Below are 70477 nucleotides of genomic sequence, written 5' to 3'. Positions count from 1 at the left end.
GGATTAAATTATTGTGTTTGTTCTGAGGTGGCACCTAAGGGCCACAGAGAGTCATTACCGCCCTGTACTAACTAGTATACAACGACAGAGAACTGTCACAAAGATGCTATCCAAAGGTGAGAGAAACCCTGCCCTTTCCTTGGCTCTGAACCCAGCCCTTACTGCTCCAAGTTCCCTCTGAATAGCCTCGTGGGGCATTAAGCAAGAGGAAAACATTACAAGGCATCAGACGGATAGCCAGAATGGGGTAATCACACACCGGTCCTCAGCCATCGAGGTGTCACCGAGCAGGGGAATTTTAAAGCGAGATGTGATGGGTTGGAGGCTGAACTCGGTTTTACGACAGCAAAGTCCTTGCCGTCGGGGAGTTCCCGTGGGTCAGCATCGGTGGAAATGCCACAGGAGCCGGCCCCACAGCACCGACAGGGAGGTATAACGGGGCTGGGGCAAACGTCTACGCCGACTTGCTCGTGTGAAAAAAGGCAAGAAATTTCTGCAACAAAATGCAGACCTGTTTGAAATTCACAGTTTGTCATAGCCCATTGTGAATTCAAGAACAAGCCTTCTTTCAAAGGAAATTTTTGCGATGGCATATTAAGAAAAAACAGGCCACTTTCTAGTAAAAATGGCCAGACGAGCAGGCCTGCTCTGGAGTGAGGCTTTGATAATATGAGCCCATTTTCCATGGCGTTGGCATTAAAAATACAGAGAAGGGCACTCACTCCAAAGTTTGCACAGAAAACAGACATGTTGTCAAAGCCGTGAATAAAGAGAAATAGGACACACCTGGAGAAAGCCATTTCTATCCTCCTTGAGGAGAACGCTACCTAAACATCTGCTTAATATTGACTGTGTGTTTAAGATATGGAACTTATCCACACATCTATGCACCGGGGAAGAAAAGTCCTGAGGACTGCACCCAGGTCACAGCAGGATTCATTGCTCCGATTTAGTATTAAGTCCGTTTGTTTGCGACAATGAATTACAGCGCTTTTCCTTTTCACTCCTGTGGCATAAATAGCAGCAAAACCAAGTCGCCTACAAATCCCCACACCTTGTATATCCAAACAGAGTCGCGTCCTAGGCATCGCTCTGCTACGGTGATTTGGGGACGGAGATTTGTTTGAAAGAAAGGATCAAGCCAAATCCCGCTTTGTTTTCCCGCTGTCCTAAATTTCACCCTGCCTCTGCATAGCTTTGCCTCAGCACTTTGAACTTGGCATCACTCTAAAGAATAATGAGGAAAAACAGCAAAGAAAAAGAGCGGTTTTCTTGTCCCCAAGCCTTGCGGCTGCAGAGCCCTGGCAGCCCCGGGGCGAGGGTTGGGGGGAGCCGGGGCACAGGGGCACTGCTTGGGGCTGCCTTTGTGTGACTTAACAGTGACATCCAGCGGTCACCGAGGTCCCTCTGACACCGGCCTGCCCAGGAAAAACTCCCAAAGTCCCTTTTCTTATTTTAAATGTGCTTATATTTGTGCATGGGCCTGGGTGCGGGCTGTTCCCTCTTGCTCGGGATGCCCTCCCGCAATCTCAGCTGCCTCCCGGCTGGCAGCGACATTAGAGTGTGCCTTCAGCTGTTGTTTTAAACCTCAGAGTATGAAATAATCTCAAAATCATCCAGGTTTTCCCCAGTTTTATAACCCCCGTGTGTTTGCAGCATCATGAATATTATTCATAATTAAGCTGCTATAAATGTAAAAATAAATCAAAACCCTATTAAACATTAAATCACAGAAACTTTTCCTTCTACTAGTTATTACACCAAACACAAAAATAAGCAGTTTTCATCTCAAGTTTAACATTACAGGCATATTTTTACATGATAATTTGGTTTTTAAAAAAAGTCTAACTGTGAAGTTTAATGATACCACACGAAGCAGCTTGTCAGCTCATATTTATATTCAAATCTGAGCTTTCACAGTTCCCAGTGTGTTTCTTTAGTATTTTGTTGAAGATATTCTGACAGTCTTTCTCAAAACTGTCTCTAGGAAAAGCAGCATGAAAACCTGCAAAGAAACAAAAAGCTTCCTACACTTCTGGCTCGGGGTTTGGATGCTCGAGGAGGAGACTTTTGTTTCCTAAACGCACATGAGGCTGATGCTCGAAGGCTCAAATGTCTGGCCGCCGCAACGCAGCCCTTCTGGCTGTGCTTGTCTTTTCCTATGAGCAATGGGTGGTCGCACCAAAGACCTGGAGGAGTCTCCAGAGGTTAAAAATGCAGAAATCTGAAGCACGGAAAGCTGCAGCCACCAGAGCATCCGCCCATGGAGGTCAGGTACCAGTTTTGGGGCTCCCCTCTGCCCTTTTTGTCCCCCTCTCCTGGTTGCGAGCCAGGCTGGCCATGCGTGGCCAGGACAAGAGGTATTTGGCTGGTGGTTTCTGAGCGCTGCTCTCGGTGCCGAGACAGACGCAGATTGCCAAGCACAGCTTCCACCTCCCGGGTTACAGGACCTGCCTCACCACAGGCAGCAAACCTGAGCCGTTATTCATCATCTATCGCTGTACAGTGAAAAACAGGGGTCACTTCCCTGCTGACAGGGGTTTGCGAGAGAAGGCCTTGCTCCTGCTTTCATCCTAGGTGGGGACATGTCACCAAGCCTGGCCTGGCCGCTTTATTTAAAGGAAGATTTCTGTCTGTAGTTCCCACAAAAGCCACACGCGCTCTGAATGAGTCTCCTCTTGTTCCCCAAATCCCTGCTCCTCCTCAGCTGGTGTGGCAAAGAAAAAACCAGGGAAGGGGGAAGGAGAAACATAATATGGACGTGCTCAAAATCACAGCTGCATCCCAACACATGGATGAGGGTCAGGAAAGAAAAACATGGGGCTGAACCCTGCCTCTCGTAAGTGTGGCCTCCTGCCTCTTTGCACTAGAAATTCAATGCGAAAGCCTGGGCTTTTCGGAGAGCTCAGATGCCTCCTCAACCCACCTTGCTCTCAGAGAAGGTCACCCCATGTCACAGGCGGTGCAAGCAACAGCCCCACTGTCAGGAGCCAGAAGATGTATCTCTTCTTAATATAAGATGTGGAGGGTCTAAAATGAATGCAGCTGCCATTGCATTAAAAAATGTATGTCTGCTGCCTTCAGGTTTTTGACATTAGATGTTCCTTTCAGTCTCTCCTTAGCTGACAGCTACATTTCATGGTCTCACGTCCACTCCAGAAACAAAAGCAACCTTTTCATCCCAGCAAGCCAGAGTGAACGACCTCTCTTGCAGCACCTCCTGATTCATGAGCGTTAATTTGTCCTGGCTTCCCTCTTCTCTCTCAGCGACACTGCAGGACAAGGTGACCGGAGCTGGGGTCCGTCCCTCTGCCTGACCTTGGGTGAGTCACTTTGCTCCCTCCCGTGCTTTGCTGTCTCACGGCGGGGTGGGAGCCGCAGAGGTGGAGGTGGTGAAGCGACGGGCACTGTGGATGGGGGGTCTCGGCAGCGATATCCCCCCATGTCCCCCGTCCCCTCATGTCTGCCAGCGCTGCCCACCACCGGCCTGCACGAGCGCAACCGACGCATCCTGCAGCCCCGACCGCGGGAGGCACGTGTTAATTCCCGATTGGCTTTTAATGATCCCAAACCCCTCTACTGACTCAGACGACAGCTAAATTTATCCCAAGGTTAGGGTGACTCTGCTGTACTGAAATCTATTTAAAGTCAAAGCGAGCACTTCAGAATAACAAGATGTTATACAACTCCAGAGACCAGGCAGCTTCCCATAGTCTGTTTTTAATGTAATAGGTAACATATTTCCATATTTTGTACGTGCTAATTGTTGGGAACGCTGTCAGATGGTTCAGCAAATTGAAAATGACAACATCAACCTGTTCAATCCATTAAAATCTCTCCAGGATCGTAAGGGACATTGTCGGCCAAGTAATGCTGGCATCCCTGTGGTAAAGCCATCTTGCTTCTTATTAATGCCTGGCTTTACAAATGAGCAGATTTTCTTAGCATGCACCTCTCCGTCACATTATCCAGGAGAGGCACGGACGCAATGTAAGGAAACCCAGAGGTTAAAAGAGAAGACGTTCACCCAATGCTGATTTAATGAAGAGAATGGATGAGTAAAATTTGAATAGGTCCCAGGCCACACAGCCAAGATAAAAGGTTGGGAATAGCTTTCTCCTTGTCCAAGGACCACTGCAGGAGTTTAGGCGAACTACAGTACAGATTCTGGACCGGACTTTCCTAAGAGAGAAGTGGTAACGTTTTGAAAAACTCCTGAGTCCCGCCTTCAGGAGAAGCTAAGGAAAACAGCGACCCCAAACCTGCTGGAATTCAGCTCTGGATAGTCATTTGGGTGAGTCGGGTGTTTAATACCTTCACCTGGACCTTAGCTCCTTTGTGCAGAAACATAAGCCGGCTCCATTCCAAAAAGCTGCAGAGATAAGTTAGTGCAGTGCTATGCCCAAGCCAATATACCGTGGTATTTATTTCCAGTAGTATTTATTATCTTGGCCGTGGTATTTCCCAAAAGCAGAAAGCAGCTGTGTATAACATCCAGACCAGAATTTCCAACTAGCCGGGACTGAAGGCAGAGAAAACTTGCATCTGTTTTCATCCACCCTGATAGACACATCCAAAATCATTTTGCTTTTGAAAATGTTGCCATAAAGCTGTTAATTCATTGTAGCCGTGAGCTTTTCAACCCATCCAAAAGCTGAATGTGAGGATCCTGGTATCTCACCCAGCTCATTGTGAGCGGGGTCCGCTCCTCGAAGGACTGTAGCACCGGCTTTGCTGGGGACTGTCATAAAACAAACAATAGCTCATTGTCCTAATACCGACGGATCTCTAATGCTAAAATAATAATTATTTTTTCACTTCCCTAGTATTTTCTGCACTCTCTTTGTTTCGGCAATGTTCTTCTGGGTATAAAAATCTGCCGGGATGGATCGCAGATGGAGGGACAGCATTAATTTAACGCAGTGACGGAATAATGGCTACAACACAGGGGAGAAACACAGGGCTGTTATTTAAGTTAAGAGCAATATTCCCATTGTTTTGTGTTTTAGGCCTGTGGAACATGTCTCAGGAATAGCACTTTCTTTCCTTCGGTATCCCTAGCTGCTTTGCATTAGTGTCTCACAAGCTAAGCTGCTGTTCTGGGAACGTCGCAGACTATTAGTATTTCTTTATCTTTCATTTATGCCATCTTGTTTGCTCTCCTGGGCTGCTCTAAAGCAGGCTGACATTGCCAAAGAGATTTACTGCGTGTACTTTGTATACACTTTAATTAGGCCTCCATTCATGTCTCTTACCTGACACTTACATAAGAAATCACTCATAAACTACCAGCACAGTACGGAAATCAATACGTGTCTTAAACGCACAGTGACTTTCAGGCTGAAATTAAGTGCCTTCACTTACTCAGGTTGTGTCCACCTCCGCTTCGTGGCACGGAGACGTATGGGCTTGCTCTGCGGGCTGTAGTGCAGCCAGGCTCAGCATCTTCTGCTCGAGCAGAGGCGTGAGTTGCCCCGAGCACAAGGCTCTCGGCGCAGCCGGGATGGTGCATTTCCCATCTCTGCTCGTTTTGATATACAGCAGCTACAGCCACGGAGGTGTGCAGAAATTAAAGCTTTAACAAGGAATTGTTTCTTTTTGTCACTTCAATTTCATTCTATTAGACTTCCTGACAGCTCCAAGCTTCAGACATCGGTGGCAACGGTGGCTGAAACACAGTACTATTATATTATTGTCACTTCAATTTTTGCTTGTGTTTCTAATAGAAATCTAAATGATTAGGTGTTTAACTTTCATGCTCCGTCAATGCAAGGCAGGAAAAATACAACTGCCTATATGAAGGTCTAGCACTCTGGTAATGGCTTTTTTTGAGAGGGGATTTTCTTTCGACTGTTTGGGTTTTACAACTTTATTTGTCTCTCCTGGGTGAGAGGGGCCTCCCACTCACCGGGCAGCTCACCTCCAGAGAGGGAAGGATGGATTATTATTTTGTTTGTCCCTGCCCGTGCCAGGGGGCTCGGATCTAGATGATCTTCAAGGACCCTTCTAACCCGAACCATTCTATGATTCTATGAATACTCAGCCTGTGGCATCACCGTAGCTCTGTGCCCTTGTGCATCCCAGCCAAGACCGTTGCTCTCCGCAAAGCTGCGCTAAGCCTCTGAGTGTGTTTACATCCTGATGCCTGCTTTGTTATCCACCTCGCAGGCTTGTGAGTACAGAATTTATAAGAAAGGGGGCTTCTTAAACTTAACCCCCCAAGCTACCTGGAGGAAGCCCATGGCAGTCTTTATTTCCAGGCAGTGGGGAGACGGAGGTGAGAACCTTGCAGTTGCCTGGGCTGCTTCACTCCTGCGGGAACAGGGGGCCACCAAGTGTGCAGGACACACACGTAGCTACAGAGAAAACCAGCATCTGAAGTGTAATCACCTCCAGAGCAATCATTTTCTTCCATATGACATTCATATGGAAAATTTTTAATAAATCCTGAAAAAAGATATGGACTATCTAAACACATGTTGGCAAAAATACAGGAACGGACATGACACCTGCTGGGTTGGTTTTTCTTCTTTTTCTTTTTAAATAATAAATGCATAGTAGAACTCAATTTACTCTTTTTTTGTTTGTTTTTTAAAAGCAGATTAACATCCAAACAGGCTAAGGAGGCATTTAACTGAGTTTTCCTTCATATTCTTCATTTCATTTTCATGTGTCCACTTCTTCCCGGCTGTGACATTCAGCTCCAGAGCTGTTTCTCCTTCTGCTTCCTGGCGCCTTGGTAGAGTCACTTATAACTTACACTGCAAGAATCTCCTTTAGAGAAGAGGGGAAACTTCATCAAGGGCAACAGTTTTGACAGCTGGGGACTTCATGGAGACCTACAGAGCAGCCCATTTATGGAGGTGACTAAATCAGGGTTGGAAGCCTAAATTTTCGCCCCCATTTGGACTCCCTTTTCTTGGACTAAAAACCAAATCCCTTTTTTGGCTTCAATGAATGGTCCCACAGACTGTTTTCACCTTCTCGGAGACACCAGGCTACAAAACCTTCCCACCAAGCAGCACTATTTCATTTAATCTGAAATAATCACACTGTAATCAACAGGATTGCTCCCAACACAACACGCTGAGTGATCCAAGCAGCAGCACCGTTCTAAAGAGCAGAAATGAAAGGCTACAATTCCGGTACCTGGACATTCAACATCTACATCCAGAGCCTCAACATCAGGGTTCAACTTTGAAAGTGTAAATCTTCAAATCTGAAGAACTTTGGGGGGATTCCTATTCTTATAGTTCAGAGGAATGAAACCCCTCTGCGCACAAGAACATCCAGTAGATAATCTCATGCTGGAAATTAATTTGTAGGCAGCGTAATAGTTCCATTAATAAGATTAATGCCAGGTACAGCTCTATAGATTATTGAAAAGACAAAGCAGCCTGATCCATGCAATTAGAATGAGAAACCTGCATTAATTAGGATGCTCACCTGACAGTAATGGTTACATCAAACAGTGCAAGGAACTCAATCTCCTCCTCTGGTCTCATAATTCTTCCTGGTTTGTGCTGTTGATAGCTTTGTCAGTTTTCTTATATCATACACATTCAGGAAGAATAATAGTGTTATTCTGACACGTGAGTGTAAAATCCTTTCTCCATCTTGGTTCTGATCTAAGTGACAATCAAACATTCAGCATCAGGTTTTGCGTTGGTTTATCTGAATTACGGAAAAAGCCAGAGGTCTGGCTGGTGTGAAATAGGGCAGCATTGACTCACTTTGTTCGGACACCAGCGACTTTTCCCCTTCAGATGAAAGCAGAAACCACTGCGGCAGATTTCATCATGGTGTCTGCACGTTACCCTCCATTAAGTAAATGGAGGAGGTCACATAACAACCAAGGCAGGAGACAACATACTTTCATAAGCCAGCAATTCTGCTAAAATATTACGAAGGGAAAAAAAAAACGACCAAACCCCACATAGCACACTGTGCGAGCAGAGGATGCAGCTCAGGCCCGCAGTGTGCTGATGCTTAGGGCTTTATCTCCGCAGCGGGGACCCTGCCTGCCCCACAGCAGCCACGTGTTCCCCGGCTTTGTGCAAATTCCTGGATCCTGCTGATGCAGAGCCCGACGCACGGGTATGGATGAGGCCACTGGCACCCGGTCAGCGTTACCTGGCTTGTCTACCTCCAGGGCACGTCCCTTTTTTTCCAAGGAGTTTACTATCACGCAGGAGTCTCTGCTTGCCCTATTCTGCAGCGTTACTAGGAGGGTTTCTGTCTTGCAGCGAGTTAAGCACCGGAGTGCCACATCACCCTAACAACCATCCTTGGGAAAGGAAATCACTCTGTTCTGCTCTGTTGTACTCATTCCCAATTACAAGCCAAGTATCTCAGTCATGAATGTCAAAACAGATACTATCTGGTTAAATGATACAAGATAGGAGCAGTTAAGCCATAAACTGTCATGCACCCAGACGTGATTGACAGGAAAGCTGTCTCCTGATGGTACGGGGGAATTAGCTTAATACTTAAGGTGAAGTGATGCCTGCTTAGCAGAGCCCCTGTTGTTCCACATTAGACGGAATGCTGGCAGTGTTAGTGTTACCACACGCTACTTTCTTTTTTTTTTATTTTTTTGAGAAAGATTACCACGCTTTTGTTTCTTTCTAAAAATGTGTCGGGCCCTCTAACCTGCTGTGATTAATTTTCGAAAACCAAAGCTACAATTTAGACTAAAGAAATGGTCCGGTTTTTTATCTCTGCATCACATGAACCACGTTGTGTTCAAAACCGCCGGTGCCCTCTGGGGGACTGGTACCCTGGGTTCCCTTGAACGGCACGACCTATAAACGGCGCAACGCTCCTTTGATTTCCGCCTGCACAGCGTTTTGGCCATCGCTAGTTACGCCCAGCTGTGAGATTAATGTGTCATTCTTGTTATGTCAGAATTACTTGCGTGCTGTTTGGCTCATTTTGCTGAGCTGCAGGAGCTGCTGGGCAGCACTGTATCGTCTCCAACACAGATGAAAGGAAGCATCAGGCGAGCTAGGACTGGGGAATCTGTGCTTGAGCTTTCGATCCCGGGTGCGGATCAGGAGCACGTGCCACAGAAATAGGTGAGCGCAATAGCACAGCAGCATGAGGGAGGCGTCCTGGTGCTGGATGAGGAGATGTGAATTTCCACCGGTATAACGACTTCTAGAACAAGAGTAGAAGTAACTAAAACCATTCCAAACAATAGTACCTGGATGTTGGGTCCTTCACTCAGCTTTGAAACCCTTCCCATCAGCTCTGTACCTGCGGTTTGTAATGTCCCCCCCTGGAAATTCAGAAATTTTTTACTGAGTGGAGGAAAAATTGTAAAGATCTTTGGATGTTTTTCTGCCTAATTAGAAAAAAAAAAATCTAAAAAAACAATTGGAGGGGACCGTGACCATCAGCACTTGTTTACAAATCTGAACTGCCATTTCTTGTGTCTTTATGCCCAAGCACTTGGAGCATATTGGCGTCACAAATCTGAACCCCTAGCATATTTGTCCAATAAAGCCGGAATATCTAGTTCTAATCCCAGCTACACCAAATTTTGTAGAGACCTTGCCCTAACCGAGCTTTATGAGTGTAAAGTCCTGCTCTGGATATTTCCAGATGAGCAAGCATTTGGGGTGAATTTGCACCTTTCAGACTGAAAGTGAGATCTGGCCTTTTGCTGAGAGCGCTTTCCCGCAGGCACCCCAGTCAGTGCCTCCGCAAAGGCGAGTGCTGGAAGGAGCGTGAGCTTTTGCATCCCGCTCTTCAACCACATTTTCATTGTCCTTGGACACTCCAAGCAGTCACAGAAGTCGTCCGGCCCCGAGAGACCCTGCACCAGGGATCCCAGGTGTCCGCAAGGCTCAAACTTCTGTGTTTCTCCACAATATACTTGAACCCTGTCCACGATGTTTATCGAACAGCGAGGTACTTGGATAGCATTTGAGTTGGCTATGTTTGAAATGTTCTCACTCTGCATAAATTTGTCAGGCCTGAGGATTATATTAAACATAGACTCACACAGGGAAATCACGCCGCCAGCCTTCCCTCCCCCATGCACCCTCGAACAGACTCGCTAAGCGCACAGACGAGGAACCCTTTCAGCCCAAGTTCATGATTCAGTGAACCAACCCTGAAATGCAATTCTGGTCCTGAAAGTGAGAGATGCTTTCATTTTACTCCCATATCTGCAGAGTTTTACTTGTTTGTGGTTTTTTTGCTTCTTCTGCCCTGGTGTTTTGCCCTGATGGGTCTTGTTCTTCATTGCAAAGAATTATATACTTGATAAAAGAAAATCTGGGGGCAGCTGGAAAGATATTTTAGGGAGTCTTGAATGTTGCCAGAAGGCCTGAGGAGAAACAATTTAGCTGGCAGATAAATCGTTGTAATAAGCGACCTGATATTTCTTTCGTGTTTGACCATCTTGCACCACGAAAATTGACAAAATCCTGTTGAAAATATTTTCTCCTGGTTGTGTAGCTGGTTAATCCTTAAAAAGATGCAGATTTTCCATCCCATAGCAGAGGAGCTCAGCTGTAGCTGTGCGCTCATTATTCCCAGCTGGCCAGCGTTATTATTTGGCTGTTCCCATTGTTCTGGTTCACCTTAAACCAGTTACACTAAAGACATCTTTGAGAATGGCAGTGGCACCATTTTCTGGGCAGTTGAGGACTCCAAAGCATGACAGCCAAATAGGCAGATGGAGTCAATCTGCAAAAGGCAGCTCAAAATCAATAAGATGATACATTTCAGGTGAGAAGATGCTGAATAGTTATTTTAAAATGCCTTGGGATTAGACAAAATGTACTTCCCACCCCATTCATCTATAATAAATCCTTGATGCTTTCTGCATGATTGAATTTCATTTCAGATCTATGTTGTATATTCAGGTTCACCTGCACTTGTATTTTTTTTTTTCAGTCCACAGGCCATTTTGGAAAGTTTTTTTTTTAAAAATAAAACAGTATCAGCACATGGGGCAAACTGGAGCAAACAGTTCTCTGGGATGTGCCTCCTGTTAAAGAGCTTTGCTCGTAAAGGGAATTGTCCTTTTGGGGAGGATGGGTGAAATGCACCATGAGAAGTTTGCTGTGGGATGTAAGCTGTCTGAGAGCTCACCTGAGGGCGCAGGAGCAAACCTGGATACTCCAGCGATGTATGGGCATCTGCATAAAACAGCATTATTTGCGGGGAACTACATAATACTAGCTCGCTCCCATAGGAACTTGGTTAGCTCTTCTTAACGAAGAAAAGGTTATCAACCTAAGTAAAGCGAAAGTGAATAGACATCTTTATTTAAGGTCCTTCCAGTTCATTTGGGCACTACATGCACATTGGAGGCAAGCAGAAAGAATTTAAGGGTTTTTTTTTCCTTTGTCTTTGCCAGACCTTGAATTGAACCTGGTGTATTCAGGATTAAGAACTAAGTGCAATAGTGTGAAGGGGAAGGGTGGGCTGCCACAGCGGTCCAGGCTTGGAGGGCTCAGTGTCAGAGCATCATGAGGATAACAACAGGCTTCATCTCCTCCGGAAAGGGCACGGACTGTGCAGGACATCCCTGCAGCTTCCATGCCTCGTCCTCCACAGCCAGCAGGAGGGACTGACTGCTCTCGGCTGAACTCAAGAGGCAGGGGAGAACTCGGGTCGTGTCTCACACCGCGTGCACAACTGCTTATTTGCAATCCAAACACCTTCATATTTTCCAAACTCTCTGGGATGCAAACCTGATTTCCTTGTTTACCATCAGCTTTCAAGTTTCCCACAACAAAAGCCAGCCCATGCTGGGAAAACCCCTACCACCTGTGTTTGTTAGTCCCACACTTTTCCAGGGGCACCCTCCGCTGCAAATAAATCTGTCAGTCTCTGAGGTTACTAATAATTTCAATGCATAATTAGTATAATGATGGGGAAACAACAAAAAAAAAAAGTAGCATAAAGATATACATTTTGCCTCTAGTAATTCTTCCATCTGTTGATAGGCCTAGCAGGGTGTGATGCTCAGCCTCTGCAGATTTCAAATTAAAGGTTTGCCAAGATACTTAACTGAGTTAAAGGCAAATCAAATACAGCAGCTTTAGGAAATTACAGCAACCGCCCTATTGTTTGACTTCCACAGTCTCTATTTCAAGCCTTCTGATTCTTAAGCAAAGCAAGTTTCAGCTTAGTTTTTTAACAGAATGGAATTCAGAGCACCGACTACGGGTGGGACAACCGGGCTCAGACGTCAGAGGGACCTCACTACAACGTGTCGATGCCCAGCATACTCTCGTACAAGGTTAGGTGTGTTCAAGTACTTTTTAACCAGTACTTGGGTCCCAGTTATGGAAACCACTTACAAAACTTGTTTTAAACCTTTCAGTTGATATGGGTAAACAATGTATTTCACACATTAATGAATATAGGGGTGGTATAAGTTGTCCAAGAGTGATAAAGAGAAAATAATGCCTTTTCCTACATAGTAACAACTCCTGAAATGGCATATGGATGAATTAGCAGTCACAAACGTACAGGTAGGTGAGCAATTTCCTAAATGCAATATTGATTTTAAAGATTAACAACATTTTCAGAGCTTGTGTACGGACAAGAGTTTTCACCAAATACCTAGCCGTGTAGCTAGAATGAAGATTTAAATAAGAATCTGAGTTGAAATAAATGTCCTATTTCCTACTCTCTAATCTTGTTTGAAGCTCTGGGAGTCCCACCGTTCTCAACACTGGTTGGTAGTCAACAAGCAAATAAAGCCTATGTTGGATTAGTGGATTTTATTCCCCCCTTAGGACCTGAACATTTTTTCTTTTCTTTAATGTTCAGACTGAAACACTTACTGCATAATAACAACAACCTGAGTCAGATGCAAGATGCATAACTGTGAAAAATATGTTTGTTGATTCCCATGCAGCCTGCCAGTTTGGGAAAGAGAGAGCTTGGCTTACGTTCAAGGTTTGGGGATTGTATCATAATTTTGAATGGAGCCCAGGATTCATCTGAAATGGGAAAGTCGAAGAGCCAGGGGGCTTTATAATATTAAAAGCACTACTGGAAAAATATGATACGGACAAAGAAAAAATCAATCAGACGAAAGCTGTAATTAGTCCGTGCGAGCTCCTTGCAAGAAGGACCATGCCGTACTCTTGGTGTGCATAGTACTGAGCTGGTGCCAGCTCTGCTCACCCTCCCATCGCTGCCTCGTTGGCAGCCTGTCAGAGAGGACCACAGGGACTGGCTTCCTTGTTCTAGAAGAATAGAATTGGTGAAATCAAGCCTATGGCCAATCCCTTCCTTTAATCTTCCCTCTTTTGAATGACAGACCCCCAACTCGGATCAGTACATCCAAAGACGTTGCTTTGGTTTTACTTAGGAGACAGCTGATTGGAGAAAATGCTTCGTTTCTGGGCTCTGTGGGTGGTTCCAGCCGAGCTCGTCTCGATGGCAAGCAATATGCAATTCTGAAATAAATGTCCCTTCAGTCATTTATATAGGAAATCATTACAGATGTATACAACCACATAATGGAGACATGCAGAGATCAGCACATATTAGTATGAACTGTGTCTTTATTCTGACATAGGAGGAAAGTTCATCTAAGCTCCACCTCCCCCATCATCTTAATTCTAACTATGCCCAAAAGCATGTGTCCCAGACAGAGTACAAACAGGCAAGAATCGGTGATATTTTCCAGATGTAAACCCATGATCCCCAGCAGTCTGTCATCACGTTTAGTGATGGAGCCAGTCAATAAAGGCTCTCGACTGAAGGGCTGGCAAGCTCAGAGTCTTCTCCTAGGGGTTTCTTTCTGTCGGTCTTGCTACTGATTGAATGTTCTCTGGACTTTCCATGTTCACTCTTTATGAGGAAAGACCTTCAGACACTTTTTCTACCGGTTGCAAAAAGCCAGAATTCAGTTGTTTGTTCTATTTGGCATCACAACTTCTTTTGCAACTGTCATCATAGAAAGCCTTGACACTGTTTTTGGTGGGCTCAATAAAAATAAAAATTGAATGAAGTCTTGAAGGGTAAGTCTGTAGGAATCTATTTTCTTCCCTGCCTATGGCAATGCCCTTATACTGCAACTACAGGTTGCCATTCAAGCAAAAGCATGTCTTTCTTCACACGACATATGAATCTCACATTCTCACTTGCTTCTTCAGTGAGAGCTGAACCTCTACCCAGGAGCTCGTATTCTGCCCGCAGACACCCCATTTCAGCACTGGCACCTGTTTCAGCCTTGTGCAATGTGCAGATGCCAAGCTCCCCATGACACATCACCGTCCCCAAGAATGCTGGCTCCAGGTACCACCACCCCTGCAGCCCTGCTGGGATGGGGACAACATCTCATGGTTTTGTATTGTGGAGCCAGTGCCAAAAGTCATACTACTGAAACTGCTGAAGGAGGAAGAGGATTTCCTTCAGCTACGTTTGAAGAAAGAAATAAAGCCAAGCCCTGGCTGTCCTCTGACCAGGCTCTGGTCCCCACCAGTAGTCGGAGGTTCAGATCTTTAGTATAGCCTTTACTCAGTGACCCTGTTTGTACATTTTGTGCTGCTTTGCTCCTTTGGTTTCATTATCTTCCCAGTGGTCTCCTAGCTAGATATTGAGACTGTTTATGATAGATGCCAGGAAAGTTTGGCACAAAAAGCTACCTATTTTTAATTTTTCTCACAACAACTAACCCTATTCCATATGCACAGCCTGTTGACATCTCTTTTTTTCTCTTCATTAAACCATCTTGAACAGCATCTGTCTCCTTCCAAGAAAGCTGTGAAGCAGCCTCCTCCCTGGGTAACACTTCTTTGGTCTGGCTCAACTTCTAGAAGTTATTTTCATATCCTGCATGCACTAATTCTCTACTTGGAGGAAAAGACTCTGAGAAATGAAGAGGTTTAAGCTTACATATTTTACCTTACACATATAGTAGCCAAAGAGTATGGCTGGCCCAGCTCTTTCTGCTGGTGCACAGCAGCAACCTGTTGGGCCATGGTAAATTAATCATGTTTCTAACCTCTCAGTCTGGTGCTCCAAGTGCTTTTGAAGGTGCAGTCTTCCTTCCGTGCACAGCCCTGCAGCTTGAGTGTTTCACCAATGTATAAGTTAACTTTTCCTGAGGACTTTCAGCTCTCCATGTGAACATTGGGCAGCTTGAAAGGTTCAGTGAAACAGCTATGCATAGGTGAGACACCCTATCAGTCAAGGCCAGGCCCTTTTCCACTTTTTAGGGGAGATGAAATGAAGACGTTTCCCTAATCTGGCTCATAAAAGTGATGTTCTGCTTCCATTTTCTCCTGCTTTCACCAAAAAGAGGGGTTGAGCTTGGAATCATACTGCAGTCAATTCACCTATTCCACAGTCTACATGGAGAAAATGGTCAAAAGGGGGGAAACATAGAAAAGATAACCCATGAAGGAACTCCTGTTCTACTGTAGGCAGTGGAATAGCCTACAGTGACAACAAGAAACAGATCCACCCCTCATCTTTGCCGCTAGCATGAGGGAACACACAAAGTTTACCAAATTTTATTATCCTTTCTGCAAAGCTGTTTTGAGAGTCCCTGCCTTCCATGGAAACACTGAAGGAACAGAGCTAGAAGCCACAGTTCAGAGAGGTCCAAACCCACTGCAGGGGTGCGCATGTTCCCCAGGGAGTCTTGGGTTTGATCCCTGGTTTAATTCTAAGGATACATTGGCTGAGATATCTAAGATACCCTCCAGTTTTCTTCCTGTATGCTGTCACTTGGGGATTGTCTGAGTGTCATCTAAAACCATGAAACTGCACCTGTGTCACTGATGCAACGGGACTGAAGTGCTCCTCATCAGCAGGTTGCTCGTTTACCCCTACCTGCCTGTTATATTCTCCATGGGACTGTTTTATTTGATCTCAGTTTTTCCGGCTGTGCAATTTTTCCACCATTATCTTCCTTTTCCTCCTCGCTCTTGATGGGCCAGCAGCACTTTACCATGGCAATGCTGGCCGATCGCAGAGTTCACAAAGTGCTGCAGTCAGCATTGCTCCGGCAGAAACTTCTGCTCCCTGCCGAGCCGCACCGCCCCAAAGCTTGATCCAGCCTTTGACTGCGAGAGATATGAGGATCCTACGGCTGGATGCTAGCCCAAGTTCCCTCAATAACAGCCCAGCATGAGCCTAGATGAGCTGTCAAGCTGGCTGATGATACTGTTTTAAATTCACGATAATATATTTTTCTAATTTAATCTCTAAAATGGAAGTGCGCATTTCAGCTCATGATTTCCAACTTATCTTCTATTTCCTTTCAGCTTTTCAATGTTTCTGAAATGCCTTATGCTACAGGCAAAACACGCTGATTATGGTGGGGCTTTTCTTCTAGCAGCTGCCACTGAGCAATGTCACACATGGAGAAAAATGGGAAGTCGACTCTGCCCAGTTGTGTCAAGCATTTGAAAAGAAGAGAGGAAAAAGACCGGGTGGTAAAAAGCAGGCGGCAACTGTTGCTGTTGAATCCTGCTTTAAGGAAGAGCACAGGAGGGATTTTTTAAGAATTTAGACATGGTGATGCTCTATAAGGTGAGTAATCTAATAAAAATCAGCCCATCAAAAATGCGTGATATGTTAGGCACAATGATTAACTGAGCTTTGGCTTTACGGCATCAAGACAAATGCATCTGTGTATCTTTGAGAACGAAGGGGAAAATAGGAAGAAATTAATTTCCATAATGTGTCTGAAAGAAGTGTGGCCAAAACCTTGTTTATCCCATTGTAGCAAATCCCACCCTCTCCACAATACGGATAATTTTTTTTTTGGACCAAAGTGCAAGTGGCACGCTGGAATTTCAATTCTGAAATTAAAGTGAGTACACATACCCCCTGCTTGCACATTGTAGCTTTCCAAAAAATACTACTGATGTATATGTTTGCTGATCCCATCTTCATCACCCAGACAGACAATTGCAATTAGTATGAGATCTGGGGGGGCTTAATGGTGAGGTAAAGTGCATCATGCAGCGCTGTGTGATGCCGGGTTTTCTGTTCAAGTGTGTCCTCTGCCTATAGGCACAGAAGATACTGTACTTGTACCCAAACTGGGGGAAATGCTGCAAGACATGTAGTTACTTGTTCACGTAACAGCTGTTCTGAAGCAGCACATCTCTCTGCCTTTTTGCTATCGAGAGACGTTGCACTCTGCGAGGGCAACCTCGATTAGAAGCAGCTTGTTGTGACAGCCCGGGGAGAAGCCTGCATCGGATCAAAAACTCCCTCTTTGTCTTTGGAGAAGAAGGTTCTCCCTCTCTTTTTCAAGGTAACCTTCTACTGAACCGTCACTTTGTGCTCTCACCTCCGTTTCGGATAAAACCGTTCCCCCTTAGTGAGAGGCTGAGCCTGGCAGGTGAACGGCCAGGGAAGAGGGACTCGTCAAAGCCGGCAGCTGTGAGTGACTTTCTTCCCGCAACAACAATTTCGCTGCTGATAGGGGCATTGATTTTCAATGGATTCATTACCCTCAACCTGTTTGAGAGTGGGGAGCTGGAATTTCTCAGTCTAATTACGTGGCCAGAGGTTTGACATTTCTCTGCTGCGAAAGAAGGGGTGGGGAATATCATTTAAGAAAAAGTTGCCGGAGAAAGCAAAGCCAAGGAGACACTCTAAACACAGGCTCTCCCTGGGGCCGCGTGTTCCGGCTGGGCACCGCAATGGGTGGCCGTGCAGACTCCGATGGCACCAAACCGTGGGTGAGGGCTGCTGGCTGGGCTCGTGGCCGGGAGGGTGGGTGCCAAGCTGGCACACCTGCAAAGGGCGCCTGGGTAAGAGAGAGCCTGGCAAGCCCTGCTCCGCTGAATCGGTGGCTTTCCAGCTCGCTCCTGTCCTCCGCAAGGGCATCTACCACCTGGCAAAGCCGGGATGCAGCTGCTTTTTCCAGTCCTGTTTCTATTTCTTGGCTGCCGCTCTCCCAGAGCCATGGCAGACCCTGCCTCTTCGGTCCTGTGAGCCCATAAACGCCGCTGGCTAAAAGGCAAGAGCACCGAGAGGCAATTTCCAACCCAGCACAGCTGCACCCACGCGACATGTTTTGGAGAAGCGAGAGGCAGTGTGTACTCCCAAAATGCCACATTGCACAAAATTTTTTTCCCCCTCTAACCCTTTTTCCCAACAGCTCGAGTGTTTCCAGTTGGAGGATTGGAAAAAAGCTTTCCCCAAAGCGACAGCAGGAGGACGGATCCCGCAGGATGGCCGTCTGCCAGCCCCTGCCCGCGGCGCTGAGCACGGCAGAGCCGAGCCGCGCCGCGTGTCGCACCGGGGCTCGGTGGGAATTCAACCCAGGGGACCCCGTCTCCTCTCCCTTGCTTTAACCACTGTGGGAGCTGAAGTTCAAATCTGTGCCGTGCACTCTGAAAAATGTGAGGGATTAGTTTAGCCCCTCGAAATATTCCTGCCTTCCAAAGTACGCAGAGCGAGCACGGCTCTCATTTAGTGCTCATGCTCTGTGAAGAGGTTTTCATGCTGGCAGCGGGGAAGCGGAGATTGTTTTTCTTCAGAGCAAGAAAGAAAGGTGCATCTGATGTAGAGCCGACAAAAGATGTGATGAAGATGTAGTGCTGGGGAGGGAGGGGACGGAGCAGCACTCATAGCGTGGCTTTCAATTAGGTGCTCTATTTTGTTCGCAGGGGTGGGGAGACATTTTAATCTAAACTGGTTTGTAGACGGACGGTGATTGCGCAGGACCAATGCCCTCTGCGAGGATGCTCATATCTCCACACGAAAGCGAAAGAGAGAGGTACTTTCAAACAAACGTTAAATAATGAAAGCAGCCACACATGCCTATTAATGGCTGATGGAGCACCGTTGCATCCACTTTACTGACAGACAGCCGCACTTTCAACTTCATTTCACAATACGGGAGATGTTCATCGTGTGCGTGGCTCGACCATCTCCCCGGACTCCTTTTACATTAGTACAACCTGGATCCGAGACATGTTTGCCATTAGCAGGCAGTTTTCAGAGATTTAGAGTGGATTTGGCCTAGGGGGTGGGATTTAAGAGTCTGTTCTTACAGACTTGGTGGAAATCCTAATACCGCGTTTCCTCATAGACTGCACGTATTTTCTGAGTTGTGAAGACAGTTCTTGAGACCTGCAAATGTATTCCTTATGCACTTCTATTCCCAGTTTCTTTAATAGAGTATTTTTTTGGATTAAATTTTCACCACAGGATGTCCATGGACACTGTGGTTGAACAGTTTGTTGGGATATAGGACTTTGTCACTCACATCGCTTTGGCAGTGCATCTCCCTCTGGATCACAGAAAACTAATAGGGCAATTTACCCCCACCAGATGCCACGAGGAAAAGCTTGAAGATGAGGAACTCTTTAAGAGCAGCTATTTGGTCATGGTTCAGAGCTCCAACCCAGCAGGGGAGAAGGTCAGGCAGCTGCTGGAGGCAGCTGGAAGAGTTGGTGGGGTCAGAGGCACCTGGAAAGTGACCATTCAGCAAAACCAAGCCCCAGTTCCAGTCTCTGCACCCAGTGCCATGCCGGGTCAGGGCTGCACTGTCAGCCTCTTGCTGCCTGAGATTTCTTTCTTTTTTCTCTGGAGAAAAAGCTGTGCCTTGAAGGAAGTCACTTCAGCTCTGTCTTTAGGCCTTCTCGGGTGATGGGAAGGGCCCACCTGTGCTATGCAAAATATAGAAATGCCAAGTATGTCATAACCTCAAATGATGAAAAGCAAGTGTACAAAAGTTCCCAAATTTGCAAGCATTGTCCCAAGTGAAGCAGCAGGTATCCCCGTATGTTACAGAATCTTCCATGCTTCCTCACAAGATAAACTGTAGCGCTAATTCACCCTGTGAATTTAACTTGTCCTTAATTTCTCTTTGCTTCAGGTTCCTAGCTGTAAAAGGTTATACGTTAGGAAATGTAATCATAAAGATAACTCATGAAATTCATGATTTAGGTGAGGTTGGGAAACCTCCATCTCTGAGGGTCTCAGGAACAAGCGGTCAAATGAGGAAGGTTTTTGGCATCACTGATCCTGCCCTGGTGCACAGGGGTGGAGGAGTCGTCGTCTTCTTGAATTCTCTTTCTGCTCTATTTTCTCTCAGTGGTCAACCATGCACCAGCCTGAGAGGGGACTTCCCAGGAATAGGTAATACATATTTCAAGAGCTCCAGGAGATCCTCAGTGAAGAGCATATGGCCCAGGAACCGTCATATTTGTTCTCATCCAACTTACTGTTCTCATCAGTAGGTCTTGGATTTGACCTGCTGCACATCATTGGAGCTTATTCTTTCCTTATAAACAGCAGAGGAAAAAGCAGAGAGAGCAGCAGCAGGCGGGTGAGCAGAACTGGATCAATCGAGAGGCAGACGCTCCTCCGGCAGAGCCCGCTGCTTCTCATACCCCGCATTTATATTAGCTCCACTGCAACACCGCACTCGGAGGATGGGATTCACCTTGCCTAACTTTAAATGCCTGCAGCGGTTTGTCTCTACCCAGAGATGCTCAGATGAATTATACCTTAGCAGAAAACCCTTCTCCTTGATGACTGTGGAGGGACTATAGCCAAGGGCTCCTCTGCAGAGCACTGAAGACACACTAAGTCAGGCAGGATGAGTCCCTGCTGCCCAGTTCTGCCTGGGAATGCTCTGCCCGTACGATAAGTTCCACTGAATAAAATGAAGTTTTTATAAGGCATAGCCTCATGGCAAAAACATCTAACTTAACTTTAAGGATGCACAAATCACTTTGGAGCAGCAGAACCCATTAAAACTAGTTATCAGTGTCATGCTGTCTTGAAATTGAGCCCCGGCATGAATTTTCTGGCTCCTAATGAGAGCTAAACTAACACTGTAATGGTTTTGCCAGCACGCTTGTATAAAACCTGTAGAAACTTAAGTATCTCTAAGACCATTCCCCCCAGCCAAATTTAACTGAGGTCCGCCCCTAGGTTCACAACGTGCACATGTACACAGACCACAGTGGTGCTGGTCTGATTTCTAGTAAAACCAAACCGAACCGAGATTCTGACTGTGCTGAAGTCGATCATGTCTCTGAGCCCAGGAGTTTCCTCAGAGCAAACCCAAAATGTTTTCTTTCCACAATGTTGGGATGTTGCCAGCTGAGCTCTTTGAAAAGGCAAACCCTTCCCCATCATGCTTTATTTTCCCATTATCTTGAGTGCTCATAAACCTATTGCCTTAATTTTAATAAGATTTTGTAGAGTTTGGTATAAATACCTTCTATCCATCACCATATTAGAAGAAAGAGAAACAATAATAACTTAATTATCTCTTACGCAGAAACTAATTATAATTCTCTGGATTCATAATCAATACTTTGTTTTATCTCAGAGAACAGTTTGTCAATATCTTATATACTGTTAATAATTCATGGGTTTATTGCATAATCAACCAGGAATCTAACTGCAGAAGGCCTCAGCACAGGGAAAAAATGAAGTGGAAGAATGCAAAACCGCAAGGTACGAAAAGCGAGGGGGAGCTGGGCAGCCGCTCGGGCACACGTGGCATCACCAGCCTGCTCCTCGCCTCCCATCCGCCTGGGTAAGCCTTATGTGTTGATAAGGCAGAAGAGCGGGTTAGAGAAAACGATATGCCAAAAATCCACATGGAAACAATCAGTTAGAAGGGGGACCGGCATTTTTCAAGCGTGATGTCGAAATTTAGTATTTCCACTGGGCATGTGCACTTGGGAGCGGAGAAAGGATGAGGACTGTCCCTTTTGAGGGGCAACCAGCATTGTATTGGCTCGGCTGTATCACCAGCTCTGTCCTAAAAATGCAGAGGCAAGGTTAACCACACTCTCCTTTCTTTACGTCTCTCCTTTCGCAAGTCAAAGGCTCGTCCCTGGTTACTGCAATGCCACAAGTGTTGACTCTGTTGTCCGTATGCCTGAACCCCAGTCACCCAGGATGACGCAGTTTATGAGTAACCCCTGCAGTGATCACCTCAGGAGATGCAAAAACTGCCTAGATCCAATGAAACCCGTGGAAGCACAATCTCTGTGACGTGAAAAAAAAGTGAAAGATGATTTATGATGATCTAATTGGCATTTGAAAGAGCTCATTGTCACCTTTTGAAGGGGCCAGAACCCAAGGGAAACGTAGGAAAAGAATGCGCTTCAGGTCAGCCTGACATTTATTGTCCCATGCGTGGGAAAACGCTTTCGCTGAAAATAAGATGTTACAGTCATGAGGACTTGGAAGCAAAAAGGGGAAGCTGTTGGCTGTGATCCTGAGCAATTAGGGACAGCTGCCTCTGCTAGGGAGCTAGCACGTGTGTCGTAGGAGAACGTAGAGCCCACAGCAGAGATGCAGTTCTTCTGGACCCTGCACAGAGATGTGATAAGAGATATCTTCTGCCTCCAAAAGTGTAAAGTCTAAGCAGGTGCAGTGGTGACATCAAGGCTTAGCATCACTTCCTTACCAAAGAGGAACCCAGCAGAGAAGCAGCAAGTGCTCTTGTTGGCACACAGAGTGTGCAACTCTCATCTTCTGAGTGCTGCTGCAGCATCTTGCACACAAAACCATCCTCTCTGTCAGTTTGTTTTACTTTAATGAGCGCAGAACAGGAGAGCTCTCTATTTTTTTTTCTCTCTTAGCATTTGCATTGCACTTCATTAGGAGCAGGTTTGGAATGTCTGTAGTACGGTTCTGGACAGACTAGTTCTTACTGCACACTTGTCTTTTTTTTATTATTATGTTATTCTTTTTATATCATCATCAACTTTTTATAAGCATCTATAAAATAGGTGCAGGATAGTAAAAGTCTTCAGAGTAAGTAAATGGACATTGTGCTAAATGAGTTATGTCTTTGATGCTATTATCTCTAAATCAGCATAGATTATGCAGGCTAGGGGCTTTTAGAATCATAAGTGGCTGAGATCATTTCTCAGTTCATCATCCTATTACCCGTAATGAGAAAATACTTCCAAATATGAAGATTACTCTTCCAAAAAGATCCCCTGTGAACAATTCCCCAGGCACTAACAATATTTATTAACTCTTTTCTTTCTGCATGGAAGGGACTGAGAGAAACTCAAAGTCCTCAAGGATTACCCTCAAACATTCAGCAACTCTGAATTTGCTATCACTCTCCTGGGACCCCTTTGGCTCTGTGCTCCCATCTCTAACAGCATCTTCTTAGTTTCCACCTCTGCAGCTGCTTTTCTGCAGTATGTAAATTCAGCTGCTGGTGCTGAACCTGGAATGCGATAATGCCTTTTAAAACTTCATTTCATTATTTTTGAGTGGCTCTGTTTATGCTGGTTTTAAGTTTCCATTTCATGAAGCATAAGCTTTACTGTTTCTCCCGCCAATGACTTCTAATTGCAAGCGTGACAAAATGGCAGGCCGCCTCTCCTGCCCAAAGCGGGGAAGACCCTCAGCATACTCGTGATGAAGCTTCCCTCTCATTCCTTTATTTTTTCACACCGTCACTGGCTCATTTCCTTATTGTATGGGTAGAATTACCAGTTTTATTTATTGGGCTGCACATTTCTAAGAACCCATTTAATGCACAGTTTCATGAGACAGTTTTCATGGAATATAAACTTTATATTCCAGCTCTTAAGTAAAGGATTCCTTTTACCTTCCACTGAGTAATACACAGGTCTCCAGCTAATACCTTCTTTTTCTTCTGGGCAAGGTAAGATTTCAGCATACCACACCTACGAACTAATCCCATCTGAGGAATGCTGCTGCTCTTGCTGAGTTTGGTGCCATTGTATTTCCAGGGAAGAAGGTCAGGTTTGTGATTAAAGAGCTGATTAGGTGGCAAAAGTCTCCATACAGTCCTCCTGCATGTCATAGAATCATGGAATCATAGAATCTTCATGGTTGGGAAGGACCTTTGAGATCATCGAGTCCAACCATACACACACCAAAAAAATCCAAACACCCCACAAACAAACAACCTACAATCTCTGCCACTAGAGCATGCCCTGGAGTGCCAAATCTAGACGTTTCTTAAACACCTCTCGGGATGGTGACTCAACCACCTCCCTGGGCAGGCTGTTCCACTGCCTGACCACTCTTTCAGTAAAGTAATTCTTCCTAATATCCCTTCAACACCACTTTACATCACCTTCTGCTAACTGCACTATATAATTCCCCTATAATGTCCATTTACTCAGGTAGTTAAAATCAAAACAGCTACAATAAGGTCAACATCTGGCTTAATTACGAATGATCGGGCATCGCAGAGGAGGTTTCACAAAATCTTACACACTGTAAGTATGGTCTGTTCCACCTTTTCTTCCTTATTGCAAAAATTACCATCCTTAGGTTTGCCAAGTTAGTGCCGTATTTTCATTTGCGTAAAACCATACTTCTGTAAATCACACAAATAATATCTTTTCCTTTTCCAACAGAGGAGGAAGCAAATGCAGCTGTGGTTTTTGCTCTAGGTGAACTGGTACACTTTGCATATGATACAGAGAAACTACTACTTCCAACTTCTGTCCTGCTTTGCTGTTGTTTTCTTATTCTCTTCTCATGGAAAACTACCCGCGCTGGACTAATTATCTGTTGTAATTTGTGTGGTGGGGAGGTTTTTCCCAGGGATCTACATCTCTAAACAGCACGTGTTGTTTGCAAATGTTTGAGTTCAGAATTGTTTGAACGGCTTCGCGGGCAAACGCCAGTCTGGTTGTTGACAAGCAGCTCTTTTGTGGCAGTTTATGACAGGCTTTCTTTGTATCACCACAAAAGTTGAAAGAGTCTGTTGTTAACACCATGTCATGCCAGAAGCCTGAGGTTTACTCGCTGTAATCATTTACTCCTATAAAACTTGGGTAGCAAGAATTTACAAAACAAAGGAAGGCTGAGACCTAGTGTGAAGGGTGAATTATTTTACAGTTGCTTCCTGCATGATCTTCACACTTTCATCCGCAGTGCTTCGTGTTGGCTGCTGGCAGAGACAGTGTCCTGGGTTAGAAGGACCTCGCACCCAAGGCAGTATGACAGCCAACATGACCCACACCCATAAAAAACAGATACTGGCTATTGGTCCAGTCTTCCCTCATGAGATAATTTTCCATTATTCCCTACAAGTAGCTCCATGATTACAGCTAGAGTGCGCTGTAAAGTGTCAATATTTAGAAAAACATCACTGGGACGATCAGTGTCTCCCAGAAGATCTGTTCCCTCATAGTTTTGCACACACATGCATGTGTGATGGTGAGAGGTCTATACATTATGAAATATAGTTTTTAAAGGGGGGAAGGGGGGGGTTAACACATAGGTTTTACTTCACCCTCTCTTGTTGCACTTTGAAATTCTGTGTAATAGTATCCCTTTTTTCTTTGCCTAGGCAGGGATGGATAAAGCAACTGGGCCACACACTTCGGCTTCCTTGACACAGCGTCAGAGCTCCGGCCATGCTGGTGATACCCTAAATGCTGCTGCTATTATTAACCACTGCAGGGGCAGAAACAACCACCCTGACTTTGCGTTGCTCAGAACAGCTAAGGAAGTAATGCTATGATGCTAGGCTCATTTCAACAGCTAATGGCAGGGCAATGCCTCATGCCCCATGGCTGAAAACCCTTGGTGAGCCCCACGCTGCTGTGCTTTTGACCAAATTGCCGTTCTTTTCAGAGCCTTTAAAAACTCGTCTTAGGGGAGAGCTTGGCTCCAATGAAATGCAGCTGCAGCGCAGAGGCGGTGGCTCAGAGGCACGGGATGGCTGGGGGAGAGTGTGCAGCCAGGTAAGATCTGGGACAAACCCTGGAGCTTTGCTCAGCACCAACTTGGTCTTTGCAGGGACGTGTCTGACCAGTGAACTGACCGGCTGGAGACACTGGAGAGGGTGCCAGAACAGACCTGAAACAAATGGTGCCATTGCACGAGCGTTATTTCAGTGAGCGTAGTATATTGCAGAGGATACCGCAGCTTGGCTTTTTCTTCTTGTGTAAAAAAAAAAATCTTCCTAAATAGTAAAAGTCTTTTTTTTTTTTCACACTGTACAGGCATATTAGATGACAGTTGTCACGGAAGAGATCGGTGGGTGGGACTGGACAGAATGTAGTCCTGTTACATCCCTTCAAAGGCTCCTTTCAAACACATTAACCTAGTCTTGAGTTTATTTTTTTCTGAGCGCATTAGCGTTGGTTTCTGAATTTAATGCGATACATGAATCAGCCAATTTCAGTTGCATTGAACAGCCAGCACTATTTCACTTTTCCTGTGTCTTGAAGCCCCCCATAAAGAACACTAATTCTTCCTAAAATAAAAAAAAAAGCCTATCTATCTGTTTTCCAGAATAAATGTATTTTATAACTTCAGAATATCTCGTTTAAAGATCATTATCCAGCCTTTTAAAATAAAGTCTTTTAGGAAAGATGTCTTCATCCTAAAGAAGATTTTAAATTGATTTTTCTATTTTTCATTGTTTAAGAGTCAGTTCAAGAAAAGCGAAGACTGCTTTTCCGTACAGACAGGCTCCCAACGCGTGCTGCCAAAGTCTGTACTTGTCATTCTCTCGGTGGGAATAACTGTTTTAGAAATGTTTGTATATTATCGAAATTAGGTTCCAAAACGAGCTGCGCTATCTATAAAAAAGGGGATAATATTATTTTAGAGAAACTAATTGGAAACTTGTTTTTGGCTAAAGTAGTTATTATTTCTATTATGACAAGCTGGAAGCAGATGAAATTCACCTTTATCTTCCCCAGCCTGGTGTCTCACACTATTTATTCAAACTGAAATTAAAACCTGACAAAATCCCAGCGAGGCATTTCACACCCGCTAAAGATTATTCTTCTGGAACGGAACTTTTGTTCAACAATTTCATTATGTTGTTACAAATGTATTTGTTACAAAAGGGTGATACATAAATCAAAAGCTATCTGTTCTTACATATCTCCCCTCACCCCAAATTTAAAAAAAAAAAAAAAAAAGGCTTAAGATTCTCCTTTTCCCAGGAAACTAAAGTATTAAGAAAAAAATGACCATCACTCTTCACATAGTGGACAGGGTGTGCTGCAGCACAGGGAAAACTGCCATGGGAAAACGGATGCTCTGCAAGTTTTTGGCACCAACTGGACCCTCACCAGCCCTATGCGAGGGCAGAGGCTGGTTGGGCACATGCAAGAGAAGAAGAACAGAAAATAAGGCAGAAAATTCGGGTTGCTTTATGCTGCCTTTACTCTGCTGTGCCGACCTGTAGCTCTGTGCCCAGGGAAAACCGGAGCGTCCTCCTTAGTTTTGCCCTGGAGAAGGAAAGGGGGGGAATTTCGAGCCTGTGCATTGCATGGTTAAAAACAGCACAAATTGGTTGTAATGTCTGCCGAGGGCTACACACCTAGGTGTTACGCTTGGGTGAATTTAAAGCTCCGAGTCTCGTTCCCCTGTGGAAAGTGGCCAGCCTTAGAGCCAAAGCAAAGGGAGTCGGGGGAGCGCCCGGCACGGCCACGGTGTTGGGCAAGCATCGCTTGCCTACGGAAGCAATGGGGTGAAAAATTGTTTCCTGCTCTAGTAACTAAAGGATATTAAGAGGGATAGGTTCACAGGGGTGTGGGCTACTTTTCATATTTAGGAGAAATTTTCCAGAAGTGTAAAATGATAATTGCATGAGGAAAGGGTGGTTAATAATTTTCCCTGTTAATTCAAATGCACAAAAGTTAATTGCGGTTTGGCAGGCTGAGATATACAAATTAGGAGAGTTTAATTCTGCTAATCCTCACTTTAAGTTGCAGGGTGGTGAATATAAATATGATCACCTCACAAAGGGATGGATCCTGCCTCCGCTGAAGCCGGTAGGAGCTTTGCCATTGACTTCAGAAGGAGCTGGGTTCAGTCCCAGGTGCCCGCATTTGCTGTGCACGTATGAGTGATCTGGCCCAGAGAAAGGGAGACCGACATGATTTTTCTCTCAGAATATGGGCCAAAAATTCCTCAGAGATTCTGAAAAGCTTTGGAAAACTTCCCCAGCCCCACTATTCAACTTGTGCAGCTATTTTTGGCTGCCCACGTGCCCTGTGGGAGAGGTTGAGTTCTCCGGGGTTTTCCGTTTCCCACTCCATTGCCTGACTGATTAAATAACCAATGCCAAAACTCCCTAAAAAAAAAAAAAAAAAAAAAATCAAAGGCTGTAACACAAACTGTGCTGGTTCACGTTCAGCAGCCTGCAGCAGTCTGTCTGCTTTACCAAATTCTCCTCCCTTCCCTGTATGCTCTTGCCACCACCGGTTGTCTTATATATCTCATTTGAGACCGTGTAAGATTTTAGCCCCTTCCTCCCGAGTAAACCCAGGGAGATCAGAAGAAAGCCAAGCAAACTTGCTGCCAGAGGCTGGATATTCTGCTTTGATGTAGGTGAAAATTTCCCTGTTGGCTTCAGGGGATGTAGGATGAGGCTATGCATTATGGTGGAGGAAGGCTGCAGTTCGGACCTCTGCCTCTGAGCTAGTACGTGCTTTGGGGATAACTGTTGTCTTTGAACACCTCTAAAATGAGGATAAAGCTATTTATCCATCTCTGTAATGTATCTGCATACCTGTGTGGCTGAGAAGTGTAATTTAAGGTTGATCAAGTGAGCAGGACTTACTCTCTTATGGTGTGATGTATCTGAGCTAAGTACCTTGCCATCATTTAGTTTGAATTTAAGTGTACAAATGACATGAGATAAATAGTACAAAAATCAGCCCAATCAGAAATGGATATTGCTTGAAAATACCCATTTGGCTTGAAATATTGCAAGAAAATCAATCCAGGATCTCTACAGAACTGAATAAGAACATAAATCACCAAACACAGCTGATGTGAGCCAAGCTTTCTTATCTTGAGTTCAGTTATCACTGACATTTCAGCTATTATTCATCAATTCAGAAGGAAAAGCTGAACCCGGATCACTTGCAAAACCTGTATGGTATTTCCAAACACTTCTCCTGCCTTCCTGGTGATGATTAGAGGCTGCTCTAATTAAACAGATTAATTTACATCTCCCATCACGAGAGGACGCGAGTACCAGGGCAGATTTATCTCTCTGGATTGCTTCCCTCAGTCACTGCTCAGAGCTGTGAGGCTGCAGCAACATTTTCTCCTTGGACCTTCAAAAATGCAGAAGCAGAGATGCTCTGCGACTCCAAATGAAATAATTTTGATGTCACAAGAAATGTCATTAAAAGTACTGCAGTCTTTTAATAAGCTCCTTCTTGGGAGAATGGATTTTCAGACTCTTCGCATCAGCGCTCGGCAGAGTAACTGCAGCGAAGCCGTGTTTGTGCCAGTGTCCCCGTTACGAAATCTGTTTCTCAAGGGCTTATAATTACAACATGCCTATAAAAATTTACTTTAGTCTGAAACCCAGGATATAGTTTCTCAGACGGGGAGGAAATATTGCTGTCTGAACTTGGTTTAAATCAATTTTGAGTTTCAAGAATCCAAAAATAATAAGGTTTGTGGGTTTTATATGCTTTTTCGGTGGGCCTATAACTCAGAAAGAAATCACTTTGCAGAATAAAGTGTCATGTTTGTTTATAAAGCAGAGCGGGAGAAAGAATAACACAGATAAAAGTTCAGACACTTTATAGTGGCTACTGAAAATTCTAAGAAAATAATTTTCTCAAAGAATTCCCCTATAGTGTCCTCACGCACAAGCCTTGCTCTGAATAGATATGATAATACATATGGCAGGAACTCGGCAGGGTTGTGGTTCACATACTTGGAGAACCGGAGAGCCATTTTAAGCAGCTGGAGGAATACGGGATGGTAGCTCCTACATCAAATTTTGTTCGTTGAGGCTGCTTCAATGAAGATTAGTCTGCTCCGTCCCCACAGCCAGGGCAGGAGACGAGGCATTGATGGGCAAAGATGCAAAAAGGCACGTTGCTGGGACACCCTGCCACTCGGCTCCGACATATTTACTTTATGCGTGGGGCTAGTCAGTCAAAACCGTCTTACGGTTAGCTAAGTGCAACAGGCATTTTACCATTTCCCTTATTTCCACATTATGGCAGTGAGAAAGAAAACAGAATATGCCCTTATAGGGATTGCTAATAAAAACATCAATAACTGGACTGCATACAAGGGAGAGTTCCCGTTTATATTGGCATTGCCAAATGTCTCGCAATATTTAGCCTTTGGCTTTTATCAATAAAGAAAATAATGCTGCTGCTAAACTGAAATATTGATGACACAAGCAAAGCCCAGCACACTGGGGGGGGGGGGAAGGGCAGAAAACGAAGCCTATAAATCTTAGTGCAATATTTTAAATTTCATTTGGAATTCACAATCAGGTCAGTTTTATCCAATTAAGCATTATTCAGTCTGTCTTTGTCAGCTCTTCCCTATTAGACAAAATGTTCCACTTCTCAATATTGTACTTCTGTATCAAATTGACAGGGTTGTTTTTCACATGGCAAGCTGGGATTAAGGTGATATTAGACCATTTTGCATACAACAACTAAAAGCACGCTGCAACAAAAAAACTAGCTGTTTCTTTTTGTTGGTGTCATTAACGATGCCCTTCCCAGCGATTTTGGTGGGTTCCTGAATATCTGCAGTTTTGCTAGCCCCACGGGATATGGATATGACATTGCAGGTTTGGAAATTGCGTTTCGACCCACAATCATAACACCCATTTCCCACCAGCAGCTTTCGGCATAAAGAAGCCAGACATAGCTAGTTTTAGGGTAACCAAAGGGCAGTACAGGTGGACCCCCAAAGTCTTGCAAATATACACATTTGCCACAGGTGAGATTTTCCTTCCATTTTGAGGTAAGGAGGGGAAGTGGTTTTAATTACTTCAGTTAAATTACTGATCTTATGCCTAGTACTATAACTTCTTCAAAGTCAACCTACGTAAGGAGTTTTATCTCTTTTTTGGTGTGTATTTCCACCTTGCAATGTATCAGGTATTTCACTCACAAAATGATTGAATACATGATTTTTTTAAAAAAAAACAAACTACTCTTTTCAAGGAACATGGTTATAAATGCATTTTGTTCTTCAACTTCAGGCTTTTAGTATTACCGATTCAGATCCCATATGTAAAGAAATATATTGAGTGTGTGCGTGGGTATAAGAGTAAGTAATGTATATTTTCCACAAGTGGCTGGAATCCAAATGTATTCCAGAATCATAAAGAAATTTTGCCCGTGAGTCATCCTGGTAGTGCAGCGTAGGAGCGTGCAACTGTGGGGAAGGGTGGGCTCTAATGGAGCGCATATAGCGCTATACAGAGAGACTTGGTAATAAACTTGACTATGATGGTTTACACCAATCTCATGGTTGTCTATGACTTTAAAAAGCTTAGTTTCTGTAGAAGTCCTGAAAATCCTGGAGGAGATGTTGAATATAAGACAGATGTGTGGGTAACATAGTCTCAGCTTTCTGGTTTCGTACCGTGTTTGGTTTCCTAGCTAGCCCTGCAACACAGTTCAGTCACGGCTCTAGGAAGAGGTGCTCTCTGGTGCTGAAAGCCGTTAGAGAGCACATTTTACTCTAAATTTGAACTGAAACCATCAGGGCTTCACCATGCAACCATGGTTTCTACAACCATGCAGAAAAAACGACAGGAGCATCAAGTCACAAATCTAGCCACTTGGTATAGTCCTATGGCAAGATGCAATCCATATACCACGAAAAGCCACTGTTTGCCTATCATCTCTTTCCTTTTTAAATGTTGTGGAAAGCTAAGCAGTCTGATTTTTCTGAGTGATCTTTTAAAAATCCATTTTTCTTCCATAACAAGAAATTCCTCACAATTGCTTCTGGGCTGCCTTTCTTCTACAGTTTATTTGGCAAAGCAAAAAAGATAGTCACCTATATTGAATCAGTGCTATGCAATGGCCCATTGCAGGAGAATTCAGGAAGAAAAGAAAGAAAAGAGTAACCAGATACACGTCCCAAATGAGAAAAAGTGAGATTCTCCACGGCCTTTTCCCCAGAACAGCCCTAAGCCAGAGGCTTCTCCCATTGTTTTACATTATTACTCCAATGCTTTTATCCTCCTTTTAGACCCTGCACTTTCTTAGCTGGTATAGCAAAAGGTCAGGGAGGTTCATCAATTCATCTCTTCTCTGTTGTACGAGACTTTCAGACAGGGATTTTTTTCCCTTTCTCATCTTCATGTAGCTTTGTGATGAAACGCTAACTTGGAACCCATAAATCCAGTTACTTTGAAATAAGTTTCAGACAGGCATCAGGAGTTTAAGGGACATATCAAAAAAGAAGTGGTGCAGGTTTTTTTCTGGGTTAGTCCAGGAGCATCCAGGACTCATAAAACTCTACGTTAAATACCAGCCTCACTTTTCACAATATTGCAGTGATGAAGAACTACCTCGAAATTGATTTATTGATCCCTAAAAAGACAGATATATAAGGTTATTAAAGTTAACACTTCAATATGTGCAAAATCTATTATTTGAGCTTGTTAACATTCATGTGTTGGTTTAGAGTGGCTATAAAAAGGACAAGGCAGAGACCTCCCTCCTGAAACAACTGCTCATGGACAAGGAGTCAACATTCTGTCTTTTTTGGTAAGTGTCCACATCTAGGCTGGAGTCACTGACAAGTGTCAGCTGATGTTCAGTTCCTTCAAAAATTAGGCCATACTTAGCCCACGTTCCAAAACTTGTACTCAGTTTTTCCAACTACAGCGTCTACAGTCATACCAGGGTCTTACTAGTTGGCTAATTCCTTTTCCTGTGCAGTTACTTGCAAGAAGATGTGAATGTTCACCATGTTTGAAAATCATCCATAAGTCAAAGTATGGATGGACGGACTGTTGAGTGTGCAGCTATATATATTTAGAGAAAAGTGTGTCACTTTACGGGTGTAAATGAAACATTTTTCTCTTTCGGTCAGAGAAAGCAAGGCTCCTGTGGTCCTTCATTTTGAATCCATTAGAGTTTTCAATAATTTATTCATGTGCAGAGTTTCTGTCGCAGTGGGTTTGCATTTGTCACATCACCTCAATTTTTCTAATGAGTTGCTAATGAGAGGTCAATTACTTATGGAAATTAGAAAAACATTCATTGAGGAACTGTACTGAGGTAAAGTGTGCTACCCCATAATGTTATGATATAAATCATTACAGCTTTAATGAACATTTTACTCTTTTTCATGTTACAGCTTATTTCCCACCCTATAAAATGGCCTCAAGATGATTTTGAAATGAACATGAGCAACTCCCCTAAAAATCTTCTCATATTGTGTTTACTAATAATCACAGAAGAATACCTTACTTTTTGCTTTTGTCATTAAAAGTTTGCTCATGCATCAACATCTTGCTTTGAAACCTTCAGCTGATTAAAACGAAGGTGTTAGGAACACCAGATTTGCCGCGCTGAATCACAGCACCAATCTGTCATCTACCCTGGCTCCGTTTCCAGCAGTCACCTTCCGTTTGGCACTATGGGGGGGAAAAAGGGCGTAGAATCATAGAACGGTTACAGTTGGAAGGGACCTTAGAGATCATCTAGTTCCAACCCCCTGCCACGGGCAGGGACACCTCCCACTAGACCAGGTTGCTCAAAGCCCCATCCAACGTGGTCTTGAACACCTCCAGGGATGGGGCGTCCACAGCACCCCGTGAAGCACCTGGCCGGATGGATCGTATCCAAACTGGTACTTGCAGAGGGTCCTCCTGACCCCTCTTTCGGGTAACCAGCACTAGCAGCACTGCAAAAAAATCGTCAGAGCCTGCAGCACTTCATCCTGACCCCCAGTGTTGGTGAAATCTACCCCAATCTTTTTAGTGAAAGACCTTCAGGAACTGGTTGGGGGCAAGAAGTTTAAATGTTCGTTTCACAATTCGCCCTCTTCTAGGCACTTATTTTTCACTTTTTTCAGGTTTCAAATGAATGGTACAGAAATAGAGGAAAAGAGGCAAAAAAGAATTTGAGGGACCAAGATGGATAGTGGGTTAGTTGCAGAATCATGCAATTAAATTTAGAGGCCAAGGATATAATTCACTGCTGAAATTCAGCTTTGCTCTGTTGTAAGTTATTATTTCAGAGCAGAAGCTGGAATGGCCAGAGAGGGGAAAGCGTACAAGCAGAAGTATAATTGGACTCCAGTATTTCATACTGATACCCTGAGACTTCCACCGCTAAGCACTGTTTCAGAGTCCAACCAGGGTAACACTGCAGCAAACAAATGTAAGATCTCCCATATTCAGACCATTAGATTATTCCGTTTCCCCTGCAGGTGCTGTAAATCAAACGCAAAAGACACCCTGTTATGTGCTACAAGACAGTTTTGTTGGCCTTTCTTTCTAAACACATTCTGAACACACATGTTTTTTATGTGAGTCTCATTCACTTCAGCTTTACTGTCTCAAATACAGATTTAAGTTGGGGGGAAAGAAGGAAAGAAAAACAATAATCAGATCTTGGAACCGGCAGCTATCCACAAAGAAGGAATGTGGCAGCTGGTTAAATAAAAAAAATTAATGCATCATCACATGGACGTGATTTTCTCAGTTTCTAAAGAATTACAAAGTCTTTGTCCCTTTGAACCCAGCCCAGTCTCGATTTACGTGAAAACTTTGCAGTTATTTGACTTAGGTGGGTTCAGAGCCCATCATTTTAGTGCAAAGAAACCCACTGTGGGAATTAAGGGGTAAATCAGTTGGTCCAAAGTACAGTTCTGCCACTTACTCTTAGTATCACCTTGCGTGGCACTCACATTTATGTCTCTAATTCCCCCTCCCTCCCCTTCTCCTTGGAAAAATAAACATGTTAACAACAGCAAGGTGTCCAACTACTAATCGAAAGCAATATAATACTGCATGGATCAGCTCCATGATGGAATAAAGAAGTAGTGAGCGGGAATCTAAAAGCCTTCTCCTCATATCACAGCCTCTACGTTGTTTTCAGGAGCACTTTTGTCAGGCGGTGATGAAAGGCTGAGAACAAAGTGAGTAAAATTTCCTTTTACTGCTTAAAAATTCTCAGCTGGTTTGCTATATCAAAAAGCTGTCTCTTTAAACAAATCACACGGTTAAAAATGCCAAGTTATAACTCAGCAACTAACTCAGAAAATGACAATTTAATCAATCAGAACCAACCCTCCTGAAAAAAAGAAAAAAAAAAACCTTCAAGCTTTCATGCAATGTGAGTGGTTGAAACTATAAAAAGGTTCAATCACAGCAGAACAAGCCTGCAGCATCAATGTTTATTAAAGTCAGGGGAACCATTTATTGACCTGGGAAATAGCAAAGCACCAGCAGCGCTGCTGGATTGCATTTTTATAGTTAACAAACACAAGGTGATATTTTCCTTTTCTCTTTTTAATTGTGATTCCATCAAATCCAAAAAGTTAAAAGCCTCTTGATTTTTAAAGGAAAGCAAAGAGAAGGATGCTCCACACTGTTCTTCAGTCATTCTGCTCTCACTCCCAGCACTGGGATAGAGCAAATCATTTCAACACAGGATCAAATTTTAAGGTTTCTCTGCGTGCCAGCGGAATGACAGACTGGTGTGTGTTCCCCCCGCCACGTTAGGTGATGGCAGAAGATAGGGAGCTACCATTATGAAGCTGCTTCTTTCTGTAATCAAAAAGGAATTACTGTATTTATTCACATAAAGGTCACCCTGCCACAGGGACAGCCAGAAGCACTCAGAATGAATTGTCTTCTCCCAAACTGACAACAGGCGCTTTCTCCAGACAAAGACACGTCTTGGTTCTTCTTGAGATTTTGTAACTCTGTTTTGCTACAAGCACACTTTTAAGGTGCACCTTTTCATGCTGCATAAATTGCGAGCCACATAAGGCTATTCAAAGGAAAGCATCAACAACGTGAATGGCGCTTACGGATCTGTGCTACCCAAACGACAAGAGTTTGGCTTCTGCTTCATTCTTTCCACCTCGTTCCCCATCCGCAGGAAACCTTGGGGTCAGCCGAGGAACACGGGGCAGGGATTTAAAACACTCTGCGTGTGTCGGCTGCCACCTAAACCGGTGCCAGCGCCAGAAAAGGGGACTTCAAAAGCCAAGAGGATGAGTCAGTGCAGCCTGAGCTGACGTGCCGCACGCTGAAGCTGAGAGCTGTAGCTAACCCGTATCCTCCGTGGATTAGGTACAAAGCGGGCTGAGCAATGCAGGCGGGCCAGGGGGTTAAACATGCGTGCATCAAAGGGTAATGAATATTGTAACAAATCCCCCGGCCACCCAGGACCTCTGCAGTTGTCAATACGCCGCATGCATTTGCGGCTCAGAGCTTGGTGGGAGCAAGAGAGATAAAAAAGGAGTCCTCCACTTCAAAACCGCGCCTCGCTACCGCTTGGAGAATTTCACGCTATTTCTGCACCGAGCACAGGGTACAAAACTGCCTTTCTGATCCCACCCAGTCCTACACAGCGCTTCACACCTTCCTCTCAGGTTTGCAAACAGACCTCCAGCAGCTCTACTTCTCATTTTCTTTTCCTCATTCATAGAGACAAACACATCATATCCTTACTTAAAACACAGTGGAGGAGTTTGACACAAATTAATGACTCACCTGTCATACTACAAGGATTTTTATATTTGCAGGGGGGGAAAAAAAGGCTTCATGTATTCTTAGAGATGTAAAAAGCCGCTTTGGAATTCAAAGACAGCTCATAAAAACCAAGTCAACGGATAGGTTGGTGTAAGGTTTGAGATACCTGCTTTGCGCTAAAATCACAATACTGTGCAAATATGAATAAATAAAAGGTTACGGGAAAAGTAACCCACGAGTTCCCTCAAATTAGATCCCATTGGCGTGAAATTAGTTCACAGCTGTCACTTGTGTTGCTCCAAGAGAGACTACTTCTTAAATAATGTTAATGACAACTTTGATTTGACTTCTGTAATTACTAGAGGGAGAAGGGACCGCATTGCCTAGGAAGAAAAATCTTTTATCTGCTTGTTTAATGTACAATCTTTGATGAGATGGAGCTCCTTTCCCCTGAGTTATTTCCCTGAGCATTTTTGTTTTGAAAAAGAAATGGATTTCCAGGTTGAAAGCGGAGCTGCCGTGCAGCTGTCAGAGCTGTGGGAGAAGTGTCTAATTGTCATTTACGATGACCCTCCATTCTTCTCTAAATAGAGCATCTCTCCTGCCTCATCTCCTCGCCCTCGTTCCACCTCACAAGCAGAAGTATTTACAGGGCTGGATTCTTCTCTGAGCTACCTCCTCCACCACCAGTAAATCATCAAAATTTCTCCTATAATCGATGGAGTGTCTTCACATTTACCAGACAGTATAATCTGGTCCAGGAGACAGCTGATTGTTATCTATAACCTCCCCATCCAATACAAGCGATGGGAGATGTAATCCAAAAATTTCCTTCAGACTGTTTTACTGCCAAAATAGATCAAATTCTGTGGCAGCCTTTTTACAATCTCCACTTTTCTAAATAAACATCATGCAGCCTGTACTGCCTTTACTGCAAAACGCTTCTCCCTGCCTGTATCGAGGTGGGTTGTTAGCTGATGTGCCGACCCACGAGACAAACAGGGCACAGCCGTGATACAGCACCAAGACGTGGGGTGCGATGGGGCTCAGGCAGTGGATCCCGAGCTCTCGCTCACCAGGGAGCACCAGGAATAATCCCCGTGGTTAGACAAGTTGAAAGCCCCTTGCACAGTTCCCCTCCCGGTTAGACACCGCATGGCATTGTAAATTATTAGGCTCGGCTCCCAAAGATTAAAGGGTTGGTTATATCATGCATCTTTACATCAAAGGTGCCAGGGAGCTTGTGTGTGCAGTGTCTGCATCCAAAAAAGGCTGTAAGCAGAGTTTGCTGAAGACGGCGGCTGCAGGAATTGATGAGCCAGGATGCTCCAGGGGCAGGGGGGACAGGAACTGCTCTGGCAAAGGGCAGCAAGCAAAGCTGGGCACTGCCACAGCTCAGTGGCTGGAGAAGTGCTGAGGGGTGCGCAGTAATGTATTTAGAAGGAATCATTTGAAGTACATTCCTGGACTGTAAATTAACCAAAATTGCTCAGGAAAAGCCCTGAGTGACACTGAAGGCCATGCAATTAAACGCAGAGCTCTGATTTGCGTTGATGAACAAAAAGCAAATACGTTATTAGAATGCACAGCAAACAGAAAATAACACAAAAAAATGGTCAGATTATGGCTGTACGGTGCCATTATATTAATTAACAGCTTCCCCCTGTTGGTTTGTTCACTAACATTCAAACTTATTCATTCTTTGATGAACATTTGTATTTACAAAACTGCAAATTTCTTCTCAGCCTTCTTTTGTCGGGAAGGGTTGATAGCTGTTAATGAGAAAGTGAACAGAGGAGGAGCTGAACACGATGGGGCCAAACGAAGCAGGATAGCATCCACACTTACAAAGAGACATTCTCGCCGGGGCCTTGAATTTCAGAGCAGCTGATTCAGAGCAGCTCCACTCATTTACGGAGCCTGGAAATGAAGGTGCCTTGCCTATATGAAAATTAAATACTTCCATGCAGTGGAAGTATGACTTTGCCTTGAAGCAGTTGTGGCTCCATGTTTCATTCACATTTGTGGTCATTTTAACCCACTGCAATTTACTGTGTAATAAGGATGCCTGGGTGTGGATAATTCTTCCTCCTCCTTTCCCACTGCAATCAGGTTTTGCCCTTCATTATACGTTTTTGTGGACTCCATTAGAGCATAAATCTTTACAGAGTTCTTCGAGCTTTGACCTACATCTCACATAGAGGGAACTTTTCTCCCTAGATTGTATTTCGGAGCACACCAGTTCATTAAAGTTTTGAACACTGAACCCTCACTCTCATTGCTTTATCGCCTGGCTTATGTGCTGAATGTCAAAATAGGTGTCAGAAATCTGATTTATGAGGATATATACAGAAATTGTGGTACTTGCTTGTGACTCGGAGTCAGCTGGCAATCTGCTATCAGGATTTCCTCCTCAGCTATGAGGGCCCAGACTGGCAGCCCAAAGACAGCACTGCCAAGATTGAGCTCAAAGCGTGACTCAGGACTAACAAAGCTTTTTTTTGTAAAAAAAGCTCTTGACAGGCTGAGAGAGTTGGGGTTGTTCAGTCTGGAGAAGAGAGGGCTCCGGGGAGACCTTACAGCAGCCTTCTAGTCTCTGAAGGCGGCCTACAAGAAAGCTGGAGAAGGACTTTTTACAAGGGCCATGTAGCAATAGGATGAGGAGCAATGGCTTCAAACTGGAAGAGGGTCGATTTAGATCAGATATCAGGAAGAAATTTTTCACTATGAGGGTGGTGAGACACTGGAACAGGCTGCCCAGAGAAGCTGTGGCTGCCCCATCCCTGGAGGTGTTCAAGGCCAGGCTGGACGGGGCTTTGAGCAACCTGGTCTGGTGGGAGGTGTCCCTGCCCAGGGCAGGGGGTTGGAACTGGATGATCTTTAAGGTCCCTTCCAACCCAAACCATTCTACGATTCTATGATTTTATCTTTGAATTTATGTGCTTTCCAGATTTAATCACATTTGACCATTTTGTGGTTTTGGGTTTTTTTTCAAGTAAAAGTCAGTGCTGATTTTAAAAAATGAGAAGCTCAACAAGTCAAGCAGTCTCCAAATGCCAATACGAGATAGATTTTATACTCTCTTTCCTTCTCCCTTTGAAATATCAGAAGACTATAGATGAAACCATATGAAATGGATGAAATATGGATGAAGCTGGCAGCACTACAGAACACACAAGTGCTGATAAGAAATCTCAGGTTCCCTTACTAATTTACCGCTTCATACCGAGTCAGATTTATCTCCTGCTCGCACACCCAACCTCCCTCACCCTACATAACCACCTCTGTACAACAAAGTTGCGCTTTTTAACGTTGTTTTGCCCGCCCGCGCAGCCCGCGGCCCTGCTCGGCGTGTGGGCAGGGCCCTGGACGCGGAGGGTGGAGCCACGCCGCCACCTCCCTCCGCTCCTCCCCCGGCCTGCGCGGCCTGGCTGCTACGCGAGCGCGGGGATCGGTTGCGGCCTGCGGGCAGCGGCGGCCGCCATGGCCGGGGAGGTGAAGACGAAGCTGTCCAAGAACCTGCTGCGCATGAAGGTGAGGCGGGGGGCGGCTGGGGGGAGCGGGGTGCCGGAGGCCTGGCCCGGCCCGCGGTGGGGTGAGGAGGGGGCGGCCGGGCTCGCCGCTGCCGGGGAGGTGCCCGCCGCGTTCCTGGGCCACGAGGGGGTCTCCCCGGTAAACCAGGCCGTCTCGGGCGGCCCTTCCCCGGTCTGTGGCATTTCCCGTGTACACGCCTGGCCTCGCAGCGCCTGTGCCGGTCTGATGGGCGGGCATGACTGCCTCCTGCCTCCCGTAAACCACGTTTTTAAAATACGTATTTATTTGTCTTGGGCTTTGCCCGCCGTTACACTCAGGCCTGCAGCTCTGTGGGCTGCTGCCTTCCAGCTTGGCCGGCAAGAGGCGACCTCAGAGAGGGCTGGCGGGAGGCCTGGGGGGGTTATAAATGAGGGTGCCGGAGGTCTGATCCGGGAGAGCAGCTTCGTGGTTGCAGCAAAACTCTCACCCTAGCAAGAAACAACTTCTGCACACCATTTGAGAGCCTTTTTCTTTCCACCTGGTTTCTCTCCAGTTAGGTTGCTTATCGTGAATAAAAACACAAAGACTTCTTCCCCCGACGCACACACGCATTGAAATTAAAACATTAATGTTTCCTGCCTTACCTGGGGGGGGGGGGGGGGGCTTTTAATCTTAAAAAAAAAGTTTCTTTTTTTTTTTTATTGTGTCCATTTCTTTGTTTTTTGATGGCTAATAAAATACCCACCCTGAATGGCAGCGTTAACCACTTTTCCCAACTCATAAATGCAAGAGCCGTTAGTAACACCATGACGTGCCCGTTACCCTTGGAATTGTGAATCTCATGTCAAGACCAATGTGGAATTAGTCTCCGCTTACAGACTAATGGATTCTGCTTCATGTCCTGCACTACAACACCTAATTCAGTAGAGTACATTCTCCTGTGATTGATGGGTCTTTATTGCTGGAAAACAACCAGTAAAAGTTAAGTTGCCATTAATTTTTTTTAAAAATGTTATTATCTATTAAATTTTTATAACTGATTATGAAGGGGCCTTTGTGGCTTCTTGCTTGTGGTGTTCTATTTAACCACTTTTTCCCCCATATATTTATATGGGACTATATTTCAGAGGCTGGCTGAAAGGAGTTCAGCTAACTTCAGTTCAGTCTTTCACGTAAAGTGTACTCTGATATATCACAGTAAGATGGTGGAATATTTACCCCAATTAATAGATGCTGCTAATGAAAAACTGAAACTCAAGCACAGAGGGAATGGAACACATCTTGCCTTACTCTCAAAAAGGAGTAGATGTTGAGCTTAGTTGCAATGTATGACAAAGTAAGACTTCGGTAAACTGGATTGCAGTGTCGTTATTTTTTCTTATTTTTATGTAATACTCTTTTAAAGTGAAATTTCAGCTCTTGGGTTTTTTGCCAGTTTATTAAGCCCCTGGAGATTTCAAAAGCCAATTTTTAGATTTTCTTCCTTGGAAGGCTGTGGAGGACCAGCCTGTGAATGTGCTGCTGTGACATTTGCAGGTTTACAGTCCGGGCAGTAGTAACCAGCTTTGAAGAGATGAGTAGGTTTTGAAAAGGTCATACACAGATCTTGTATTTAGCACTTCCCTTCTGCAGATCTTCTTGTTTACAAATGTTTTAATTAATCCTTTAGCAGCTGCTTCCGCAGGTACTGATAAGCTGTATTATCACGATTCAGCTGGTGGGTCAAGTGGCACCTAAAGGTGACGTGTGGTCAGCGGTAGCGTTGTGAAGGCCATTTGCGCTGAGCACTGGACCGCGTGTGCTCACCTCCAGATGTCGAAGGATGCCTCCTGCTTTTAGATCTTGCACCATTTGATCCAGGCCCATTGCTTGGGGAAACTAATCCAAATAACCACTCAGTTTACTGATTTACATACTTTGTGCCTACCACAGTGGGTATATTTTTAATTCATCCATGTGTGTTTACATTTTAGATAAATGTGATCACATATTTTTTATCTAGTTATTCCTGTAGTAATCTTTAGGAACATAATCTTTAAAATGTAACATGAAATGATTATTTAATTGGGTGCTTGTAGCAGAATTTTTCCTGTTGAGATTTCTGACTGGCTAACCAATTTCCTTGAGCAATATGGTTTTCCACATGATAGATTCCCTTATTTTCCTCAAGAAGATACTGTAATTTTAATTGGAAAGCTTTGACATATTTTGGATTGACTCAGAAAACAAAAGTCAATTTTTCTTTCATTAAAGATCTTGCACAAATGGATGCAAATAGAATATAAATGGAAAAGGAGACACTAGCACTGTATTGGCTTTTTCTTCAGGATTTGCTTTCTTTTGCTTGGGCACTTTGTAAAGGCTGAAAAGGAGTGGGGGGTTGTGTACAATATTACACATATTACCTATATATTTTAAATAAGCTCAGTAATGCAGGATTTTTGTGGGAGGGAAGTGTTTTGTGATGCCTTCTTGGGCTTGAAGCCCCAATCAAGCCCGTTTTATCTGGGGCCTAGAAAATGTCTTTGCTAGTGTTCAAGAGACAAATGAGCCCCACTGGCACGTTATCTGTCAGCCTGCAGGCTTATCTAAACACAAAAATGATGCTGCGTTAAATGAGAGGGGTAAAATTGATTGATATGAAATTCCTCTGTAGTGTTGCACAAACAAGTATGCTTTGATAGCCACAAAGCAATTTTTGTACAGGAGTGAGTCTAAACCGTACTGGTAGACTTGCCTCTAGCTGGGAATTGCATTGGTATAAATGTACGCCTCTGACAGATACAATTATTCAAACACTTTCTGCAGACCATAAGGGAGGTCTCAGCTCCTAGGGATGCGAGAATATAAGGATTACTATTGTAAAGTTGTGAAGAGTTCTGTTTTTTCCAGCATGTTTGGTTAACATTGTCGATACTTAAATTGCCACCTCAATTCAGGTGCCTGAGGAGACAAATGGAAAGAGCAGGGATGTTTCATATCTATTATGTCTGTAGTTCTGCACTCTCAGCAATTTTTCATAGGCCATGACAGATGTCCTCCTTTAATCCCAGCTGTGAGAGAGGTTACTGTCCCTGTCTCCCTGTTCCCATCCTCTGCCAAAGGTTATCACCAAGGAAGCAATTTACAGGAATGTTCTTGTATTAGGCAAAATTAGCAGCCTTTCCTAAACTAAATTATTGGTCTCAACTAACTTGTCAGACTGCTCCTGCAGTGAGTTAACATGTGGGTACACATACTGCTTGACTGGTTCTTTGGTGGCTCATCGATGAGAAGTTAAGAGCTGGTGACATCTTCCTTTAGCACAGCTGGATACAGAAGACTTCTTTTTGTAGCCTCAGTTACTTTTTTCCACTTCCAAAGGCAGGTTCCAGCCGTCAGAGCTACAAACGCAAACCAGTTCATTAAATGAAATCTGAGGAAAGAAAAGGATGGTTGAAAGTGTAGATGTTTCAAACAATGGCCAACCTGGTATGACCTAGCTCTAGCTCTGAGCTCCAGTGCTGTTTGTATGGGTGATGTTGGTTTCTGATACGCAGCAGCCACTTCAACACCATTGTGTTCTTTCTGGCCTTTGCTGAAACATTAGAAAAATCTTAGCAAAGTTATGGAGTTGTAATAACTCAGATCCATCAGAACTAACTAGGAAAGGTCTGTTTCTTTGAGTGAAGTATAGATGACTGTTGACTCACAGTAGATGGTTGTGATCAGCACGTGCTTACTTTTCTGTTGCCTGTTTGCCCAAACTTAAACTAAACCCACAGAAAAATCACAAAAATAATTTACTTTTTATATCAACTGTTAAATATTATGTAGTGTGTAAATGTCATGTAATTATTGCATGTCAGCACATACTAATGATGCAGAAAACTGAAGCTGTGTGTTTACATGTCTTTCTTTTTAGTTCATGCAAAGAGGTTTGGATTCACAAACTAAAAAACTACTAGAAGAGGAAGAAAAGAAGATAATTAGTGAAGAACACTGGTATCTTGATTTACCAGATCTCAAGGAGAAAGAGTAAGCTTGTACCCTTTTGTACTTCTTACCGTCATTGGATTGTTGTGGAGTGGGAATAGAATATACATATTTTTTCCAATAGAACAGGTATTACTAACAACTAATTAACAGAAGCAAAAATAGTGACAGGCTGGCATTACGGCTTTTTTTTTTTTTTTTTTTTTTTTTTATTTTCAGGGACATTCTCAAGGTTTCCTAGTGCAGTTTGACCTACTTTCATTTCTTGTGTTTGTTGTTTTCTTTCACGGACACATTCTTCTAGATGCATGTAATTAGTTTCTTTCAGGCTGGGACCAATTCATTCATTGACTCTTTTCCCCTTCATTTGAAAAAAGACGTTTGAAACTTTGTTAGTAAATTCAGCTCCAGTCACACGGTTAGGTCCATTCAGGACAGGACTGTCGTCTTGAATCCAACTCACTTCAAATCCTGTTTTTGAAATAGGAGAGATAACGGCAAAAATAAAGGAAGGCTTAGCTAATAAGGAAGAAAATGTCCATTCCTGCTATTTAGAAAGGTACTTTAAATAGCAAGAGAGCTACTTTTAAAATTGCCTTATTTTTGTCCTTTCAAAACTGGACAAAAGTTCTATTGAGGGAGAACATACATAACTTTTTAAAAGCTGGGGTCTAGGGAATTAACTGTAGTTGAATAAGATCATTGATAAACTATTTTCCATGACTGTGGATGGATATAACAAGAAAGTATTTGAGCTTCAGTTGCGGCAAGGAAGGTTCAAGCTGGACATTGGGAGAATTTTTCTAACAATGAGTCTATTGAAGCACTGGAATAGGTTGCCTAAGGAGACACTGGATTGTTCATCATTGGAAGTCTTTTGAGGACAGGTTAGATGGACCTCTGCTGTTCATGGTACACGTTTAACGGATCCTGTCTTGAGGCAGAAGAGAGGATGAGCTTGATCTCTTCAGCCTAACTTCCTGTGATCGTAGGACTTTGTTTTACATGGGAGATGAAGAGCATGAGGGAAGAGGTGCATATGTGTGCGAGGAAAAGAAGGATGGAACAATTTTTATCTAGTACTTTTATCTAACGCGTGTATTATGAACGCCTCAGGGTCATGTTTCTTTTCTCGCTCCATGCTCATTAAAAGGGGAAAAAAGGAGGGAGAAAGGGGAAATCTTTCTCTGCTGAACAGAGAATTACACAGTGTTTTATATCCTGACAGACTCAACTAATGCCAGGTCTAACATCACAATGAAAAATTAATTAGAAGCTTTTGCTGTTATAGCAATGCCACCTGGAGAGTGATATTTATGTGGTATTTTTATTCTGGCAAAAGCATTAATGTAGGTGGAACCATACCAGCAAAGAGTGCTTGCTTTTTGTCAGGAGAGTTAATTTTGCTTGTGGAACTGGCACAGCTTTACTGGCAAAAAGTATTCCTTTGCACTCCAAGCTCCTTGTATTGAAAGATTTATCAAAGCAATTACGCTTCAGAAAGTAGATGATGGTTTAAAATCCACTGTGGTTTTGTTTATTTGTGTGGGGGGAAGACAACAAATGCTTTTTGCATTTGTTTAATTTGATTATTTTAAAGCATACCGTCTGACAAATGGTTTGGGGTTTCATGCAGGAGCTTTATAATAGAAGAGAGGAGCTTTATGCCATGTGAGGATCTACTTTATGGCAGAATGTCCTTCAAAGGCTTCAATCCAGAAATTGAGGTACTGTTTACATGTTCTGTTTTGAGGTGGTCTCGCATTAGGATTGAAGCCCTCGGGGATGGGGATTTGAGTGTTCACACAGCATGCTGTTTGGCCTTTGCGTCACCTTCCGTAAATCCTCTCACATAGAGGAAGTCCCTGATTCAAACCAAAATGTTGATCAGCGCGGCATCTAGTAAATAGAAGCTTTTTATCTCCTTGTGTTGATGGTCAGTAATTGCATGACTCCTGCAGATTTTCCCTCCCACAAGTGAGGAAATTATCCCACATGCTGCTCACCAAAGCAGTAGCTGACTTTTCCTCTTGCCATTTAATTTAGAGTCCAATCCTACAAATATTCAACCCTGTTGATATTCAACACTTACTTGCGTAAGGAAGGGCTTAAAATTCCGAAGTAAAGATTCTGGGCAAGAGAGTCTTTAATTTCTTTTCGGTATGACTCACGCTGATAGAACTGCACTGAGACAGTAATAAAAATGTTACCACTGAACTGAAGTCAGAGGATGAAGGTGTAAAGACTGAGAGGTATGCAAAAGGCTATGCACGGTGATTTATTAGGGGATTCTTTTAGTTATTTTGAACTTGCTCTCACTGTGACTTGGCATATTATTGCTTCATGGTTTTTACTAGTAGTTTATTGTAAATCCTTGCAGATACTTTTCCTTCTTAACAAAACCATTTCAAGGACTATGCGCTCACATCACAGTGAAAAATTAATTATGATCTAATTCTCTGATCTCCTGAAGATGTCTGGCGTGCCCTTGAGGATATTTGAATAGTACAGTTCTCTGTCTCCGTGTTGCCTCTTTTCCCAAAGGCAAATTCTAAGCCCAGCTTAGCAACAGGCAGACAAGTTGCCTTTTCTTCATGAGTTTTCATAACAGTATGCTCCGGCCTGACTGAGAACAGCAAATAATTTTTAAATTTGATTTTTACCTTTTACGCGTTTCTCCTACCACTGAATTTCAGCATAGTTGCCATTGTGTCAGGGTTACATGTTTAAGCTATTTCTTACTTTATTTTCAGAAGTTAATGATCCAAATGAACTCTAGGTGCAAGGAAGAAGAAATTGAAGTGGATGATAAAATGGAGGCTGATGTGTCAGATGAAGAAATGGCCAGAAGGTAAGTTATATTTTTATGACATAATCAATATGAGCTAGGAATATGATATGTTACTGCAGTGTGTGTGGGGAAAATAAACTCAAAAAGCAAATAAAACAAAAAAAAAAATCCCTAACAGATATGGTGCTTTACAGAACTGATTTTTCCAGTGATTCTAGTGTGTATTCAGTGGAATCTCCATCACTTTTGGGGGTAAAATATCTTGTAGGGATTTTCTGCCCTGTGATATCCAGGTATTCACTGGATTCCCTCCTTGTTCCTGATTCCTATCAAACCCAAACTATTAGAATGAATAATAATGTAGTAAGTGATCATGTAGTACTTGTATTTCTTAAGCTTCTGATGACCAGTGGTTTTGCACCGCTTAAATTGTTGATTAGATTTATGATTTGCTCCATTGAAGTTTCCTCTGCTTTTAGTAAAGGCTGCAATTTATTTTTTTTTTTTTTTACTATCTTTACAGATATGAAACATTAGTGGGAACAATAGGAAAGAAATTCTTGAGAAAAAGAGACCAGCGTGTACTCCAGGATGAAGATGAAGATGGGAATAGTAACACAAGACCTAGCAAAAAAGCTAAGAAAAAGTTCTTAAAACCTCAGGATTAATGTCAGCTGCACAGCTGGAGCTAATGTAATTGTTATCTACCAAACAGAGTACCATGAACTGGAGTTTTTGCTGTTTCATGTAAAGGATAGATTTGTAAATCTGAGTCTGTTCTCATTGAAATTTTTACCATCCACATGACAAACATTTTTCAAAGTGGATGTGTATATAATGGATGTCATACATCCTTTCCTCTCTCAGCAGCTTTTAATGTATGGGGCACCAATGCCATCAGCCTTTTTAAATGTTATGCATAATTAGATCAACTGTCACATACAATCAAGCGCAACAGTATTTACAATTTATGGTAACATCTGAAAGAACGTGTTTGGAGTAAAGATGAGCTTTGGCCAATCCAGTAAGGCAGTTCAGCTTTCACTGCTTTTTTAATTACAAAAATGAAAACCCTTATGGTCTTCAAATTGAAAAGAGTCAGCAGAAACATGTATCTTTTTTTTTACTCTTCCAAAATTAGATGGGAAAAGAAGAGAGAGATAAAATCAATTTTGTTGAATTTTATTTTTTATAAAGCTTATTTAAAAATAGTGTGGTTTGTAGTAAAACTTTTTTTTTATAGAGCAAGCCAAATATTGGGCAACGTTTACAGTTTGACACTTGAGCAGATTGTGAGTCTTAATTTCTGGCTTCCAAAAGAAGTTTGCTAATCTTGTCTTTTTCAGCAAAAAAAAAAATATCCAATCTTATAATTATCTAGGTCTTGTGATAAAAGCATAATAACAGCTTCAGAAACATATTTGAAAGCTGAATAAAACCTCATTTTTTTTGTGGTTAATGATTGTGATTTAGCTTAATTTAATGTAAAAAGGGATGCTTAATACAATCTGAGATAAGAAGTGATCCTGTTTTGTGCTGGCCACAGATGTCCCCAATTATCAGTTGACTGCAATGACTTTTTAGCATGCAATGAAGCCATCTGAAGAAATGTTAGGACGGAAACATGATGCCCTTTGGTCAGTCAGTGTTCTGGACCTATTGAAAAATGTCAGTGTGGTCTTGTCTAAAATTGTAGCCGTTCTCTGTATCCTGCCTTTCAACAAGAAATATTTCTTTCTATTACTTCATTTCCCCAGCTAGATGTCTAAGTTACTCATCCTTAATGCTGACTCTCTGGAGAAAGAGGAATTTGTTAAATTGAAGCAAGAGTGGCCATTCTGTCATGGACACAAGAGGAGCTTTTTTTTTTTTCTTTTTTTTAGTGACTCGGTGAAGCAAGACATGAAACTCAATTATACAAAGACTGTGTGTCTGCTGTATTTTCCATGTGATATATGAACTATAATCCATATATCAAGAGCACCTCATTAGATATTCAAGATGGATCACACATGGAAAGAGAAATAAGCTTTTAACCTAGTAAGGGGACCTCATACAGGTGGAAAGTCTGTGATTCATGATTTGAGAGTTTTTCAGAGCTAATTAAATGCTACTGGTTCAATTACTTAAAACCTGATCATATATTATTGCTAGCTGAAAAGAAGTTAATGATGACAAGACTTTTTTTTTCCCATGGAAGATGTGACCTGAGCTAAGAAATGATTAATTGTTGGTCATCACAAGGAAAACTCAGAATATATCCCATTATTCTTTCTTGCCTATTAGTAGGAAAATGACTCCGCTCTATCTGAATGCACTTTGTCAATGAAGAGAGAATTTCTGCATAGCTGTCCTGGATAGTTGGGGGGGAATGTGTGTTCTGGTGAACCACCAGCAACCAGGAGATGTCACTGCATTTGCATGCCCTGAGAGACAGCGGATTGGAGAAGGTTCCAGTAGTGTCACGTAAAGGAGCTTTGTATAATTTTGATAACAATTAGTGGCTCAGATGAACTCCCTGTGTGAAGTCTTTCTTTGTGAAGGCTCTATGCAGGGAGCTCTCTTGCGTTGAAGAGTTCTGTTGAGTCCAACGGAGGGTAATTTTACACAGTCGAAGAGTGTTCTGCCATACATTGGTCCTTAATTTTATGTGATTTCCTAAGGGATGGCTGGAAATGTGAGTGGCGTGGTGCATGGGTAAGAGCGTGAATGAACTCTAAACAGCTTCCTTAGAAAATCCATTATTTTGGAATTTGGGAGGGGGAAAAGGTGGTTCTTCTGTTTCTTAAACACGCCCAGCACCAACTGTGAAGAAATTATAGGTTTTGGTTTATTGTCTTCAAGCCTGGGTGCTCTGCTGTTGACGAGCTGGTGGCTAGGTGAGCTGTTGAAATGCTACAGCAAGACCAGCTGCTAATTTTTAGCACAATCTCTTATTCATGGGGAGTTTGTAAAATCGCCTTTAAAAGCACCATTCATAGTGCATTGTTATGAGCAAGACAAAACGAAAAATCAGCACTAAGAGACCTTTTAAATGTACTTTAAGTGCCCAAAGTTACAAGCAGGCATTTTATGATGGTATTCTTCTGAAATACCCGTCTATATTTCCAACTTTATAAATACATATGTATATATATGTATGTATTTTAAGGCTGGCTCTAGCTTCCTAGCCAGGGTAGAAACGTTCTGCTATATAAAATTTGTGCTTCAACTACTCTTGACAGAGAAGTAGTAGTGGTGAAATATTCATAATAAGAACCTTCATTAATTCAAGCTTTCTTGGCTCCGACACAGTCTCAAGCGCAGATGCGTTTTCATGTGCAACTGCCTAAGCTGTAGAACTTTCCCGCGTGGTCGTGTTTCTAAATGAAAGCATTTCTTCTTTGAGAAAAAAAGCAAGTTGGGTAAGTAGGAAGCATTTTTGTTAAAGAAAATGGCTACCTGCAAAATTGAATGGGTAAAGAGTTCTCAGACACCAGAAGGGTTTGTGCCTGTTACACTAAGGTACCTATTAAAGCGAACAAAGCAAAGTGTGTGTTGCGGTTTGTGCTCGCTGACAGCTCACAGTGTTAAGTTTAAGGATGTCTCTTATCAGGTGAAGCTTTGTCCCTCCCTTTGACAGGCTGGCAGTGTTTATTTCGGTAATAAATGCTGATGTTGGAAACGCAGAAGTGTTGAACAACTTCCTCTTTCTTGCTGATGTTTCTCATTGTGTTACTTTTTTTCTGCTTAGTATTGGATCTTGAAAAGTCCAGGACCAGAGTCCAACTGAAGCAAGCCGTCCTGTAGCCTTCCTTTAGTAATGCATGAGCGTGTTAAACTTTGATTCTCCGGGGATGGGGCAGGGTGTTCAGTGGTGCCATGGAGTTTGAACCGTGTTGCCTCTGTTGTGTGTCTTGCTCTGTCATAAGACTCTCCATTGTACAATTCCACCATCGCGGATAGCCGTCCTTGCCATTGGGCATTGCGTGTGTGTGTAATGGGCAGCTGGGCTGGGATTCTGGGACTTAATCCGGCATTCAGACTTAAAAAGAAATTGTCTCGTCTTTCTGTTAATTGGAATACCATACTTTTAAATTGTATTTGGAATTAGACAAGGCCTGGATGGGGGATTGTAAGTGTTTGTTCTGCTTCATTTCAACAACAGTCAGCAACAAAAACTGCACAATAGCTTAGGTTCTCATTAAACCTTTCTTGGAGAGACTGTTAAAGCATAGCGGTGGTGAAGGATGTCAAACATCCCTTGTGTCCTTTGTGCATGTGAACACAAGTTTCTCTGAGAGCTGATGCTTTAAGGACTTGGTTGTTTCTTTTCTTTTCAGCCTGGGAGAGCATCTCCCTTTTACACTAATGCCTTGCTAATGGAACCCCAGCTTGAGGCCTCTGGGCATGTTTGGTTTTGTTTGGTTTTACACCGTTCTCATCTCAGACCTCTGAGGCATTCACACCTCAACAACCTGCTTTTGTCAGCTTTTGGGGAGCTTTAGTTAAACTGTGAAACTGTTCCTCAGCTGTACATGTTGACATTTCTTCATGTGATTTTATGTTGCACAGGGAGGACCTGATTATAATTGTCACATCAAGAGGAAAAATGCCGCTCAGAGAGTGGTTGCCAACAGATGGAGTCAGGGAGATGGTTGAAGCTTCAGCTGTCGGCAGCCCTCTAGATTTTTAGTAACTAGAGTAGTAGAAGGGGGGTATCTGGGTTAAGTCCCATCATTACAGGCAGTTAAAAATACTTATATGAGTCTACTCAAGAAACCCTTGCACACCATAACCCGAGCAATTACTTGGGAGCAACAGCAGGAACATCTCTAGAGAAGTACGGAGACAAAACAACCAGTCTGTTAATGGCTGCCCTCAAGATGAGAGGCAGCAGCACCAGCAAATAACTGTAGTTCATTGCAGAGAGAAATATGGTTTGGTGACCAGGGTGAACGCAGATGGGAATTTCTGTCAGCTAGAATGGAGGTGGTGAGTGTTTTGAAGCTCAGGATGTTCCCTGGGGTCTCGGTGAACACCTCAGTCTGATCAATCACATAGAAAGCAGTAAAAACCCATAATGGGACCTTGGTATGAGAGAATAATATGAACACGAATTAGAGAAAAAAGTCCTTGGTTACATTATTTATAGAAAAACTGTGTTCCCACCTCAGTAAGATCTTTCAGTGTCCTCTGTCGCCTCCTGCTTGGCCCTTGGTTCCCCATCTCGTGCAAGTACACACGCACCCAGGCCATCGGCTGCCACCACGGCCGGTCAGTGGGGAAGAGCTGGCACGCACCATGGCCAGCCCGGCGACGTTGGCTGCTGAGCCCAGCAGAGAGGGGGGACTGCTGGGCCTCCTCTTCGGTGATCGTCGTCTTCCTCAGACTACAAGCTCTTTTTCCAGGAACCTGTAGGAACTTACCATCTCCAACACTGCCGTCAAATTTGTCCAATATTGGCCTGTTTGGTTCAAGAAGTTTGTGGTGGGGAGGGCTGGCCGTTGAACAGACCTCGTTTACTTCACAAATGGTGTGTCAGGAGTTGTGTGGCTGGGGGGGGAGGCTGTATTTACAGCAACTCTTTGTGGTTTTATTTTCCTTTATTTATTTTAAGGTACACGCTTACAGTATTTGTGAGATTTATGATCAGATAATGTCTTTGAGCAAAAAGATACGCTATCAGTGGGAGGAATCAACACTTGACCAATACTCGGGATTACCGTAGATTGGGGAGAAAGGGTGTTTTTTAAGTGCTACTGCTATTTTTTTGATGCATTTGAGAATGTTTCCCCTTTCTCATTTGTTTCCTTGTTTAGGCTTTTTGGGAAAAAAAAATAAATTAAAAAATGAGGAAATGTGATCGTGAAATAATTCTAAAGAAAGGGATTCCTTTAGATTTGGTTGGCTCCTTGATTTTTTGCACTTTGGTACAGACGAATGAAGTCACTTGTGACGCTAAAGCTCCTGTGCTAAGTGGTGCTCGTTCAGGATAGCCGTATGGACTCCCATATTTGCTATACACAAAGAGAGCAAAATGAGGGTGTAGAGGGGTTAGCTTCATTGTTCTACCTTTGTTATAGAAATAACTCGCAATGCTAAAACTACAAAATTTCCACCCCCTTTGAGACAGAAGTAAATCTAAGCCAGTTGTGATGTTTAAGTACCATCCACCCTTTATAGGATGATTACTTGTCAGACGCAAAGCTTGTAGGTATCTCCTTAAAGCCCATCAGCCTCAATAACGCTGCAATATATACGGTTTTCATCACCGGAAAAATACATTCATACCAAAAATTACTTTGGGCATTTTACTGCGGTAACGGCAAAAGGGGATGCACGTGATGATAATTTTCATTTTGGCTAAGGGTGATGGTGAAAGAATTATGCCTCCTAATGACCCTTTCGAAGATGACATAGTTTTACTTATATTGAAGGCAGAGAAATGACATGAGCTGCGAGTGGTTAGATCTTGTGGAAAATGAAGTTTTAAATGTGTACTTCATTGTCTAAATGCTCACAGGTGACTTTTCTCCCTATAATAACCATAGAAAATGTGTTGGCGCCATATCACAATTAATAATCCATGCTCCTATTTATGTGCTATAGGCATTCCAAAATTCCCCAGACATATTTATTACCCAAGTTTATAACCAGATTCAAATCAGATCCTACATTTGTGCCAAAAATTGAACTGCAGTCATCTCACAGCAAATAATTCTACCTGCCAGAAGAGTCTTAAATTTCTTGATTTTTTCCTCAGAGTGAAATTCACTTTAATCTGGTATTAATGTATTTTTTCTTTAATTGCCTGCAGAAGAATCACATAATCTTACGGTAGTGATTGTGCAGACCGTGGAAGGTACTGTACATACGTAGCATTATTGTAGGTTTTTCTGGTCATCTAGATTGTGTAAAATCCTTTGACATTAATTGGGACAAGTTTTCTATCTAGGGTTATGTTGAATTTCTCTTTGAGGGTTTTTTCCACCTCTTCATCTTCAAGAGTTACAAATTCCACCAGATCCATATTTTCCTTGTAGTTGTATGTGGTCTCGGTGAGTGTCCACCCAATTAGCGCTCGAAAGCCATCGGTGGTCTGGAGGGTGCAGATGGACTTCTTTGTGAAGAGGGAATCAGGAGATGTCTGAAGGTACGTGCACTGGAAACAGAAATCTTCCACTGTCCGTGGCTCAAGGCTGAACATATAAACTTTCCGACACTCTTTTTTCTCCAGAAGATCAGAATTGGAGAAATTTTGATTGGGGATGTATTGTTTCCGCCTCATTTTCTCAAGGTACCAGATGGCATTTTTTTCCGTGAAGCGAAAGACACCGGGAGCCTGGGGCTGGTCTTTCCCTGACACGAGCTCCATCGGTTGCCACATCTGGTACGATACACCAAAGCCTCCGTCAACGATGTAGGCTTTGCCATCGAGAACTACCTTAACCAGGAGATGGGTCATGATGGTGGCGTAGGCATTTTGATGTGGATTGAACACGTATGCTCCCAGAAAGCTGGCGTCGTACCCCAGGCGTTTCAGGACCCAGCCCAACAGCTGGTTGTTTTCCATGCACCAGCCACCCCGCTTCCTCCGCACGATTTTGTTATAAACGTGCTCCAACTCCAAAGTAATTTTCTCCCCGCAATGGATGCTGAGGTTTTCGAAGGGAACAGCACGGATGTGGTGCTGGAATATGTCGGTTAGTGTTTCCAAATCTTGTTTTTCAAGGGAACCTTTATAGCCAGTTCTCGCAAAATACTCTTCAAGGTTCATGTCACCTGGAAAGGAAGGAATTGCATTTTGGTTTTGTTTCTTAACATCAATGATTTACGGTGCTGTGTAAAACTGCTCAGGCTGCTGCCAGCAAAGATACTTTAATCTACAGAACCTCATCAGAGCAGTTTTTAAAGGTAACGAGTATTTGTATCAAACGGTTCCCAGAGCAAAGAAGAGCAGTGCACGTTGAGGGTTTGCGTTTTGTCTTAAAGTCATCCCTATGGCAAAGAGCTGGTGCAGTTTGAGCTCGAGATGCTGTGGCTGCGAAACAGGGATTTGCCGTGTGTCCATTGTAACAGCGGGGTTAAGGAGAAATGCAAGATCACGCTCAGGAGGGTTCATGAAAATTGGTCTAATTCCAGTGTTGAGTGAGTGTCAGAGGGGGAAGCAGCGTGTCATCTGCCAGTTGGAGGGAGGGTAATTTGAGCCAGGCTTCACACGTTCTTTTCGTGAGTCAGCCACTGATCTACGTGATGGTAAATGAATTACTCGTTCGGTACACATCGCTCTTTAACCACTTACAAAGAGTGAATATGATACTCCCTGCACATTTTGTAAAGTGTCAAGTTTTATTCAGATAATTATAACTGGAAAAAAACTCTGACCTTTGCAAGAGTCACAAACCATTGGGTCTCTTGTCTGCTCTGAATGTGGCACAAAGTCATTTTGGTGTTGGAATAATGAATCTGAATGGAGACGAATGACCTAAAATACAAAGAGCTCCTCTCTATTCCCCACATCTCGCAGGGTGCCCTGGAAATGGACAGGGGCTGCTTTACCGCTCTCTAGTCCTGGCCTTTCTCAAAACTCACTTTATTCCTTCCGGAGGAGGCGTAAATGAGAATTACGGAAGCCTCGTACAGTGCCTCCCTGGGTCCTGCCTCCAGCAGCGCCCGGGTAGGACTCCTCATGAGCAAGATTGCTGGATGAGGAACGACTCAACTTATTTTCTGCCTTCTGATACTGTGGACACACGGTCATCTGGCTTCGGCAATGGCCCATCACAGTCTGCTGGCCGATGTTACGGGCTGGATGCTCTGTAGGTGTCTGGCAGATACTGTTTGTAAAACACGCTGTAGGTCGCTTGCTTGGGTATGGAGCTGGGCACAAAATGTTTTGAAGGCTCGAACGTTTGCAAAGGAAGCAGTAAGCGTTTCAGCAGTCTAGAGTTACTGCAAATATTTAGCTGCTTGACAACCCACAAAGCTGCTTGGAAATCTTTTGTGCGTGCTGTAAGCTGAGGTTTAGACACTTAATATTAGTGACTCAGGAGGACTATTGTGTTCAGATAAATTCAGTGGTGAAATGTTAAATGTTTACTGCAAACCGGAATTTCTCAAGATGATTTTCAGTGACAGATTCATGATGTGCGTATGCATGGTATAGAAGCAGCTGTCCGCAGTAAACGGAGAGCCCATCAAAAACTGCGAGTTATCTTCTACAGAAAGGAATGTAGCTTCCAGTGATATTAAGTGTATTGTTGGGGGATATCCTCAATGTAATACTTGTTAAGTAGAACATAAAACTACTGGCACTTTTTTCTTTTGATTTGCAGAATGCATGTCTACGCGATCCTACCCGCTCAAATTGTGAATGCTAAATAGCTCACACCAGCATAGAGCTGGCTCTCAAGTTTATGTTATTTGTAATTTCTCTCTGCAGCTCCATAATATGATTGATCAGCGTTAGATCTTGCCTGCAGGAGATGAAAGCTACAGTTCTTCTGAATTGCAAGCAGATCAGTTGAAAAACTAGGTACTGAAAACGTAGTCCCACCAATGCGGCTATGATTTATGCAGAGGAAAACATCAGCAGAACAACTTTAAAGAACTATTTCTAAACGTGGAGATGAAGGTGTTCATGCAAAAACATTCCTTACCAGGATTATACACGCTTTCAGCAATTCCATTGTTGAAATATGTTATCTGTCCACTTTTATCCTAATATGTCAGCATGTGGACTTTTTGGGGTACGCAAACCACAGTTTGTCATTTCATTTTTGTTTAAGTTGTGTTTAAAGGACTGCAATTTTATTCCCATAAAGCAGAATCTATCGATTATTAGATTGCTTTTGGGCTTACTTTGCCTTTGCAATATTGTTAAATGAAGTTAAAAATCTAAAAGAATAACTTCCAACGAGAGGCTGTAGTTCTGAATTTGTATATACCATTGTATCTACACAAAAGCGGGTCTCTCATAGTCGAGAGGATCTCCTCCTGAGGAGCAGTAAGACAGAAGAATTGCAATTGCAGTACCATTGTTTTGCCCTCCTTAAGAGCCCATGTTTAGCAGGTGATATTTTAGCTCTATATCCACACATTTTTTAATAACATTTTTCCTAGAGAGAATACTGCTTATGTCATTGCCCTTTACCATCATAAATAAACCAAGTTGGTTTTTTGAGGGTTTCGGAGGTTTTTAAAGAAAATAAACTTACCTCTTAAAATAGCCTTGTTTATTTATTGATGTATTCGGCTTCTGGGTTGTTTATTACTGAGGCAAAAGTCTGTAAAGCCAGGAGTGGATATAAATTGCGAGGGTTGGTTTCCTCTTTAAGGTCCACAGGCCCTCACTCCTGAATCTTAAATGCAGAGAAGGGGCAGAGTCCACCCGAAGTGCATGCACGTTTCTGGACTTCACTGATCCATGAGCAAATTAAACTTTGTTTCTTCTCTATTAGTAGATGTTTCTGTTTTCCCCTGGTTAAGACCAGACTGAACTTGTTTTCCGTGTAAAATAATTACTGTAGACAGTCGCAAACGGCTCCATAATTTTTTAAAATTAAATTATTGTTATTTTGCAAGCCAGCACTTTGCAGTGGAGGATAGTCATCTGCTTCTTGTGGGTGCGCTGAATTGCCAAGGTATTACAGGCTGCGGGTCCCAAAAATGACCCTTCTTTGCCCACAAAGGAACTTTTTTCGATCTGTTCAAAGCTTCCACTGCAGCAGGTAGTTATTTTGGAGCTGCCACACCTAACAAATACCATGACAAATATTTATTTGCACGAAGTAATGCATTTCCTCTCTAAAACTTGGCCTTACGCATCTTCAAAGTGTTGCAGGGCTGTTTATTTAATTCTCTCACTGTTAATTCTCTCCTCTTCGTTTGTTGGAGGTGGAAAGGCGGAGGTCCCTTTTGGGAAGGCAAAGAGCCGTTAGACTGCATCTGGGAAAACGCCTGAGTTTTAGACACGTCAGGTGCCCTTTGAGTCTGTGTCATTGACTAATTTCAGCATCAAAGCCTTTTCCTCGGCTGAGGGCTGATGCTCTTCTGTCACCCTCTTTAATGACACGTCCCATACAGTACCTGCCACAGGTACCATAAAGGTAAAAGGCTTTTGCGTTACGTATAACGTGACGTGAAACCACACCGGTGGCAGGTCCTAACTTCCCAGTGCTTTCCTGTGCATCTGCAGTATTACTTATTTAAGGTAGCTTTTGCGCAGACTACTGTTTGTAATAAATACGAAGAGTTTTATTTATAATAGTGTCATGCCCGCTTGACATCGCAGGAAGGTTAGGTCCCAAAAATTTAGATCCTAGTTTGCAAAGGTTGATCTAACTTTGATTATTTCCATTTTTGGTACCAAAAGCCTCATTTTTTAAGAACCGTTGAATCATCTCAGCTTCTGTTGATTTTGTTTTGATGTCAGAGACACAGAAAAATCAAACTCAGAAAAATTGGACACTCAAAATCAGAGAGCTTTTGGGATCTTTTAAGTGCCCTTACATAAATAGCTCACTTGAAGTCAATTTCTGGTAAGGGAATAGGACTCAAGTCTTTCAACTTATTTCACCATAAGCTAATTCGTGCCTAATAGTGGCTTGTTTTGAGAAAGTCTTAACCTTTCTTTTTTTTATGAGGTCTTTGAAGGCCAAATTCAGCTCAACTTTTTATTTCGGACTGCTGAAGGAAGTGAATAATTTATAAAACTCTGTAGAGAAGAAGATTGGAAATAATACCTGTGAAGGTTAGAGGTCTCTTGTGTAAAATAGTAACGCAGCTTCTCCTTCTGTATCATTTTGGTCTCCTTTGCCACAAAATATATCTGAAATAAGACAAGATCGAGAGAGGTGGAACAAAATGTTACAGAGTCAAAAAGCAATTTCCGTACGAGTAAATTAGAGGTAGGTAAGATGTCTCTGTTCCTAAAGAAGGCGAAGCTCAAGAAAAAAATATGCAATTGGTGTATGCGATTAATTAGCAATGTACTTGAATTTATCAAGCTTTGTGTTTATCTCACTAGCTCAACTTCAGGATCACATCAGTGCTGTTAATTTTAGAGCTTTTTATATTGGATATTTAAAGACTCATCTAGTGCAACGTTAGAATTAGATTGTATCCACTAAATTAGGTGGCAAGCCACGAACGTTTACTGGTACAAGTTTGTTCTCCAGCACTATATTGAATTTGTCTTTCAGTGTCTTCTCAACCTCTTCATCTGTAAGAGTTGTGATCTGCACCAGGTCCACGTCCTCCATGTAGTTATACTTCACCTTAGTGAAGGTCCATCCAACTAAGGCATAAAGGCCTTCAGCGGTCTGGAGACTGCAGATTGACTTCTTCTGAAGTATGTTATCTGGAGACACTTGTAGGTATGTGTTTAGCTCCTGAAAGTCATTTATATGTCGTGGCTCGAGAGTGAATGTATATATTTTTCTGATATTCCCCAGTTCTGAAGTATCAGTGAAAGGGACACTTTGCTCGGGAATATAATGCTTCCTTTTGACTTTCTCGAAGTACCAAGTGCCGTTGTCTTCCATGAAGCGGAAGATGCCAGGGATCTGGGGTTGATCCTTCCCAGAAATCAGCATCAGTGGCTGCCACGCCTGGTAGGCACCGCCAAAACCAGCATCTACTATGTAGGAATTGCCCTCGATCACCACCTTCAGTAGGATGTGATTTATCTCAGCAGTGTATGCCCTCTCCGCTGGTTCATAACTATTTCCTCCAAGAATACAAACGTCATACCCTAATTCTTGCAAGGCCCAAAATAAAAGGTGGTTGCTTTCCAGGCACCATCCACCGCGTTTCTTTCTCACAATCTTATCGTAAGTAGATTGTAAATCCAGTTTGATGGTCTCCCCGCAATGCATGCTGAGGTTTTCAAAAGGAATTGCCTGGATGTGATGCTGGAAGATGACTGTTAAGGTTTGCAAGTCTGCATCCTTATGGGACTCCTTGTAAGAAATTCTTGCGAAATACTCTTGAATGTTCATTTTGCCTGTGTGAGCAGAAAAATAGCCAGTTACTGAGGGGTTCACTCCTACTTCTGCAGCACAGATTAACTAGCCTGCAAATGTGGCCTAGGCCCTTTTATTGAGGATTTGAAAGAAACCCGTGCCGTTCGTAGGAGATGAACACAGGCTAGATCTGCCTGTGTCATCAGTATTTCTTAAAAAGGAGACGAGGAGAGGAGCAGGTGACAGTAATGCTCTCCCTCTCGGATGTTGCCTTCAAGCCAGGTGGATGTCTTTCCTATGGGAAGACATAGCACGTGGCACAACCAAATCTCTGGCCCCGGGTGAGGGTCCCCCATGACAGAAAAATTTAGAAAACTGACAAACAACTGGTTTGCAGAAAAGCTGCTAGACCATACCGGCATAAAAGCCGCAGCAATTTCTTACCGTTTGTTTTACCGTAACAGGTAAGCAATTCTTTCTTTATCCCACAGGTAGTTTAACAGAAAGGTTTTGCATTCATGGCTTCAGCTAACTGGGATTAACATCTCAGTGTGTCACCGTTTTAGACAGGCTTCCATGTGAAGTAGATTGTTGTTTTCTTAATCTCTTTAGTTTCCCTGTGGAGTTCAGACACAGCTTTGACCCTGGCTGTTGAAAGGAAGGAACTGTTAATTTTTCTAACCTAAGGGTCAGAGGAACTGATAATTACTAAGAATATATTCAAGGCGTATTCATCAGCTTTTGGTTTCTTTTACCATCTTTTACAAACCAAAGGCCTTAGTTTCAGCTCAAATTATTGGATATATTTTCTGTCTTCATGTCTCTGATCCCCTTTCCTTTTCTTAGCAGAGACTGTCATTGGTACTGTGTGGCCAAGGTGCAAAAGGTTCCCTGTAACACTTCTAATCCACTGACTCATCTGGTATCTGCAAAGATTTCTTTTGCCTTTAATCTCTATTTAATTTGGCTTTTTTTTCACATGCAAAGATACTTGTTTTCCAGAACGATTCACAATCTGCTAAGGACTGTATCAATTTCCAAAAGGTCTGAGGGTTTCTTGCTCCTTGAAATCGGCCACACGTTCCCTGGGAGGATTTTCAAAAAAATCATTTGATGTAGATGGGATGGGAGAGATGATTTCCTTCCAGTGACTGCTCTCAGCTTTGGTCCAACTACTCCCCGAGGGGAGACCAGCAGTTTGACCTGATGTCCATCCCAGCTCTCAGGCGAGTGCTGGGAGCCTTTGAAAAATCCCCCGTCAAGTGCACAGGTGGGAATGCCCCAGCAGGTGAGCACACCAGATGACCTAATCTCTAGACTTTAGCCCCAGTTTTGATGCCAGCAGCACAACTCACTTGACTTAGTTGTGTTGCTCCTGATCTGCGCTCGTACCAGGATTCAGACCGGCTGATGCAAAAGCACAGGAAAATGTAATAAAATAAAGGACTACCCCCATAAGGGAATAAGAAATAAACATTTTCACTTCAAAGGACCCAAAGAGGCTACATGAAAAAACAGTAACGTGTCTTTGATACCGCACTTTATGGTTTTTTTTCCATCCCTTTTTTAGGACAAGGGCACTCATCTCTGGCAGGATCTCCTTGGAAACGCTGGTTGTAGAAAGCCATTCCCTCCCCAACAGACAGCGCACGTATACGCTGGCAGCTCATCCTGTGGTCCTCTGCCTCCTTTTTCTTTCTATTCCCGCTTTTAGCCGTTTTGTGTGGCCAGATAGAAACATCTTTTCCCTGTGATGGCGTCGAGCCCCACAAGTCCATTAGCCTGGTGAGTCTGATATGCTTGAAATTTGCTTTCAAGCAAAAACCGATCAGTCCCTGCTCCGTGCCAGGAGCAGGCGGCCTGATGCCCTCCCTATAACCTGTCTCCTGGGTCTGGGTGTCCCCACCACCCCAGCAAGAGTGCAGCGTAGAACCAGCTCCCCTTCCCATTGAGAGCCTCCATGGGGTGCTGGCAATGAGGCTTCGGGAAAAGGTATTTTGGGAAATTCGCAGCCCGTGCCTCAGTTTCCCCAGCTGCCCCTTCTCTGGCCTCATCAATCTGAAGCCTGTATAGCAGAGCCATCCTCGTGGTGGCTGAGGAATGGGGCTCTGATCTCAATGAATGCTTAAAGAGGCTGAAGTGTAATAAAGCTGCAGTAGGAAATCAGTGGCGTTGGGGAGCGTTCGCGGAGCCCGGCGTTCACTCCCTCGCCTTCCCGGGGGCAGCTTTTCTTCTTGGCGTAGCCATTCCCGCCACGCTAGCGATGGGGCTGCAGCAGCGAGCAAGCCCTCGCCCAGGGACACTTCGCGTTCCAAAACCGGGTTGCCGAGTATCTTAAGCCTGCGCCCAGATCTCAGCCTTGTTTCCTTGTGCTCCCACGGCGGCCGGGCTCCCGTCAGCATTGACTCATGTTCTCCCGCAGGAGCAGCGTGGTGGGCAGCGAGATTCGGACCTTAGTTCTGCCTGTCTGCAAGCGTCCCTGGGGATCACCGTGTCCTTTCGTAATTAGGCTGAATCGTTCTTCTCTGCTAAAATTCATGAGAGGCTTCTGAGGTTGGATCCCCTTGCACACGCCTATACCATTTATTTGATTTTAAGCTACAGTGCAAGGCAGGAGCTGGGGTTTTCATATGCTCTGGCTCAGCGTAAAGGGGTTAGTTTAAGTCTCGAGCACTTGATCTTTGTATTTGGACAACGTCCTTGCAATGCAACGCATGCTGCCAGCCCGGGGGTTGCCGTCATTTATACTTTGCTAATATGCCCACAGCGCAAAGCATATGGTATGCAGACACACAAAGGTGGGCTTCTCCGAACAGGCTGGCCCCCGGCCGCAGGGTGCAGTTAAAGATCAGGCACTCGGGCACTTACCTCTCAGCCAGCGAGCTCCGGCTTTCCGCTCGGGTCTGCTCCAAAGTTCCCAGCAAGGGTTGTACTGGGAACTGCCGCTCTTAAAGGTCCAGGCTGCCTTTACTGCCTGGCAGGGACAGCGTTATCCTCCAGCAGAGCAGGAGAAGAGGGGAGAGAGTTTCTTCTTCTATAACATTTTGTGCTCTGATGGGTTTGTTTATTTGTATTGACGTACGTGTAGAAAGCCCTGTCACACAATTCATTGTGTTAGGTGCTGTACGGGCAGCCTGAAAGGTATCCAGTCCCCAAATTGCTTACAATATTGAGTAGATTTTAATCTCCCATTGAGAACTGAAGCCTTCCAGGAATGCAAAGGAGAAATACAATATGGGGAGTGCAAGCAACCTGTGCGAGTGGCGATAACCCCGTCCTCAAGCCCGCAGGTCACCCCAGTCCTTCAGTCTCTGGGGCACCTTGGTAGGTGCACCTATGCTGAAGCAGCAAAGCAATAGTGCTAATTTTGATACGGATTTTACATTGTTGACACTCATGTGGCCTTGGATCCCTGTGGGAAGTGACTTACAACAAAGAGATAGTAATCCAAACCAAGAAGTCACTGATTTATTGGTGGGGGATGGCAACTGTTGACTTAATCGCACCGCACTGGGCTATTCTTTGCGGCTGATACCAGACCCCCAAAGCAACAAGGTCAAGGTCAGATCTGCAAAGTCATTCAGCTGTCTAAATCCCCTTGGGTTCAGAGAGAAGCCCCCTCCTTCGGCAGCGAGGGTGCTGCTCCCGGAGAGCGCTGTGCTCCCTCAGCCTGCGATGCCTTTAAGAGTTTGCCTCCGAAGTTAGTGATAAGGAAAAAAGCAAACTAGTGCAATCTGAGATGAACAGCCTCTTTTTTATCCCCTTCCAACAGCGAGCTTCGTTCGATTGCTCAGCAATAAAATCTGCGTCCGTGGGTGTGCTGAGCAGGAGGGCGGGCGGCGCTGAACTCTGTGCCACGGAGCGGGCAGCAGCTGGAGCAGTGGATGGGGCACACGCTCAAGGGGATGAGTCAGCTGAAAGGAAAGTGGTTTTTTTCCTATTATTGTTTGCCTTTCACACGCTGAATCTCTGGGGTAATGGGACGTGACACCCTGCTCCTTCACCTGAGCCTATGAAACAGCCCGAAGCACGAAATCACCCAGGTGTGGGGTGAGGAACGGGCCAGCCCTTTCTAGGTGTTTCCTATGTCTGTTCCCATAAACGATGGAGCTTGTTGGCTCTGCCATGGCCCTTCTCCCACCCCGCACCTCTGCCAGACCTGGCTGGGCTTTTACCTCCCTCCATCCCGATGCTCTGCCCCAGCCGCCAGGCTGCTGCGAGGGTAAACCCATCCAGTTTGGCTCCTTCAGCTCTTCCAGTGACGTGGGGACCAAAGAAGGACACAGCTTGGGGTTGTTCAGCCTGGAGAAGAGAAGGCTCCGAGGAGACCTTCTAGCAGCCTTCCAGTACGTGAAGGGGGCCTACAAGAAAGCTGGGGAGGGGCTGTTTGCAAGGGCATGTAGCAATAGGACGAGGGGCAATGGTTTAAACTAGAGCGGGGCAGGTTTAGATGAGACATTAGGCAGAAGTTCTTTACAATGAGGGTGGTGAGACACTGGCCCAGGTTGCCCAGAGGGGTGGTGGAGGCCCCATCCCTGGAGATGTTCAAGGCCAGGCTTGATGAGGCTCTGAGCGACCTGATCTAGTTGAAGATGTCCCTGCTGACTGCAGGGGGGTTGGACTAGATGGCCTTTAAGGGTCCCTTCCAACCCAACACATACTGTGATTCTTGCAAACAAGCCAGGTCCTGGGACAGTTTCTTACCATCTGTGTTCCAAACTGCTGGTCCACGTTATAAGAAGCCCTTTTTTCTTCTGCAAGCCACTACAGGGGCAGTTGTTTGTTAACATTTTATTGCCCTGTAGGATCGGGGGCCCTCATGTGCTGTAAGGGACTGTTGCACACATGCAGCCAAGCGTATGTGGATGTGTTTGACTCTGGGAAAACAGGGGTTTTTGGGAAACTCACTGTGTCTCTATGAAATACGTTGTGAACCTGCAGAACAGCTTTTATTAACTATAAATTGCTAGTAATAGAAAGCTGCACATATTGCATAATAAATAAAAAAGGCTCAGTGAGTTATTGCGTTTTTTAAAGCCTTAACTGCAAAATATTAGCACATGCAAATAATCAGGGCAACTGCAGTGATTAATGAATATTTTTTACTTTGGGGATACCTGCTGTAACTTGGGGAAAAACCAGCTGAATACTACTTTGTAAGTCTTGATTTTTTTTATTTAATTGTAATTCACTTATATAATTTACTTAATTATAAGTGCGTAGTTGTAATACTTCCATGATTTGTACATAAAGGAACATCAAGCATCATCTCAAAGGGCAAAGTGATTACATTTGAGTAATTTCTCATACTAAAAATCTTAGCCTTTAGGTATCTGATTAAGATTCATCGTTTCGCCTTATATCAATATAATTAGTATCACCGCAAACACATCCTCAGTAGAACAGATATGTTTCCGAAAAATAATTCTGCGCATGTATTTGACTTCTGCCATGATAATTAATGTGCAATAACACTTGGAGCCGAGTCTGGCAAGAGGAGCGTGTATTCCCAGCAGTCCGCTGCTGGGTGGGAGCAAGCGAAATGGGTGGGAGATGCTTTCAGTTCAAAGAAATGCTGCTGTTTGGTTATGTCACTGAGAGGAGTTGTGTAAAGCCTGAAACAAGACAGAATTGGCTGCTAATATTTCTCATCATTGGTTTTAGGCCATAAATAGCCTGTCCGTAAGTATCCGCACAGTGTGGCACAGGCGTGGGACTCTCCGACTGCCGCCTGAGAAGGTGTTGTGAATGCAAGAGCAAAAAGAACAGGCTTGTGGCTTAACTACAGCAAACTCGACACTGGATGTCTTTGTTTTTCTGGCTATTAAATTCCCAAAATAATACGGACTTCATTTAAGAGGTGGGTATGATTTTCCCCAGGTGGCAGTGCAAAGTAATAAAGAACAAGACATACAGCTCCATCGCTCTGCCCTGCTACTCTGGGTGTATTTGGAAAAGCTTTTAAGAGATGAAAGGAGTAGGGAACAGCCAGAGCCTGCTTCCAGCTAAGCACAGACAGAAGGGCAGTGATTTGATTGAGCTAGGAAGAAATTATTTGTACCCAAACCAAAAAGAGATGCAGGAGCAGTTGTGAAAATCAATTTCTTTTCCAGATTCATGCTAATACGTTCTGCCTTACACTGGTGTAGATGGAAAGAGAAAGCTTAACCTTTAGATGCTTATCAGAAATAGGGGGAAGGATTGCATGTAATGCCACTGGATTGAATTATAATTCAGGCAGTGAGTTAAAACAGAGACAACCTGCTTGTATTGACGGGTACAAATTTCTTGTCTAGTGTTACATTGAATTTGTCTTTCAGTGTTTTCTCCATTTCTTCGTCTGCAACGATTCTGATTTCCACCAGATCCATATTATCCTTATAATTGTACTTTATCTCGGTGAGTTTCCACCCCACCAGAACCCGGACGCCGTCGGGGGTCTGCAGGCTGCACATGGACTTTGTCACAAAGAGCGAGTCCGGCGCTGTCTGCAGGTGGGCGTTGCGGTCTCTGAACTCTTCGATGTCTCGTGGTTGAAGGGTAAAGAGATAAACCCGACGGCAAACTTCTTTTTCCACGTTGTGGGAAGTGGAGACAGTTTGGTTGGGAACCCACTGCTTCCTTTTCACCTTCTCGAGGTACCAGACCCCGCTCTCCTCCAGCAAGCGAAAGACCCCAGGGGTCTGGGGCTGGTCTATCCCCGAAATCAACTCCAACGGCTGCCATATCTGGTAGACCATCCCAAACCCACCATCCACAATGTAGGATTTGCCGTCAAGCACCACTTTTAGCAGCAGGTGATCAATTTCATCTGCATATGCATCATACTCCGGGACATAAACTTTTGATCCCAGGAGGGTGACATCGTAGCCGAGGGTTTTCAGGACCCAAGATAAAAGGTGGTTGTTTTCCATGCACCAGCCCCCGCGTTTCTTCCTCACTATCTTGTTGTAAGTCGCTTCCAGGTCCAGCTCAATGCTTTCCCCACAGTGGATGCTGAGGTTTTCAAAAGGGACGGCTTGGATGTGGTGCTGGAATATATCCGTTAAGGTAGCCAGGTCCGGCTTATCGTAGGAGCCCTGGTAAGAAATTCTGGCAAAATACTCCTTGATGTCCATGCTGCCTCTGGGAGAAGGGTGAAAGAAATCACAGGTTTTGTCAGAAGTGACAGAAGGCTCTTCCCCATCCCTTGTAATGGAGCACTCATCAGTATGGGCAGCCTGCTCGGAAGAGGAGCGGGATTTGACTAATGGCCCAATCAAAGGCAGCGGAGTGGGAGTATTAGCGCTGAGGGAAGCCAATGGGACACTGCTGATGAGCACAAATGTTATTTTTAATTGTTTCTTTTACAGCTGTGACGAGAAGCTCCAGCTGTGCTAAGCACATTTCAGCAGAGAGTTCCTGCCCAGCAAAGCTACAAATCTCCATAGGAAGGAACAAAAACAGTAGCAGCGCTCCTTCCCGCTAGAAATTATAGGAACTGAGACTCGCCAGATCTGAACTGCTTTACTCATGGTTTGAGTCAGCAAAGCAGCAGAAGAAAAGAAACCCTCCCACTCTTACAGAACAATCCAGAGCCTGCTTTGCAACCAAAGCTGAAATAAATCTGCCCTGGATGATACTTCCTTCATCATTTAGGCAGCCTGGCATGAGCTGGTCTCACCTGCTCCTGTTCTCCGTGCTGGCGGCAGCAGACGTGGCCTGGAGCGCAGAAGGGTTTTTTTAGGGGAGAAAAAGACGTGGGAGGGGTTTTTTTGCTACATCTGCTGTGAGCCACCTCCCGGCAGCACAGCTTAGCTCCCCAGCTTTGCTAATCACAGCCCTACGCCAGCAGCGGGAGGAAACCAAGGTCTGGGCCAAAACTACAAGTTTTCAGGGGGCCTGACATTTTCTGACATCACTTTTTTGGGATGCATTTGCTCCTTCAATGCGTAGTCTCCCCAGCGGCGGGTGGCGGTCCCTGGGTGAGGGACCAGCCGTGGCAGAAGGGCTCAGCAGAGGCTGTGTTTCACAAGCCACGGGGGTGGGAAGCAGCCCCAGCCCTCCCAGCCCTTGGTGGTGAGGAAACAAGAACGGGATTTTGATGTAGCAAGTGCTTTCGTTATTCCTCCCCAGGCACCGCTAAATTTCTGAGTAAGGCGGATGTTGTCCAGATTATTGACCTGAGAGGTCCCCAAATGTTCTCAAGTTCCTGTGTATGATTCTTAAGGAAAAAACCCTAAATCCAACTGTTCCAACAGGATTAAGTTCCCAATCTGATGATAAATGTCTCGCTCCAAATTGGACTGGAATTTTGGAAAGACACTTTCGATATGTAAACAAAGCAATGAAAATGAAACATTCCCATGTGGAAATGAAAATATCCTGGTGAAGCAGAGGGTGACCTGGTTTGGCTTCCCACAATTCCTAACCTTTAGGATAGAAGCGTTACAGAAATCTGTAACTATTGCCTCCTGGCCACCACCACATCTCCGGCCTCCAGCAAGCAGGCCTGACTGACCCACCATCGGGTTAAGAGCATCGGATGATTAGTCGAGGGATTCTCTTTGTTCAGCTTTTGGCTCCTTCCCCAGCTTTTCCCCAGAGCCTCAGAGCTACAACTCTATTCATTTTTGAAAACTTGGCAGAAACTTAGTTCTTGCCATGTGAACTTTAAACCAGCATCACCAGCAATGAGCTGTTCTTCCCTTTTCTCGCTCCCGTTCTTTCACTTTGCCACAGCAGGCAAAACACATATAGTAACTTTTACTTAAAGGGAAGACATCGGGGTGGGGGTTTTCTGTCTGTCTGTCCATCTCTTGCAGGTGTTTATAAGGCCCTTTCAGCTGTGGTGTCTGAAATAAGTCAGAGGGCGTGAAATCCCAGTCTGCTTGAGGTGGATAACCGAGTAAATAAACCAGCGTATCTATTACACCGAGCGGCTGAGCATTCCCCACTCTGCAGTTACACCATTTTCTGCTGTGACAAAACACGGCAGTGTTTCAGTCTGTTCAAATAGATTTAACTTCCTGGTTCAGGAGCGCTCAGCTAACCAAGATTCGGGGTGTTTAAAAAAAAGGCTTACCTGGAAAATCAGTTCAACTGCCAGCGTTCTCTCCGGGGTTTGGGGGGATGCTTTTAGGCTAAAGCAAGGGATGTGGCTGGCTGTCCTTTACCTAGCGCAGACAGGGCTCGAGGGCTGTTCTCCTGCTCCTCTTCAAGGGAATGTCTTTTGCCTTAAGTTGCTTTCACCCGCCTCTGTCAGATTGCAAAAGCTGAAAAAAAAAAAAAAAAAGCAGAAGGGTGGAGCGTGAGAGCTGGAGTGAGCGAGCAAAACCAGCAGCACTGACTTAACACACACTCAAAACCTGGTTGTTATTAGAGCAGAGGCTGCGTCGCCGGGTCACTCATTTCATGCTTTCTGCCGGGGCTACCTTGGGCTCTGACGAAAAGGGCACTTTTCTTTATTCCAGTAGCTAGCTGAATGCACTCAGGTAATAAATATATATTTATATTTTTTTTCCCCACAGGTATTAGGTTACTATTTGTTTGGAAACGTGGGGAAGAAACCTTGCGTGCATTCAATCTGAGAAGGGTTTTGCGCTGTTTCCGAAAAGCAGCGAGATTTTGGCACCATAATTTGTGCCCGTTGCCCCAAAACCAGCACGCGCCAGAATGTCAGCATTGCCTTTGCTTAATTCGCTCTCTGTGATTTACGGGCATTTTTTTTTTTTATTACAGTAAATTTCAGAGACTGTAAGAAAGCACTGGGGCGGCAGCGTGTCGTCTTTGGTCTTTGCCCACAAGTAGCACCCGAGGATGTCGTGGCGGTGAAGATGCTACTGGCAACGTGAGGGCTATGGAGTGCTAACACATAGGGAGCTCCAGCCTTTGGGTGTGTTTCACACTGCTTTTGTATCTACAAATGTTGCTTGCATTTTGCCAAGCTAAGTCTTATTACTTCTCTCATATATACGGCTGGATTCTTTCCCATTAGTTCCCCAACAGTAGTTCCAGTCCTTCGCATTTAGTATCAACGGCAAGTTTCATTCAAACGCTGATTTATTGGAATAATTAGCAGACACAATAAATCAGACCAAACGGAGATGTCTGTGGTAACTCATTACACAGCTCCACTCCCGTATCAAAATTTGGCTCTTTATCATCCCATCAGTGGCCGATGTTTGACCCTGCAAGCGAGAGCCGATGCCCAAGCGGAGAGGCGCTGAGGAGAATGGGCTGCCTGCCCTCGCCGGGCTCCTCTGGGCACATCCAATTTGGTACAAAGAGAAAGTTCATATTCCTGGGTGGATCTGGCTGGATGTGGAATGATATCTTCTCTTCCCACAGGCTAAGGGCCCCTCATTTTGACAAAGAGAAGCCAAATGCAGTCAGACCTGCAGTCCTGGTGGGAACCGTACCCAAAAGAAGCCCACGGAGCCCTCACCGTGCGATGTGCGAGCAGACCCGGCCGTGCTCCTTGCCCAGAGTCATTTGGGACCACAGGTGGTGCCAGAAGTGGACTCTTGGCAAACATGCGAAGTGGCTGGGGACCTGTTCCAGATGACTTTGGGGTCCTGTTAAGACACAAGTGTGTTCTAACCAAGTAGAAGAAAAACCCATTTCTCCTGGTACTTTGGTCCTCAGCTTTTCTCCACTTCTCTCCCTATAACGTAGGTCTGATATTGAGCATTTTCTTCCCGTGTCTTTCGAATTCCCATCCCAACACACTATCCCATGCCATCGTTCCGCATCACTCTCCTCTTTCTTGCCATCCTGCACATTTTGCTCCTCAATCATTAAAACCACGCGCTGTCATTCTCCCTAGGCGTGCCCAGGGCCATCAGAGGGCAAAGCTCACCCAATGAGCACTAAAGG

At 44.0% G+C, this 70477-nt stretch overlaps 4 protein-coding genes across 4 annotated transcripts; 1 reads left to right on the top strand and 3 right to left on the bottom strand.

Moving 5' to 3' along the window:
- The first annotated feature begins 39771 nt into the window (after positions 1-39771).
- MPHOSPH6 (M-phase phosphoprotein 6) lies at positions 39772-48595 on the top strand. The gene is made up of 5 exons (XM_054198998.1): positions 39772-39928; positions 43812-43924; positions 45519-45609; positions 46636-46733; positions 47197-48595. Exons 1-5 carry the CDS (start codon positions 39878-39880, stop codon positions 47339-47341), a joined length of 498 nt encoding a protein of 165 aa, XP_054054973.1. The 5' UTR covers positions 39772-39877; the 3' UTR covers positions 47342-48595.
- Positions 48596-51504: 2909 nt separating this feature from the next.
- On the bottom strand, positions 51505-57012 carry LOC128908555 (arylamine N-acetyltransferase, pineal gland isozyme NAT-10). The gene is made up of 2 exons (XM_054198997.1): positions 56873-57012; positions 51505-54437 (listed from the first exon to the last, which is right to left on the bottom strand). The coding sequence occupies exon 2, from the start codon at positions 54430-54432 to the stop codon at positions 53560-53562; it is 873 nt and encodes a 290-aa protein (XP_054054972.1). The 5' UTR covers positions 54433-54437; positions 56873-57012; the 3' UTR covers positions 51505-53559.
- A 1740-nt stretch (positions 57013-58752) lies between these two features.
- LOC128908553 (arylamine N-acetyltransferase, liver isozyme-like) lies at positions 58753-62585 on the bottom strand. Its single transcript, XM_054198995.1, has 2 exons — positions 62489-62585; positions 58753-59661 (listed from the first exon to the last, which is right to left on the bottom strand). Exon 2 carries the CDS (start codon positions 59654-59656, stop codon positions 58769-58771), a length of 888 nt encoding a protein of 295 aa, XP_054054970.1. The 5' UTR covers positions 59657-59661; positions 62489-62585; the 3' UTR covers positions 58753-58768.
- Positions 62586-65274: 2689 nt separating this feature from the next.
- On the bottom strand, positions 65275-68850 carry LOC128908554 (arylamine N-acetyltransferase, pineal gland isozyme NAT-3). The gene is made up of 2 exons (XM_054198996.1): positions 68685-68850; positions 65275-66745 (listed from the first exon to the last, which is right to left on the bottom strand). Exon 2 carries the CDS (start codon positions 66736-66738, stop codon positions 65866-65868), a length of 873 nt encoding a protein of 290 aa, XP_054054971.1. The 5' UTR covers positions 66739-66745; positions 68685-68850; the 3' UTR covers positions 65275-65865.
- Between the last annotated feature and the right edge of the window lie 1627 nt (positions 68851-70477).

Source organism: Rissa tridactyla, chromosome 4 (genome assembly GCF_028500815.1).
Source record: "Rissa tridactyla isolate bRisTri1 chromosome 4, bRisTri1.patW.cur.20221130, whole genome shotgun sequence".
Classification (NCBI taxonomy): Eukaryota; Metazoa; Chordata; class Aves; order Charadriiformes; family Laridae; genus Rissa; species Rissa tridactyla.
Note: the sequence above shows the minus strand (reverse complement) of the source record. Positions and strands in the feature narration are given on the sequence as shown.

Bases quoted from the DNA above. Each gene is read 5' to 3' on its own strand.
- LOC128908554 (XM_054198996.1), bottom strand. From the start codon at position 66,738: ATGGACATCAAGGAGTATTTTGCCAGAATTTCTTACCAGGGCTCCTAC.
- LOC128908555 (XM_054198997.1), bottom strand. From the start codon at position 54,432: ATGAACCTTGAAGAGTATTTTGCGAGAACTGGCTATAAAGGTTCCCTT.
- LOC128908553 (XM_054198995.1), bottom strand. From the start codon at position 59,656: ATGAACATTCAAGAGTATTTCGCAAGAATTTCTTACAAGGAGTCCCAT.
- MPHOSPH6 (XM_054198998.1), top strand. From the start codon at position 39,878: ATGGCCGGGGAGGTGAAGACGAAGCTGTCCAAGAACCTGCTGCGCATG. The intron at 39,929-43,811 runs GTGAGGCGGGGG...CTTTCTTTTTAG, and splicing joins AGAACCTGCTGCGCATGAAG to TTCATGCAAAGAGGTTTGGA. The intron at 43,925-45,518 runs GTAAGCTTGTAC...GGTTTCATGCAG, and splicing joins CCAGATCTCAAGGAGAAAGA to GAGCTTTATAATAGAAGAGA.